We start from the raw sequence: 65,936 nt of genomic DNA on the forward strand, positions 1-65,936 counted from the left end.
CCCACTATGTGTCAGATTCTGTGATAATACATAGAAACAAAAAAAAAGTCTGCTTCCAATGAGCTTACAACATATAAGAGATAGCACATATACATATAAGTAGTTTCAAGATGTATACAAAGAAAATACAAGATAAATACCAGGTAATTTGAGGGATAAGCACCAAAAGATGGGAGAATCAGAACTGAACTTTGATTAAAGGCAAGGATTTCAAAGATGAAGATGAAGAGGCAACGTATTCTAGACATGGGTGACAAGTTCTACAGAGACACAGGGATGGAATGTGGAGAGTTGTATATGAAGGACAGAAAACAGGCCATGGTAGCTGGACTCCTACATGAATAGGAGTAATGTGTGATTAGTCTGGTGTCTAGTTAGAAATTCTTGAACCTTTGGACTCCATCTCCCAGAATTCTTTCCTCATCCCCAAATCCCTTTTCCCTTTTTGTTTACATGCATCTTTATAGTATTGTTTATATAGTTCTATAACTCCTCTTTCTCTCTCTCTCTCTCTCTTTTTCTGTGTTGCATGGCTGGGAAAGCATTCTTTTTACTCTAGTTTTTTATGTTAGTCATTATGAATAAATCTTGTTAAATATAATATTTTGAAGATATTGTATATTAATTTTGAAGTTTACACTGGAAAGGTAGGATAGAGCCAAATTGTGAAGGGCTTCAAATACAAATAGAGGAGATTCAAATACAAATAGAGAGTATTTGAGGTCATGAGGCAATGAGGAGATACTGAAAATCTTGAGCAGGGGAGTACCAATATCTGACATGCAAGTTAGAAATACAGCTTTGGCAGCATATGAATTGAAGCGAGGTGAGACAGATTAGAAGGCTATTTCATTTTGGTCCAGGTGAGAGGTTTATAAGGACCTGAACTAGGGTGGTGCCATTGGAGTGGATAGAATGTGATACACTGGAGAAGCTTCATAAAGGGCTTATGATACTTGACAACTACTTGGATAATGGGGATGATGGAGAGTCAGAGATTACTAGGTGACTACATGGAAGATAATACCTTTCTTGTGCTAATATTCAAAGACACACAAGAAAGATGTCTACCTCCAATGACCTTACAGTATTAGGAGGAGACTATATATATATATATATNTTCATGATAGAGACCAGTAATTTCATGTATAATCCTTTTAAAAATTCCATTTAATTAACTGATGTGAATTGACATTTAAATGCTTATCTTTAAAAGTGTTGATTAAATAAGAAAAATACTCACACTACTCTATTTTGAGACTTCATGGGTCTTCAGACTTGGGGAGCCCTCTCCCAAATCCTTTCTCAGTGATTTATTTGGCGCCCCATGTAGAGCTCTTGTTGCAACATATTCAAACATATCTCACACCTACATTTCCACAGATAATAATTTACTCAGTTATGTTATCAGCACTTAGGATAACTAAAGCTACATATACAAACATAAGGTACATATATAAATGTACATATATATGTATATATATGTATATATACATATAAGTAGATACAATATATATATATATATATACATATATATATATACATAAGTATATACACTCCTAACCAAGATAGGAAAGTTTTAAATATCATCTTGAAATTCAAATGCTTGTTTGTAACTTAGAGACTTAAAATGGGTCTATTTTTGCTTTAGTGTTTGATTTAAGGCTGTGACTGTTTTTCTGATATGTTGAAGATAAATTCTTGTTCAGATATGGGTTTGTGTCTCTGTGGTTCTTACCAACCCTGATAATCTTTGCTTTTTGGACTGAAGCATTATTTTTTTTAAATAAAAAAGCAAAGAAACAGAATTGCTTCTAAATCAGGTGATTTTTTTTCAGTCCCACAGCTTGAATGTCAGTCATTGTTTTGAAAGGGGGGGTGGAAGTAGGGGAAAAGGATTGGTTTAAGCAATGACAATAGGGTATATGTGAGGCATTTTGAGTTTGAGGTGATTAAGGGACATTCATTTGGAAATGTCTGACAAACTGACACTTGGTTACACAGACCTAGTTCTAACTCAGGAGATATACTAGGATTGTACATATAGATATGCATAGAGTTGAGACAAACAGTAATTGAGAGATAACCAGAGGCAGAGGTAGAGATAGAGACAGAGAAGAGAGAGAGACAAAGACAAAGATAGGGAAAGGCAGAGCAATAGAGATAAGAGATAAGTAGAGAAAGACAGAGACTTAGAGTTTATCCACAGTTAAGGGTCAAGAATTTTCCAGGAAAAAGATACAGAGAATTTTTTGTTTATTTATTTTATTGAGTAATGAATCTAACAGCAGAAGCTCACTTTTATAATGTGCTTTACAATTACCAAAATGCTTTACACACAACAAGCCTCTGAGGTAGGTAGTACAGTAGAATTATCGTCCTCGTTAGACAAATGTAGAAACTAAGGATCCAAGAAGTTAATGTCTTCTCCACGGTGTCAAATCCTAGAAGAAAGCCCAGGTTTTCTGAGTCTGAATCCAGAGCTCTTGTCACACTATTACAATGTTTCTAAAAATTATATTATGACTGTAATTATCTCTAACCTATACATTGTAATGCATAAAACCACCTATACTACTCAAAGTAATGTATAACATTAGTAATTTACAGATGCTAAAACATTTAAACAAAACTGATTTGAGAATTCAGCCTTTCAGATTTTCACCTTTTAATCCAATTGACTGCATACAAGGTCCCTTTATTAGGATACCAATAACATGCAAAGTACAATAGTTCACCCCCTCCCAACATACACATGCAACTGCACCCTATCAGCTAACTTAAAAAAGGAAAATATTCCTGGAGGTTTGTCTAGCTAGTTTAACAAGACAAAATGAAGTAGAGAATTAAGGTCATTATCCAGTTAACTTGGGCTCTTTCCTATTTCTCCCTCTCTGTATTTCATGTGTTTGGGGGCTCTGACATTTTGGAGCATCTTTGATTTCATGAGTGTGAGTATTCTACATCGTTGCCACTTGCCTCCTCCATATTTCTCATACTGAACAATTGTTACCTATATATTTCTCAAAGTCCTCTGTAGAGCATCAGAGTTCTTTCCTCATTTCCGTCTCTTTGCTCCTTAATTTTCAGCTTTTGCCTATTTCTGACAGGAAACTTGCTTTCCCTCTTCTCCCTTAACATTGCTTCCTACTCTCTGTGTCTCATCAGGAAACAAACCAAATCAAACCTAAAAAAGCTTCTTAATTATGACTGAATTTATACTAAAAATAGGAACGATCTTCCTGCCCTGCTTCTGTATTTACTAAGAAGAAAACTGTGTTTTTTCCAGTGAACTTAGCCATGAAATATTTAAAGATCATAAACCTCCAAAGACATTAAAAGGTACACAGAAATCTCAAACATTATCATACAAAAATATCCATCAACTTTCTCATCTTTTAATTTAGTATATTTTAATATACGTAGTCAAGCATTTCAAATAAATTCTTATTTAACTATATTACATTTCTAGTTTGTCTAATCATATATATTGCAATAGTATCGTTTTCTACTGTTTTTCACTGACAACATATAATATTAATAATGCATTATGGGATAACAAAGTATTTCATCACCCAGCCTAAGAATTGAAATACAATGTTTAATAATGCTCCTAGGGGAAAAACTCCCAATGTAATGTTAATTGTAAGTGACTGAATCACGGATAAAATTTTGGAACAAACTGGTTGTAAATTGAAAAATGTTTGTCATAAGAATTCCAATTTGGTATGGTCGAAAGAGCACTGGTGTAGAAATTAGGTTACCTCTATTGTGATCCCAACTACCATTTAGCTGTGTGACTTTGGTAAGTCACTTTACATCTTGGTGACTCAATTTTCTCTTCTAAATAAGGAGGTCCTACTAGATGCAAACCCTTGATGGCTGTGTGATCCCTAATAATTCAAAATGGTTGGACTTAACTATGCTACATAGAAAAAACCAATTGCATTAAGATTGTCTATTGTCCAGACCATAATATGTGATTGGATGGAGAGTTCATAGAGCTGATTACTTTCGTTAAATTAAATTTAAATTCATTTGCACGTGTTTATTAAGCATCTACTATGGATAAGGTACTGTCTAATATGTATTTTATACATAAACTATAGATAGAAGATACATAAAGCTCAGAATCCAGAAGAAAGTGGATAGTAAGCTGTATTGCATTTAAGAAATTGGCTGATACTTCTAATGGCCCCTAATCTTTCTCTAAAAGAAAAATCTACTTTATTTTTTTAATTAAAAAAAAATTTTTTTTAAATCCTTACCTTCTGTCTTGGAATGAATACTGGGTATTGGTTCCAAGGCAGAAGAGTGGTAAGGGTAGGCAATGGGGGTCAAGTGACTTGCCCAGGGTCACACAACTGAGAAGTGTCTGAGGTCAGTTTTGAACCTAGGACCTCCCATCTCTAGGTCTGGCTCTCAATCCACTGAGCTACCCAGCTGCCCCCAAAAATCTACTTTATTAACACCAATCTTCTTCCAGTGATTGTATGTTATTGTGATTCATGGAAGACCACTATATGAAAAATTCAAATTGTACGTCAACCAAAGAGCAATAGAAAGGTTCATGGTGGACCAAAATAGGCAGTCAACAAAAATTACATTTGAGAAATAGCTTAAAAGATTTTAAATGAGATGTAAAAATGAGAAAGGAATAGTGAGAGGCATAAATCAATAGAGCAAGGGATAACATCAGAAAAGCCTTCATGTAGATCTATGTAATCTTAGATCTAAAAAGCAACCTTTTAGCACAAAGGGTGCATTTCCTATGAAAGATTTGTGAGAAGATACGGACAGGAGTTACACAGACCTAGAGACCAGAGGTTCTGGATTCTATTCTGGCTATCTATTTTTAATAAGAAATAAAAGGTATTATATTTGTTTCCTCCAAACCTTTGAGTCTTTTGAAGAGAAGAGGTTATCTATGTAATTGAAAAGGCTACTTGTTGCAGAATCAAAGGTCTTGTTATTTTGGTTGCTGAGGTACAAGTACCACTGGTCCTCTTATTTCTTAGCAATTGCTCTGCAAATTTCCCATCAAACATTTTTAGGAGCTACTAAGTGCAAAGAATAGTACTAAGTGCTGGGGATACAAATCTAAAAATGAAACCTTCCTGGTCTCTAGGAGCTTACATCCAACTAGGGTCACCGTGTCCATTAAATCTATTATGTAGACCTACTTTCTCCACACGCTTTTCTGTCCCACTATTTTAGCCTGACAGAATGCATTCACTGTGACCTTTTCCCCTCCAGGAATTTTTTCAGGGTATCCTTCACTTCTGTATTCCTGAGGCTATAGATCAGTGGGTTTAGCATAGGAATGACAAGGCTATAAAACACAGAAACCACTTTGTTGTATTTCCAGGAATTTCCTGCTTTTGGTTGCCGGAGGTACATGAAGAAGAGAGTCCCATAGAATATGATGACCACTGTCAGGTGGGAGGCACAGGTGGAGAAGGCTTTGCACTTACCCTCAGAGGAACGGATCTTCAGGATGGAAACCAGGATGCAAATATAGGAAACAAGAACGGTCAGAAGGGAACTAGTGAGATTCAGAGCAGAGAAGATCAAGAGCTGTTTCTCCTTAGAGTGAGTATCTGAGCAGGACAGTGCCAGGAGTGGAGGGTCTGCGCAGTAGAAGTGATGGATAATGTTGGAATCACAGAAGGATAACTGGAAAGTTAGAATAGTCTGTATGACTGAGTTCAGGAAACCATAGGTATATACACCAATCACCAGCTCACTGCAGACCCTTTTGGTCATAATGGCTGTGTAAATCAGAGGGTTGCAAATAGCCATGTAACGGTCATAGGCCATAGTAGCCAAGAGGAAACACTCTGTTGTGGCAAAAGCACTCGAGAAGTACAGCTGTGCGAAGCATCCAGAGAAGGAAATCGTTTTCTTCTTCACTATTAAATTTTGTAGCATCTTGGGCCCAATGGAAGATGAGTAACAGAGATCAATGAAGGCGAGGTGGCTAAGAAAATAATACATGGGAACATGAAGTCTTGAATCAAGCTTGATTAGGAGGATCATTCCAAGGTTTCCAATGAGAGTGATAAGGTAAATCGCTAGGAACACTACAAAGAGGGGAACCTGAAGCTCTGGACGATCTGTGAATCCCATGAGGACAAATTCTGTCACAGTGGTGGTACGATTTCCTTGGGCCATTTTTTTTCCAGAACTTTTTTCTATTGCCCAAAAAGAAAGAATTTATCTTTAAATATATTCTACCAGATGGCAAAAGATGTGAAAAAAGGCTTACTTTTTTGTGCTATATCAATGGTAAAAGCTAAAGTTTGAAAAACAGCTCCACCATCCCTTAATCCCAAAACTCATTCTTCAATTGTAGGAACTAGAAGAGGGAAGCCATAGTCAGAGACTTGTCTAAAGCACTGAGAATTTAAATATCTATCTATCTATCTATCTATCTATCTATCTATCTATCTATCTATCTATCTACATATCTTGTCCTCATGTTCTTACTGGACTGTAAGATCCTAAGGAATAGGACACGATATCATAAAAAAAAAAAACAAAAAAAACAAAAAAAAACCCTTCTATATCTCCTTCAGAAGACAACACAAAGCCTTTCAAATATCAGGTAGATGATTGCAAAATGTTGATTGAATTGAATTTAAATTTGCTCAGGCTCATATAGCCTGGTTGTGTCAGAAGCAGGATTTTTAGCCCACATCTTCTTGGAACCAGGCTACATCTCAATGCAATATACCACATTTTGCCTATATATTCTTCTGAAAAGTTTACTTGTTTCTGTTCCTTCAATGCACTCATCATGTGCTGCCAAAGAAATTTTCTTAATACATAGATCAGAGATCAGAACATATCACTCCCTAATAAAAAATCTTTACTAGGTTTCTATTGCTAACTGAAGAAAACACAAATGTTGTAACTAAGGGCAGAATCTGTCCATAATCTTTCTCTAATTTACATTTCCAGTTTAACTTCATACTACCCTTCTTTGTCCTAAATTAGATTACTTACCACTTGCCAAGATTATCTTGTCCTCTCCTATATCTGTGTATATATATACAATGTATTAGCTATATCTGGAATAGACTCTTTTCTCATCTCTACCCTGTGAAAATCTGTTATTTGTTCAGGGACTAGATCAAGTGCCATTTCCTCTTAGAAGTCCTCCCTGATTCCCCAATTTCTCAAGCCATTCTGTTTGGCTCATCCTATATTCCCTGTATTTATATCAGAATTAATAACTCATATTTATATGGGTCATACAAATCACTTTCTTCACAACACTATGAGGTAAGTAATAGAAATAAATATTATTCCTATTCTTCAGATGAAGAAGCTGAGACACAAAAGGACCAAGTAATTTGCCCAAAGTTCCATAACTAGTGAGTTTTATTGCTAAGGGCTTCTTTCTTCAAGATCAATGTTGCTGCTGCTTCTCTTATGCACTTAATTATATTTTAAACTTCTATTATCTATCTATCTATCTATCTATCTATCTATCTATCTATCTATCTATCTATCTATCTATCTATCTATCTCTCTCTCTATCTCTCTCTCTCTCTCTCTCTCTATCTATCTATCTATCTATCTATCTATCTATCTATCTATCTATCTATCTATCTATCTATCTATATATCTTGTCCTCATGTTCTTACTGGACTGTAAGATCCTAAGGAATAGGACACAATATCATAAAAAAAAACCTTTTATATCTCCTTCAGAAGACAACACAAAGCCTTTCAAATATCAGGTAGATGATTGTAAAATGTTGATTGAATTGAATTTAAATTTTTTCCTGAGAAAGAGTAATTTTGTTTTTGCTAGCTATTTATAATTATAATTTTACTACTAGAGGGAGGCTTTATTTACAAGTTTCATTCAAAATAGGCACAGAAAGCAGCTTAAGAGTTTCTAAGCATATATTGGCAAAAATTCTGGACCATGAGAAATGGAGAAAAATCTCTCGATTGTATAATAGGAAACAGGAAATATCTTTCTAAATAACCTTAGGCAACTACTCTTCAGGCACGTGTTGTTTATGGTTAATGGAACTTGGTTTTGTTTTATTATTGTTCTTTTATACTAATACCTTTTCTTAAAAAAAAAGAGATATTCAGAGTCTTTGAAATGAAAGATTTTATTTTGTATAATGTTCTTTAAGTATTTTTCCTCATTGTATATATTATTTGTTTTATACCATTGAAATCCAAGAAAATGAGATAGCTTGACATGGTAGACAGAATGTCAAGTTTAGAGTCAGGAAGATCAAGCTTCAAATCCAACCTCTACTGATTGCTTAAGTTGTGAGTCTAGGGAAGTCATTTCACCTCTCTGCAATGTAAGTAACTTCCTTCGATTTTTCAACTATATTATATATGTTTTCTATAATATAAGCCAAATCATTTCCCTTTCCTCATAGGCATGCTGCTGCATAATGTATTTCTTTCAGAATTATAGCTGTTCAGAATGTGTATCTCTGTTCTTTGGCACTTATATTAAAAATATATTTTAATATAATATAAATAAACTTGGAGGCAAGGAGAATTTGACCAAATTGGTTAACTATATGCATGTGAAGCATGTGAAAATTGATAAAATTTCCATATCCATTTTAAAAATTATTTTTTCAATCAATCAGTCAGTCATCCAATATTTGCCGACTTCCTTCTGCCATTTACTAGCTGTGTGATCTGGAGCTAGTCAACTTCTGTGAGCTTCAATTTAGTTCTCTGAAAAATGGAGATAATATTAGCACAATCTACTTCATAAGGCTGTCATGAGGAAAATGCTTTGTGATATTAATTATGATAATGATGATTATGGCAATTATTTTATTCGACCCAACATGAGATACTTCTTCCACAGAAAATATAGAAGAATTTCCAACCAACTTTTATTTTCTGGAAAACATCTGCCCAAATTCAGTAGTAAACCCTCTTCACTGTTTATCTTGGTAGAGTATATTGATAATAAACGATTGCCTTCTTGGGGTGGAACTAGATCAAACTATGGATTCTATGGCTAGAAACAACCACTTAATTTCTCTGAAACTCAATTTCCTCATCTGTAAAAAAAATTGAGGGTAATGAAATGATAGCACCTACCTCAAGGAATTCCTGTAAGGCTTAAGCCTTAAGATAATTTCTGCAAAGTGCCTTAGAGACTGTAAGAGACCTATAAAAACATAAGCTTTGATTTTTATCTCTTTTTGAAAATCAACATTTTAAAGTTTCTAGAACACATCCTGATCATTTTTCTTTAATTGAATCCAAAGACACTCATTGCTGAGGTGTTTTCCTGTTTCTATTTAAATTCATTTTCTCATCATTAAATTTCTTCAGTGGCAAGATAACTGAATTTGGAGTAGGGGGTCTGAGTTGAAATTATGCCCTTGGCATTTTTGACCTGTATGACTTTGGACAAGTCCTTTTACATTTCTGGGACTTTTTCTTCTCTTTAAAATGAGGAGGTTAGCTCGGATGGCCTCTGAGGACCTTTCCAGATCTGAATCTAGAATTCTATCCTTTATTCTTTCATTTCATGATTTTGCTTTTTTTTTAAATTCAAACTTTTCCAAGAAGAAAAACCACTAAGGGAAAATGTTGCCCAAGTATAAAGCTACGCTTACACTTTTAGACTTGGACTATCTAATAAATAGTGCTGAACTATTTATTTTAGTGCATTTGTTTAGAGTCATTGATCTCTGACTTCATAAATTTATTCATCCTATTCATGAATCCTGTTGAGTTTCATATGATGATTATGCTCTAAGCTTCATTGAGTTGGCCAAACTAAAAGTATCATGTCCACTTCTCATGAATCAAAAATGGCAAAGAGGAAAGTCTTATTCCCAGAGTCTTTTCTCTTTGTTCTTTCTCCAAAGGGAAGAATAGATTTTGCCTCTTCGTGGAATAATAATAATTAACCTTTATATTGCACTTTTCAGTTTATCATGTACTCCCCTTACAATGATTATGCAAATTAGATAGTACAAGTATTAATATTCCCATTTAATGAATAAGAAAGCTTAGAGAAGTGTAAATGCTGAGGGTCATACAAATCACTAAGTGTTATATCCAAGATATAAATCCTGACCTTCTGATTCCAAGTGCAGTGGAGTTATCCCATTATCCCAGTATTATCTCTGAAATAGGAACACTGACAAGAATGATAATACAAAAGTAACGAAAGTAATAATAATTTACATTTATTTAGGGATTTACAGTTTACAAATTATAGAGAATCAGATGGTCAGAGCTACAATTCCAATTATTCTACTCATTTCTACCTTCTCTGAGAATCAATTTCCTCATTCTTACATTGAAGCCACCTCTATGGACCCATCTCACACTAGAAAGCTCTATGGACCTATAAGTGATTCTTGTCAAAAATGCCAATAACAGTTTTGTAATTCTCTTGCTTTTTTCTAGTTTTGAGAGAAGCAAAACTCATCCTAAATAGTGGCACCAAAGCCAAGTAGTCCTCTTGCTTTTAGGAAACACGAAACTAAAGTGTTTCTTTTTCCTAAGCTATAATTTTCTCTACCTGCATCAAGTTATAAGTACCATAAAAATGAATACAACTCACCAACCACCTATAGGAAGAAGGTTAGATAGGCTTCCCAGACTGCATTTAGCATGTCCACTTGGTGTAATTTCAACCAAACCAATTGGCTTCTTCATGTCTGAATGGAAAGCTTTATTTGTCCCTCACGCACAAGCAAGCCCTCGAGTATTTATAATGGCAAATGTATAATGAGTTTATTATTCCAGAACTTTCTCTCTACCAAGGGAACAGTTTATTAAGAGTTTGTGGGGGGTACTTTATATTTGCTTGAAAAGACCCCGAGGAATTGAAATCCCTGAATCATCTCCAGCTAGAGGCACGAAGCTAGTAGTAATACTTTTGCAACAGCATCCTAGCATCATTTGTGTACAGCCTTGGGACCTGAGTTAAAAAGACTTTAGTATAAGGTTACTTGTTCAGGCTCTTGAGGAAAAGAACTCTGAGCATAGTGTCACTTGAGGGTGAACTCTCAATCCTGATGGAATAGTACATTTGGAATGGAAGCAAAGATCAAGAAACTTATTTTTCCATGACAAAGCCCAAACACACTCATGGGCAGGAGTTTCCAGCCAGAGGTATAATTGTCCCTAGGGTATAGGAGAAACTTGTCAAAAAGATCTTGTAACTAACTATTTGAAAAATACCCATATTATTTTACTGGAAAATTTTAGATGGTTTGGACTGATTTTCAATCAATGAAGTTACAAAATTCTAGGTGTACCCTTAGAAGAAAAATATTTGGTTTCTTATTGGATATGCTTGGTAAACTCAAGAATTTATTTTCTTTCACATCGAATAGAAGGTATAGGAAAGTTTATGGAAGAGCCAAGGATACAGGAGCTGAAAGAGATGGAAGTCTTGCTCTAAGCTGCCTTTATCAGATTGAAGAGGGCTGTGCACAATGGAAAGTATATATACAGGACTTTCAAAAATAATTTCATTTCCCCCAAAGTGAATATTTTGATTTTCAATGAAAAAAAGTTGTATTCTTGAACATTTATGAAAATTAAAGAAAAATCTAGAGAGGCAAATACACACATAACATACATGGTATTTACATGTGTGAAAGAAGACCTCAGGTTTTGGTTGCAACATCACTGGTTCCAGCCTCAAATGGTCTTCCAAGTGAGCACCTGCCAATTCAAAAGTCACATGGGAAGATATTGATTCCTACTAATGGCATGAAACCCACCTAAAAGGAAAAAAACCCTTATCTTCTGCCTTATCCTAAGGCAGAAGATTAGGCAATTGGGGTTAAATGACTTGCCCAGGGTCATATATCTAAGTATTGTCTAAGGCTAGATTTGAACCCAAGTCCTTCTGATTCCAGACCTGGCACTCTTTCCAGAGATGGGTCTAATCAATAAGATCACAATAAGATATAGTAAATTGAATGGCCTTCTCATGTCACAAAAAAGAGAGAAAGGAAATAACTTTTATAAAATCCTAGAAAAAAGTTATTTTTGCTCAACCATAAGTCTATATTTATAGTACATCAAAATATGTATTCTTACTTGTGTTTTTTAGCAGAGTTTGCAAAAGAATCCGTAATGTGCACCACAAATAATCATTGTAAACTAAAACCTCAGATTTCCTTACCTCTGTCTGATGTGGGACACAAAGCTATAACAAGGATATTCCTTACATGTAGCCCCCCAAATTTATTTCTTGTCTGATTCCAATTATTAAAGAAACAGATTTTATCCTATTTTCACTTTTAGCAAAATATCAAATTAAGGAGCAAATAGAAGTTCACATTGCAAATGACCATTGTCAAAGTGCTCCAGGCACTGAGTAGACTTTCTTCCTTAAGGTCTGAGGCAATGATGTGAAGGTTTGGGGAGGGAGAGGAGAAGGAGACAAAGAAAAGAGAGAAAAAAGAGACAGACAAATAAAGACAGACAGACAGAGAAAGAGACCCTGGAGGGGGGAGTGAAAGAAGAAAAGAAAAGGGATAGAAGAAAGAGAATCTTTAAAGCATTTAATATTAAAGTGGAACTAGCAAAGCTTGTCTGTAATGTGTGCTAAAGAACAACAGAAAATATAATGTTCCTCGGTACAATATATATAGTATAGTAACTAGAGTGCTAGAATTGGAGTCAGGAGAACCCAAGTTTGACTGTCAACTCAAACATTTATAGGGAGAGTCTTTTTTTTTTTGTCTGTATTGCCCCAGCTTCTACCATATTGCTTGATTTATAGAAGGTGGTTAATTAATTCTTTTTTAAAAACTCTTACTTTCCATATTAAAATCAATGCCAATATTAATAGCAAGATGGAAGGCTAGGCAATGGGGATTAAGTGACATCCCCAGGGTCTCACAGTTAAGAAGTATCTGAGGTCAGATTTGAACCAAGGTCCAACCAACTAGCTGCCTCACTGTTTAATTAATCCTTGTTGATTGATTTGCTGATTAATTGATTATGGGGATGAGAGAGAATAATTTTGGTATCCTGGAAGCATTTGGCTTGAAAATGAAATATAGAAATGATTTTCCTATTGATAGAGATCATGAATTTGCAAATGCCATGCTTTATTATCTCAGAAACAATTCTAATTACTGGAAATGCTAAGACTTCAGCTATTTTAAATAAACTTTATCAAAAATAGGCAACATTAAGAAACATTTCTTTTTTCCTTTTTCCAGGTTAAAACACAATAATGCTAAAGACAAATTCATGGACTCAGGTTTATCCAAAAGGCATCAGATTTCGTTGTCAAACAGAGATCTTACAGTAATAGAATACGGGTTTGCAGGGAGGTTTTGTGTGTGTGTGTGTGTGTGTGTGTGTGTGTGTGTGAGTTATATCAATTATCCACCATTCATGACAAGAGGAGGAATATATAAAGCAAGACCTTTCAGGCTTTGATCATTGCATGGCATATAACCCCAGATTCTACAAGTTGATTTCACAGAAAGGGAATATATAGCTTATAGAGATTGTTCACTGTCCAGGTGGGTGAGTGAGAATAAATTCCGAGCAGATGTTAAAGGTTGGACTGAAAAGTATGGAAATGACCTTGTGGAATTTCAAACCCTATTAGAAGGGAAAGGGTTATATATATATATATATATAAAGACCAGTTTTAATAACATATAGAGTGAATTTTGGTTCCAAGAAAGTCAGCAACTATATAAAAATATTGTTATTTAATAAATGTTGAAATGTTACATACATGTTTACTATGGTTATTATGATGATGATTTCTGAATTCAGGTACTGATACCCTTTATGAAAAAGCCATGGCCTACTGCCTCATGATTATTTCATATTTCCCAGAAAAAAAGGTCCATGAAAGGGAATTGCTTGAACTACCCAGGTCAAGATAATTGATGATATTTTTGTTCTAACATAGGAAAGAACTATTCAGGCTTAATAATTTTGCCAAAAAGCTCAGGAAAACGAGTGTGCTAATAATCAATGGCATTTGTTTTGTCACTGTGGCACAGATGATATATTTATGGTTAGCAGTAGGTGCTCTTGGTCCTATACTAAAATAAATACATCTGAATCAACTGCAAGTCCAGATACAGATCAATCAGTGTGGATTGAAATTTCAGATTGACATTTCCAATGTATCAACATAGGGAAAGAGCAGAGCCTTGGCTGTAGAATCAGGGGACACAGGTTCAAATCTAACCTTTAATACTTATTTCTTTGTGTCTTGGGGCAAGGACCTCCCCATTACCCCCCAGACATTTAACCTCCCTAGACATCAGCTTCCTTATCTATAAAGTGAGAGGGTTAGACTGGATGGCTTCTATATTCATTTCTGGTTCATGTCTAGGGTTCTCTAACATTATGCCAAATTTCCCATCAGTTTACATAGTCCTTTTCATGATGTGCATAACTCTAAGACAAGATTTAGTTTTCATGATCTGTAGGAATTAGAATGAGAAAGGACCTTAAGATATCACCTCATCCAATCCCCTTATTTTGGACACAAGTGAACTGAGAATCTCAGACATGTGAAGAGACATGCCCTAGATCTATGACTAGTATGCTCTAGAACCAGATTTTAAATCAATGTTTTCTTTCTCTAAAGGCAATGTGTTTCCAGTGGCCTACATTGCCTCAGTTATTTTCTGGATGTATGTACCATCTCTATGCTTGTGAGTATGAGTCAAGTGATGCCCCATAAGCTTGTCCCTGGAGGACCACTGACTTTAGAGAAGCTCATAGCAAGGTTGACCCCGCAACCTTGATGAGGTTCATCCATAGAAGTCCTTGAAGACATGCCACCAGATGAGAGAGAGGCTGGGATCAGAAGAGTCTGGAATCTCACCCACCAAAGAATTTGCAATATTGTCTCTTTGCCTCTAAGTCCTCTGTTACCCACACATTCAGAGATAGTTCCCCTGGGAGTATTTGATCAAGGGTAACTGTGGTGAAGTGTTCAGAGAAACTGTGTCACATGGAAATGTTCTGGATTTTGTAGTTCAAATGCCCCTGATTGTAGCTATAAATTCTGAAATCTGTGGCTTTAGATTTTGCAAGAGTGCTTTGAGCACTCTTGGGATTTTTGTACTCAAATGATCATCGATTAGGTTTGTGTAGTGCACTAGGATGAGACTATAAGAGTTTTCTCTGCCAAATTACTTAATATTGAATAATAGAACAATTGGGGAGCCTAAGATTTGACTTTAGTTTTCTCTTGCCTGAAAAAAGCCAGCATGGAAGCCTTAGCAAATAATTTTTGATGCTCATTGCATATTTCTTCCCAAAATCTTAGTGTGCACAATATGTATATCATGATCAATGAGAACAACCATAACTCTCAATTACAGTTATCAACAATCCCCATAAGAGTTTGAGACAGTGAAAAGTCACTTTAAAAGTTTTTTTTTTTAAATAATGAAAAACACGGGCACAGATTTTTTTTTAATTCAACAAATGTTTATTAAGTATCTGCTTAGTGGCAGACACTGTCCTAGGCACTGGGGTTACAAAGACAGAAGCAAAATAGTCCCTTCCTTTGATGAGCTTACACCCTATGAGGGAGATGTAATGTGTACACAAGTAAGTGAACAGAAAATATATACAGAGCAATACCAAGCTACTTCAGGAGAAAAAGAAAGCTAATTGGGAAAAAAGGAAAGATTTTTTGTATAGAAGGTAGAACTGGACCATACTTAGCAAGCAAGCAGCTCTGGGTTCTAGGAGAGGTGAGGAGAGATTGTCTGCCAGACATAGGAGAACTGCTTGTTGAAAGATTGATGGGCCAACACTGAGCTTAGAGTTAGAAAATTTGGGTTCATTTATGCTAGCTGGAGCAAGTCCCTTAAACCCAACCCATTGAGCTTCAATTTACCCATGTTTCAAGTATGGATAATAATACTTTTCCGAACTACCTCACAGGGTTATTGTGAGAACCGAATGGCATTATATATGTAAACCACTTTGTAACCATGAATTGCTACATAAATGTCAGCTATTGTTATTGGTCTATTGTCAATTTTCACCTTTTTTTCTAACAATTTTCATGTTTTGCTACATATTTTTTGAATATTCAAACATAACCAATTAGTCAGCATGCAATTATTGGGAATTTTCTATGTGCCAAACATCATATATTTACAATCCCAAAGTCTCTCAGCACAATAGACTTCACTTGAACTGGATTTTAGTTACTTATCACACAGACATGACTTGTTCTCAGTACTAGTTTTATTGTGTACAAAGAGTGTTGTTAATCCAATATCCTTATGACATGATCTCCCCTAGAGCAGGAGTTCTTCACCTTTTTTGGATCATGAAGTCCTTTTGTAGTGTGGAGATTAAAATGAACATACAAGAGCTAAGTGTTATATTTTATAAATTTTTATTAATAATAAACTAACATAAAAAAGCTAACTACAAAGGTACTAAACCAGCTGGCTCGTGAGAGCAAAAGAGGAAGGAGGGAGGAGTTACAGACTTATAAAACAATAATGTGACCACGCAAACGTGGAGGCGCAGAAGAGATTAAATTTTGGGATTTTGGGAAATACTAAGGGACTTTTGGGGGATGAAGTCCAAGGTTCAAAATCTCCATTTATACAGTAGTCTGGTAAGGCCTCTGAATCCTTTTCCACAACAATTTAAAATGTAGAAAATAAAATATATTGAGTTACAAAGGAAACCAATTATATCAAAATATGTTTTTTTAAAAAAATGTTGCATGTACCCTAAGTTAAGAATCCATTAATTAGAGGCACCCGATTCAGCTTTAAGGCATTCAACATTCAATCAACATTCATTCGATTTGGTTATAATTCAGAAGAGAAGTTAAAATGGACTATGTTACCCACTCAAAGAGGGAAGTCTCATAGAACAAAGAGGCAATGAGGTGAGAAACACAGCTAGAGAAGGCTTTGAGCCTCCTTTTGGAGGGCAGGATCTTGAAGAAGACAGCCAAGAAACAAACATAGGAGATGAGGACCATCAGGAGAGAGCTGGCAAAACTCAATGTTCCAATAATAAATAGCTGACTTCCTGGAGGGCAAGTGTCCAAAGAAGCTATGGACAGTATTTGTGGGTCAGGGCAAGACAAGATATTGGAGTCAAAGAAAAATAACTCAGAAGTTGAAACTGTGTATTTCACCATACTGAGAAAACCATTGGAAAAAATGGCCATTATCAGGTGACCACAGGTCCTCCTGGACATAATTATTGAATAGTACCAAAGAGGGTGACAGACAGATCTATAAGTATCAAAAACGACTGATACTTGGGAAATCTGTTCAGTGAGAGTGGAAGCACTTGAGAAATACCTTGGGACAATGTTAACAGCTGCCAAAATTGGAGTCAAAGTATGAAGTATTTGGGAGAAATAGCAGGGTTCCACATAAAGGCACAAGCTATGGAAACAATGCCAAACACAGGGTATATACTGCCCTATCTGGAATAACAGAATTGGACCCAGTTCTCTCATAAAAACAATGGAATAGAACAACAAAAAGAGAACCTCTTGTGGTTCTGCATTCAGCAGGCACTCAAAGAACAGGAACTTGAAGATTGGGCTCTGATTTTCTCCAGCCATTTCCCTGTTTACCTTTTCTCCTCTGAAAATATACGGAAATAAGACAAAATGAGGGTAAAGTTTCCAGTTTGAGCAATTTGACTTAGTATTTCCAGTGAATTGCCCCATCTTTCCATTCTGCTTTCAGCAAACAGATTTGGCTTGTTATTCCTTGTAATTATTTTCATTAACATTTCCAAAGATTTCTAAAATATGCCTCCCTTCCACAAGCTGACCTTTGGAAGCCCCTTATCTTTGTCATATATTACACAGTATGCTTTCTCCTTCACTTGTATTTACCACAGTTGGTAGGTCTTATAATCATTATTAATTTTTAAACTATTTTCAAAATTTTCACAATTTACTGCTATGTCCTTCTCTCATCATAGTTTCTTGAATGCTTTGAAGTGACAAAATGTTGATGATGTGTTTAAGATTATAATTAATTATAATAAGAAATGTATTCAGGTAAGAAGTGAGACACTATTTCTGAATACTTTTAAAAGAATACCAACACTGAACAATATAAAGTTCTGAGCATCATCTAGGTCCTCTTCAAGTGTTCTTTTACTTGGTAATAATGAAGTGATTTAATGGAACTAAGGTTTCCTGAGAAATGGTGAATTTGGCTCCATTGACTGTCCATCCCATTGTTCACAGGGAGGTAACATGATCTACTAGGAGAGTCCTGGACCGGGTGCCAGAAAGACCTGAGTTCACATTCTCTCTCAGACATTTATTAGTTGTATGGCTCTTGATAAAAAAGTGAATTTCTCTGAATGTCAATGATTCCACAGATAAAATGATAATAACTGACCACCTCATGGGATTTTTGTGATAATCAAATGTTATTATTTACATTAGTTGCTTTGCAAACCTAAAATCATAATATTAATTCCAATTATTAATTCAAAAAACATTAACTAAGAATCTCCCATGTTTATAGGCACTATGCCCAGAATTATTTTGGTAAACTGACTTCACACAAATATGGATATGGATAATTTTTTCTTTTCAGCCCAACTGTACTATGATAGATTCACTGTCCAACCATTTTCATAATCTTTAATTCTGATTTTTTCATCATTTTCATTTCTTTTCTATACTTGCTAGTATCCTACTTTTTTTGAATCAGCTCCTGTCTTCCCCAGGTGATTCATCTTTAAATGTAAAATAGTGCTTTTCATTAAGTCATTGTGAATTCAAAAATCCAAATCTCTTTTTACCATAAGTTTTGAGAAGAAAAAAAATCATCCAGTAGATCTATAAAGTGAATCTAATTATATGAAGTACATAACTCTCAATATGATAGTATAAAAAGTGAGTCAATCTTTCCAGATTATTTAAAGGAAGAAAGATAAAGCATATTATGTAAATCAAGGATATAAAAAATCTGATATATTTGTAACTTCTTCTGCAAATGGAATACTCTCCAAACTGTGCAAGTGAAAAATGCAATTTTAAACTTTTTGGCATTCTTTAATCACTATCTAGAGTTTTCTATTGAAATTAAACCATTTGCCAACTTGGATCCCATCACCATCACTTCCACAGTACCTTATATTTTACCTTGATACTATTTAATTTTCTAATTAGAAAAACAAAACTAAATGGTTAGTCCCCCCTCCCCCCGCCCAAGCCAAGAAACCTATTACAAAGTCAATAAACTACTTACCAATCACCTGTAAAGAGGGTGACAGTGATTTCAGAAAGCATTTAAGTCATCAATCGTGTTGAGAAGCTTCAAGACTCCCCAAGATGTATATTGCTTCAGGATTTGTATTCAACTGTTTGAATATATAATGTTAAGAATTAATGAGTTTTCCCTTGTTATTTCTGGTAAAACTCAAGAGTCTCTAACATACATTACCTAGGGAACAACATTATTCTATGACTTAGATATGGTATCAATCTAAATTCTAGGTGGGGGTAGTGAATGAGACAAGGGACAAGTTTTTGTTTTGTTTTGTCTTGTTTTAATCATCAATTCTTGGAGTTTTATCCTAGAGTCTAGAGAAACTTTGATAAGCAAAATAAAAATTTTTAGTCTCCAAGCTAATGTTAAAAATCAATGTGTACATACATATTTATTATCAGCAAATACTTCTTTACTCCCTAAGGAGCCATTACACTAAGCTACAAAAAAAGCCTTCCTAATCCAAGACCATACTCTTGTTTTAGGTAAGCAAATTTCAAATGAATTGAAAGGAATTATGTTGACAGGCTCAATAATGAATACACTTCAATTTGGAATAAGACCTTTGATCTAGGTCTGATTGAATTCAAGGCTACTTGGGCTGCTTCTGTGGATGGATCTTTATATAGTACTGTTAAGGATGCAATCTGTGGTATATAAATTTGTAATCCCAGCTCTGCAATTTACTACCTGTGTGACCTTGGGCAATTCAAATAAACTCTGTGGGTTTCAATGCCTCACCTGTAAAATGGAAGGAAATGACCTCTGAGGTCCCCTCCATTTCTAAATTTATAATCCTATATTATATCTATAAATCTGATATATGTGCATATATGTATATAAATATGTGTGCATATATGTATAACTGTTATCTAAATATTAATTACTGAAAGTTTATAAGAAATAGATTTTATGAAAAGGTAAAAGAGGGACAACATGGTAAAGCAGGTGTATAGACTACTTTGGAATCAGGAAAACTTGGGCCTGAGTCCTGCATATGATATACATTGGCTATATAATCATGGATAACTCGTTTAACTTCTCAGTGGTAGAGGCAGCTTTCTAAGATTATAAATTGTAGAAGATTAGCTACTCTGCATTGGTAGAAGGAGTTTCTACATCAAGAGTTCATCTACATTGAGATGGAATTTGAACCCAGGTCTTCTTTATTCCAATGCCAGCACTTTCTTACATTGTACTGTAACATGCATGATCTTAAGTGGGCTGAACTGCCTCACAGAATTCCACAGTACCCCCCAGAACTCCAGGTGAGGGGGCAGTTGGGGCAGTTAAGAATGTGGATATAAAAGCAGGACACCCAGCTTGGCAAACTCACTCTTTGGGGGAGCTGGGTGGCTTGAAAGGGGTAGAAATTGCTTCCTATCAGCTAGCTCATCTCTAAACTGAGGAAGCAGGGTGTTTCTTTGCTGAATACTCCATTTGACTATAATCAGGCTGTGAGCACTGTGAAAAATACCTTATATGCAGTATCCCAGTCAATCTCTAACAATATAGATCTACAATCAAGATTATCTTTATCATCTTAAACTTGATAACATTAGATTTAAGAGAAAGTTTAGTCTGACCATATGATGTCCCTGTTCAGTAAACTACAATGTTTCTGATGTCTAGGATTAAATTCACACTTTTCTGTTTTGCAGCCTGACTCCACATACGTTGCTAGCCTTATATATTATGATTGGTTGATCCCTGTAATCCTTACAATATAAGAGACTGAGGCTGGTGGTATGATAATATAATACTCTACTTTAGATGTATCATGCCACCTAAACTTGAGTGCACTAAGCTTCACTGTGTTAAGCCAATCAAGTTCCATCCAAATTGAGAAATGGCTTGTTATAAGATTATACCTGGGGGGTTCCAGATTAAGATGGCAGCAGAGTAAAAAGCAGCTGCTTAACCTCTCCTAATCCACACATATAGGACTCCTCAAGAAGACATAAAAACAAATCCAGACGAATGAAGGGACCCCACAACAGGGTGCAGCATTGAAGGTACATGGAATCGGGGCATTTCCATGCTATAAAGAGGTGAAACAGCTCTCACTAAAATGCAAGCTGAGTGCCCCACTCCACCCCTGCCCCCCATACCATCTCCAGGGTCAAAGCCAGCACACAAGAGCTAGAGCAAGTTTGGGGCATCCATTAAGTCCTTGACAGCTACCTGGGGTCACCAGCGCCTGTGCCTGAGAGCAGCAAGACTTAAGACCCCAAGAGGCTAAAGAACGCATGGACTTTCAACACAGACCCTGAGCGCAGGCACAGTTGCAGCTGCAGACATGGATTCTGAGTGCAGGTGTGGACCTTGGGTGGGGACCTAGTGCAGAGGGTAGCATGACTGTGGAAGCAGTGCCCTGAGACTGTTAAAGGAGCTTCGGGCAGAGGAACAAGCAAGGGGACCACCAGGAGGCTTGACCCTGAGAACAACTAGACCTGAGACATCAGGAGCCTAAAGAGCACAGACAGACCCTGGGCATGAGGATAAAGCTGATAGGGTGCTGGGCTAAAAATGGCAAGCCAGAGACAAGAACCCTAGAAGAGAAAGATCAAGAAGAAATCTTTAACACTTGACAACTTTTACACAGAAAAAATCCAGACAACAGAGCAAACAGCAGAGGAGAACAAACAAGTAATCATATCCAAACCTTCCCAAAAAATTGAAAACTGGTCACAAGCTATTGAAGAGTTCAAATCTGAGATTATGAGAAAGATGGAAGAGAACTGGCAAGAAAATAAGTTTAAAAGGCAGAATTTCACAATTAGAAAGTGAGGCTCAGAAATCAAATGAATTGATAAGCAAATTGAAGACCAGAAATGACCAGCTGGAAGCCTCAAAGAACTAAATAGACCAGATTCAAAAGGAAAACCAAAAGATTATAGCCAAAAACCAGTCTCTAAAGACAAGAATTGGGCAAGTAGAAGCCAATGATCTCTTAAGACAACAAGAACAAAGAAAGCAGTCAAAAGACAGATAAAGTAGAAGGAAACATGAAATATCTCACTGAGAAATCAACAGATCAAGAAAACAGGTCTAGAAGAGATAATCTGAGAATCCTTGGTCTTCCTGAAAAAGCAGAAATTAATAGAAATTTGGACTCCATATTAAAGGAAATTATTCAGCAAAATTGCCCTGAAGTTCTACAAGAAGAGGGCAATATAGACATTGAAAGGATCCATAGATCACCCTCTACACTTAACCCTGAAAAGACAACCCCCAGAAATATAATAACCAAATTCAAGAGCTTCCAAGTAAAAGAAAAAATTTTACAAGAAGCCAGAAAGAGGCAATTCAGATATCAAGGAGTACAAATCAGGATCACACAGGATCTGGAAGCCTCCACACCACAAGACTGCAAGGCTTGGAATATGATATTCAGAAAGGCAAGAGAACTGGGTCTACAACCAAGGATCACCTAACCATCAAAACTGACTATATACTTCCAGGGGAAAGTACGAGCGTTCAACAAGATAGAAGATTTCCAAGTATTTGCACAGAAAAGACCAGGACTAAATGGAAAGTTTGATATCCAACCACAAAAACCAAGAGAACATGAAAAGGTAAATAAGAAACAGAGGGGAAAGAAAGAAAACTCTTATTTTTAAATTTTCCTCTTTAAGGGCTTCAATAAGATCAAATTATTTGTATTCCTATATGGAGAAATGTTATGTGTAATTCTCTGTAGGGAACTCTATTCACTATTATAATATCCACTATTATAGTAATTAGAAGAATTATTCACAAGGAGAGGCTGGAGTACTAAATGGTCTAAGGGGATGGATGGAAAAGAGGGGGGTGAATAGTAGAGGACACCAAGAGAAACCTGAATGAATAAGAAAAATAGGGTTTTCTATTACACACAAAGAGGGCATGGGAAGGGGAGGGGATAAATACTATTATAAGAAGGAGAGGAAGAGAGCATTAAGAGGTAATATTTAAACCTTACTCTCAGTGGAATTAACCCTGAGAGGGAAGAGTAGCTATATCCATTGAGATATAGAACTCTATCTAACCCTACTGAGAAAGTCAGAAGAGATAAACCAAGGGGAGCAGAGGAGTGGGGAGGTCAAAAAAGGGAGGGGAGAAGAAGGGAGAGGGAATTCATTAGGCCTTAAAAATAAAAAGAGGGGAATAACAAGGGAGGGGGTAGAAAGGGTAGTAAATCAAGGGAGGGGACAAGGGTTACTGGTTTAAAACAAATCACTGGTTTAAAAGGAAATAGCCTAAGAAGAAGGGGTAGAACTAAGAGAGGATACCAAAATGTTGGGGAATACACAACTGATAATTATAACTCTGAATGTGAAGGGGATGATTGATTATACTAAATTAAAAAGCTTTTATACAAACAAAAACAATGCAACCAAAATCAGAAGGGAAACAACAAATTGGGAAAAAAATTTTTATAACAAAAAACTCTGACAGGGGTCTAATTACTCAAATATACAAGGAGTTAAATCAATTGTATAAAAAAATCAAGCCATTCCCCAATTGATAAATGGGCAAGGGACATGAACAGGCAATTTTCAGATAAAGAAATCAAAACTATCAATAAGCACATGAGAAAGTGCTCTAAATTTCTAATAATTAGAGAAATGCAAATCAAAACAATGCTGAGGTATCACCTCATACCTAGCAGATTGGCTAAAATGATAGTAGGGGAGAGTAATGAATGTTGGAGGGGATGTGGCCAAATTGGGACATTAATACACTGCTGGTGGAGTTGTGAACTGATCCAACCATTCTGGCTGGCAATTTGGAACTATGCTCAAAGGGCTATAAAAGATTGCCTCCTCTTTGATCCAGCCATACCATAGTTGGGTTTGTACCCCAAAGAGATCATAGATAAAAAGACTTGTATGAAAATATTTATAGCTGCGCTTTTTGTGGTGGCAAAAAACTGGAAAATGAGGGTATGTTCTTCAATTGGGAAATGGCTGAACAAACTGTGGTATATGCTGGTGATGGAATATTATTGTGCTGAAAGGAATAATGAACTGGAGGAATTCCATGTGAACTGGAAAGACCTCCAGGAACTAATGTAGAGTGAAAGGAGCAGGGCCAGAAGAACATTGTACACAGAGACCAATACACTGTGGTAAAATAGAAGGTAATGGACTTCTCTACTAGCATCAATGCAACGATCCGTAACAATTCTGAGGGATTTATGGAAAAGAACCCTTCCCACATTCAGAGGAAGAACTACAGGAGAGGAAACACAGAAGAAAAGCAATTGCTTTTTCTTGATCAATGACACATGCTAAAACCAGGGGAAATGCGCACCAGCTATGGGGGGTGGGAGAGGAGGTTGCGAGTTGAAGGGGAAAGTAAGAGCATGAATCATGTAACCATGATAACTTTTCTAAAAAAATAAAAATTACTTTAAAAAAAAAGATTATACCTGGTGGTCTTGAGACCAACAGTACTGTTTCCCCTAAAGGGAGGTCATAAAATCATAGAATATACTTATGGAAAGACAAGCTGGCAGTAGACAAAATGTTATTTGCAGGAAACAGCTATGCTAATCTTCAAAAATTATTTTTCCATAAGTATGTTCTATAAGCCTCTTTTCATGTCAATATTTATTCTTCACATATTTCACTTTTTCCAATATGATAGGCTAGGTCAATTTTTAGAAACAGTGTATTCTTGGTAATTTTAATCTCACTAATTTTTGTGATCCTCTCTTTGACATTCTCCTCTTAAAAACTAGCAGCTTATTTCAACAAGAACATGAAATTGGACTGAATGAAATCATATAATATTGAGACCCTAGATGGGCCTCCATGGCTAGAGTGCTATTTCATGCTAGAGCTGATCAAGTGAAGTAGAACTCATCAGAGAGCAGCAATATTGAGGAATTTGTTTGCATAATCTAAAACTAGTCTGACCCATCTTGAACATGTTTGTTTTGGGAAATGGCTTTTATTCATTTAGATTTCATCAATTAACTATAGATTTTGAATGACAGACTTATAAGCATGTAAATATTTGCTTTAGTTCATCTTATTATAGTTGGATTTATTTGTATAATAGATTTTTAAAAATTTTTTATAACATCGTGGTGGTTTATTTGCTTTTTATAGTATTCACTGTTGTGGCTGATTGATTATATATATCCAACTGTTACTCACAGTTTTGTGAAATTTGATCCTATTATTTTTTAGTCTTTTAAAAATGTTTTGTAGTATATAATATAAGATGCAGGTCTAAGCAGATTTTTCTGCCAAATAGGTGTCTTGTTTTCCCAGTAATTCTTGAGTTTATTAATGAAAAAAAAACCTCTATACTCTTTCATTTTGTGTTTTTGTGTTTATAAAAAATTAAATGCCTTTTATACATTTCCTTTTCTTGCTTATATATTTAATTCTACTGATCAACTTTTCTGTTTTTTCTAGTACTAGACTTTTATTTTATAATTGTGATAAGGGAATAATGATGGTAATATTTTTAGAGATGAAAAGGAGTCCACTTCACCTAGGTCATAAAATACACTGAGATATGTCAGGGAATTGTGAGAAATTTCAGGGGTTTAGAAAAACAAGTGCTTAATTGTGGGAATTGAGTGAACCACACTGATGACATCTTGCAATTCAATTCTGGAGCTGGTTTAGTTCCCTTTCTATTCATACATGGGCCTATTCCAAATCCTATCTTGTGAGAAAAGTTTATTCAATTGTGGGAATTGTTAGAAAATTTTATTGCATTGTTTAAACCTAGCCCAGTATGGCTTAGAAACTACCACCAATACTTGCTATTTCTAGAGCCTAAGAAGGACATAGGTTATGTTGACCAGAAATGCACGTAAGGATGTTTTCTCATAACTGTGTATCTCAAACAACCAATCTGTCTTATCTAAGAACTGGCCCTATACTAATCAATCAGTTATTGTTTGTGTGTTCCTTCTATTGTTTACATGTACTGCATCAACCCATGTGTTCAAGCAGAGGAGTAGGACAGCTCTTTTCCTGAATTCAGGAATTGTACATTTTTTCTCTGCTCCTCTCGCCTTGGAAAGTCCCTACTCTTTCCTCCAATTAGAAATCAGACCACCTAATGTTCTATTTTTTCCTTTTAATTAATTGACCTTATTTGATTAATTATTTGTAATGTATAAAAGTGTGTCTTCCCTAAACTAAGGAAGGGCTTGGTTCCCATTTGCTGGGCAGTTGGAATGCATTGCTTAATAAATAGATGTGTTTAGAAGATCAAATTTTTGTTTCTTCAGACATTGCATTTTTTGCTAGTTACAGAAGATAGTACAGGTAGATTGCAGGCATGTTGCAGCCTTGAATGCCAATTTTTAGGGATTTATATTTTATTTTAATTTTAGCAGCAAGAAATCACTTAAATTTCTGCTTTAGATGACTGAGTTGTAGTAGTCTTATAATGGTAATGCCTTTAAAGATTCTTATAAAAGATGTAGGGGAAATGTTACAGAAAATATAGATTGGGTATAGTGGGACCAGCTCAAGGTTTTTCCAATAGTCTGGATGAGAAGAATTAAGGCTTGAATTAAAGCAGTTTCAATGGAAGTAGAAAGGAGGAACTAGATGGGAGAAAGAAACATTAAGGAGATAACAAATAATTGGCCTTTGTATCTAAGTAAATATGTGAGAAGAGAGAGAAGAATCAAAGAAGATTTCAGACGTGGGAGACTTGGAAAACAATAATGGCAATAATAGAAATAGAGATATTGCTAAGTGGCCAGGTCAGAGAGCTAGGATATATGTTCATTTTCAGATATATTCATTTGAAGGTGCTGGTGAAAATTTTTTATTAATTTAATTTATTTTTATTTTTTTAGAAAAATTTTCCATGGTTCCATGATTCATGTTCTTACTTTCCCCTTCACCCCCCACCATAGCCAATGCGCATTTCCCACTGGTTTCTTCATGTGTTATCTATCAAGACTTATTTCCATATTGTTGATAGTTGCATTGGTGTGGTCATTTAGAGTCTACATCCCCAATCATGTCCGCCTCAACCCATGTGTTCAAGTGGTTGTTTTTCTTCTGTGTTTCCACTTCTGTAGTTTTTCCTCTGAATGTGGGTAGCGTTCTTTTCCATAAATCCCTCCAAATTGTCCTGGGTCATTGCATTGCTGCTAGTACAGAAGTCTGTTACATTCTATTTTACCACAGTGTATCCGTCTCTGTGTACAATGTTCTTCTGGCTCTGCTCCTTTTGCTCTGCATCAATTCCTGGAGGTCTTTCCAGTTCACATGGAATTCCTCCAGTTTATTATTCCTTTGAGCACAGTAGTATTCCATCACCAGGTGCTGGTGAAATTTCACATGAAACAATTGGAACTGTAGTATAATAGCTTGAGAAAGACTTTTGGAGATAGAAATATCAAACCAGGAGTTATCTACATAATAGTGATAATTGATGTCATGAGAATAGATGAAATCACCAAGGGAGATAATGAGCATAAAGAAAGTAAAGAAGAAATCCTTAGGAAATAACCTTGGGGAATATTCATTTCAGGATAAAATTATGAGTTTTTGGAACTTAGCAAGGTTTTAGAAGAATGAAAGAATGAGTTACATTTAGCTCTGTTAGAAATCAATAGCACTATTTCCCATACTCTGATGTAGTCATTGACATTCATTTGATTCCTGTCAGGAAGGACCTTAGTAGTATAGCTTCAAGAGGCCCTCTGATGTGGAAAAGAAAACCTAACAAAATTGATTGCAACCTAATAATTCGACTACTCCCACTCTTAGGCTAACTCATGGCAAACAAGGGTCAATTTAAATTTTTATTGCAATGTATTTGACATTCTGACCACTATACATTAAAAATTATGAGAAACTGGAAATGAGAGATATCCCAAGATGTTTTACTTCTTCAATGCTTCCTATTCCATTTACTTCCCTTTGATATAGGCACTCTACTTCTATTTCCCCCACCTCATCAGTCCCTCAACTACCTATGCTGTTTGTCTAGTTGACACCTAGAAACATCCAGTGTCCACCACTTTGGGAAAGAGACAGCGATATGAAAAGTTTCTTTTTTAGATAACTTGCTAAAAATATCTGAATTATATATGTCACACTTTTCAGAGAATAGAATGATATAACCTCAGAGTTTAAAGGGAAACCAGAAGTCATCTAATATGTCTCATATATGAACATTCTTGGCATGTGATCATATAACATTCTCTTTAAAAAATCTAATGAGAATAAATCCAGTATCTCTTGGTGAATCCAGGAAGATTCGGCCTAAATCAAGACAAAATCTCTCTCTCTCTCTCTCTTTCTCTCTCTCTCTCTCTCTCTCTCTCTCTCTCTCTCTGTCTCTGTCTCTTTCTCTCTGTCTCTGTCTGTCTCTCTCTCCCTGTCTCTCTGTCTCTTTCTCTCTATCTCTATCTCTCTGTCTCTCTGTCTCTATTTCTGTCTCTCTCTGTCTGTCTGTATCTCTCTCTCTCTCTCTGTCTATCTCTCTCTTTGTCTCTGTTTCTGTCTCTGTCTCTCTGTATCTCTCTGCCTCTCTCTGTCTCTCTTTCTTTCTTCTTTTCCCTCAATTCCATCCATTTTTTCCTAGATCTGAATGTTGATGTGATACAAAAAAAATGTGACTTGTATTCCACCATTCTTCTTATATTATAAGAAAGCTATCATGTCATGCCTCCCTTGAGTCTTCACTGGGCTAAGCATTTACCTTTTCTTCTCTTAGTCTTCACATGGCATGATTAAATGTCTTTACCATCATGTTCATCTGTGAATATCTCTATTAAAATTGGTGCTCAGAACTGAACACAACATTATAGATGTGGTCTATTCAGAGGAGAGCATGACAGTTAGAATTGTCATCTTCCTCATTCTAGACACCTTGGCTTTTTAAAAAATTTATTTATTTACTTAATTAATTTAGAATATTTTTCCATGGTTACATCATTTATGTTTTTTCCCTCCCCTCCTTCTACCACCCTCCCATAGCCAATGAGCAATTCCACTAGGTTTTACATGTGCCATTGATCAAGACCTATTTCCTTATTATTAATATTTGTACTAGGGTGATCATTTAGAGTCTACATTCCCAGTTGTATCCCCATGGAATCAAAGAGTTGTTTTTCTTCTGTTTTTCTACTCCCAAAGTTCTTTCTCTGGATGTGGATCGCATTCTTTTTCATAAGTTCCTCAGAATTGTCCTGGATCATTGTATTGCTGCTAGTAGAGAAGTCCATTACATTCGATTGTGCCACAGTGTATCAGTCTCTGTGTATAAGGTTCTCCTGGTTCTGCTCCTTTCACTCTGCATCAATTCCTGGAGGTTGTTCCAATTCACATGGAATTACTCCAGTTCATTATTCCTTTTAGCACAATAGTATTCCACCACCAACAAGATACCACAACTTGTTCAACCATTCCCCGATTGAAGGGTATCACCCCATTTTCCAATTTTTGCTACCACAAAGAGCATGGCTATAAATATTTTTGCACAAGTCTTTTCCCTTATGATCTCTTTGGGGTATAAACCCAGCAGTGGTATGGCTGTATCAAAAGGCAGGCATTGTTTTAAAGCCTTTTGGGCATAGTTACAAATTGTCTTCCAGAATGGTTGATCAATTCACAACTCCACCAGCAATGTATTAATGTCCCAATTTTGCCACATCCCCTCCAACACTTATTACTTTCCTTTGCTATCATATTAGCCAATCTTCTAGGTGTGAGGTGGTACCTCAGAATTGTTTTGATTTGCATTTCTCTAATTACAAGAGATTTAGGACACTTTTTCATACGCTGATTGATAGTTTTGATTTCTTTATCTGAACATTGCCTATTCATGTCCCTTGCCTATTTGTCAATTGGGGAATGGCTTGAATTCTTGTGCAATTGATTTAACTTCTTATAAATTTGAATAATTAGACCTTTGCCAGAAGTTTTTGTTATAAAGACTTTTTTCCAATTTGTTGCTTCCCTTCTAATTTTGGTAGCATTGGTTTTGCCTGTACAAAACTTTTTTAATTTAATGTAACCAAAATGATTCATTTTACATTTTGCAATATTCTCTATCTCTTTCTTGGTCTTAAAATCTTTCCTTTCCCATAGAACCAAAAGGTATACTATTCCATGTTCACCTAATTTACTTATAGTTTTCTTCTTTATATTTAAGTCATTCAGCCATTCTCAATTTATCTTGGTGTAGTGTATGAGATGTTGATCTAAACCTAGTTTCTCCCATACTGTTTTCCAATTTTCCCAGCAGTTTTTGTCAAATAGTGGGTTTTTGTCCCCAAAGCTGGGATCTTTGGGTTTATTGTATACTGTCTTACTTAGGTCATTTACCCCAAACTTATTCCACTAATCCTCCCTTCTGTCTCTTAGCCAGTACGACATTGTTTTGATGACTACTGCTTTAAGATCTGGTACTGCGAGGCCTGTAAAAATGAAATTTGGGAGATGCCATTTTTAAGTATATATATGTATTTTCTATGGACACGTGGAAATTATCAAACTACATTTCCCGTGGTCCAACGGGTTTCTGGTTCTGGTTCTTTGGGCATGGGGACACCTACATCTCCATGCAGAGAACAGTTAAAATCTCCTGGGTTAGGGGGGAGTGGCCCTCTTGGCCAGAAGACTCAGGAAGAGACGGGAGGTAACAATAATGGCTGGGGCTGCAGTTTTGAATTCTTACAAGCGCGTGGTCTAATGACTTTATCTATCAGCATGGCTTTAATTAAAATACTAATTTATATTATTATATCAGCCTTTATCATTTTTTACCTTTATAGGCCCCCATTCTTCACATTTTTTTTATTATTTCCCTTGATTTTCTTGATCTTTTGTTCTTCCAAATGAACTTTATTATAATTTTTTCTAGTTCTATAAAAAAGTTTTTTCGTAGTTTGATAGGTATGGCACTAAATAAGTAAATTAATTTGGATAGGATTGTCATTTTTATTATGTTAGTTTGTCCTACCAATGAACAATTAAAGTTTTTCCAACTGTTTAGATCGAGTTTTAATTGTGTGGAAAGCATTTTGTAGTTGTGTTCATATAATTCCTGTGTTTGTCTTGGCAAATAGATTCCTAAATATTTTATATTGTCTAGGGTGATTTTTAAATGGAATTTATCTTTCTAACTCTTGCTACTGAGATGTGTTGGAAATATATATATATATATAGAAATGCTGATGAATTATGTGGGTTTATTTTGTATCCTGCAACTTTGCTAAAGTTGTTGATTATTTCCACTAGCTTTTTAGTAAATTCTCTAGGATTCTTTAAGTTGACCATCATATCATCTGCAAAGAGTAATAGTTTAGTTTCCTTATTGCCTATTTTAATACCTTCAATTTCTTTTTCTTCTGTAATTGCTACTGCTAGTGTTTCTAGTACAATGTTAAATAATAGAGGTGATAATGGGTATCCTTGCTTCACTCCTGATCTTATTGGGAAGGCTTCTAATTTATCCCCATTGCAGATGATGCTTCCTGATGGTTTTAAATATATACTCTTCATTATTTTTAGAAAAGTCCCATCTATTCCTATACTTTCTAGTGTTTTCAAAAGAAATGAGTGTTCTATTTTGTCAAAGGCTTTTTCTGCATCTATTGAGATAATAATGTTATTTCTCTTAGTTTGCTTGTTGATATGGTCAATCATGTGGATGGTTTTCCTAATATTAAACCATCCTTTCATTCCTGGTATAATCCCACCTGATCATAATGAATAACCCTTGTGATAACTTGCTGGAGTCTTTTTGCTAGTATTCTATTTAAGATTTTTGCATCTATGTTCAGGAAGGAGATTGGTCTATAGTTTTCTTTCTCTGTTTTTGGTCTGTTGGGCTTTGGAATCAGTACCATATTTGTGTTATAAAAGGAATTTGATAAAACTCCTTCTTTGCTTATTTTGCCAATTAGTTTGTATAGTATTGAGATTAGTTGTCCTTTAAATGTTTGATAGAATTCACTTGTGAATCCATCTGGCCTTGGAGATTTTTTCCTTAGGGAGTTCTTTGTTCTGATATGGTATTATTTAAGCATTCTATTTCTTCTTCTGTTAATCTAGGCAATTTATATATTGGTAAATATTCATCCATATCACCTAAATTGCTATATTTTTTGCCACATAACTGGGCAAAATAGTTCTTAATAATTACCTTAATTTTTTCTTCATTAGAGGGTGAGGTTGCCCTTTTCATCTTTGATACTGTTAATTTGATTTTCTTCTTTCCTTTTTTATTAGATTAAATAGTACTTTATTTTATTTGTTTTTTCAAAGTACTAGCTTCTAGTCTTATTAATTCAATAGTTCTTTCAATTTTACTTTTATTAATTTCTCCTTTAATTTTTAGGATTTCTAATTTAGTTTTTAATCTGGAAGTTATAAATTTGTTTTCTTTCTAGTTTTTTAAATTTGAATGCCCAATTTATTGACCTCTTTCCTCTCTGATTTGTTAATATATACACTCATGGATATAAATTTTCCACTGAGTACTGTTTTGGTTGCACCCCATAGATTTTGATATGATGTCTCCTCATTGTCATTCTCTTCAATGAAATTATTAATTTTTTCTATGATTTGTTCTTTAACCAACAAGTTTTTGGGAATCATATTATTTAATTTCCAATTAGTTTTTGATTTGCCTCTTCATGTACCCTTATTAATTATTATTATTATTATTGCATTATGATCTGAAAATTTTGCATTTATTATTTCTGCTTTTTTGCATTCATTTGCCATTTTTTATGCCCTAGTACATGGTCAATCTTTGTGAATGTACCATGTGCTGCTGAAAAGAAGGTGTATTCCTTTCTATCCCTATTTAGTTTTCTCCATATATCTAGTAACTCTAATTTTCCTAAGATTTCATTCACATCTCTTAACTCTTTCTTATTTATTTTTTGCTTTGATTTATCTAGAACTGATAGAAGAAGGTTCAGGTTTCCCACTATATTATAGTTTTACTATCTATTTCCTTCTTAAGCTCCAAAGTTTCTCCTTAAAAAATTTGAATGCTATTCCATTTGGCACATACATGTTGAGTACTGATATTTCCTCATAATCTATATTGCCTTTTATCAGGATGTAATTACCTTCCCTATCTCTTTTAATCAGATTTATTTTTACTTAGGTTTTGTCAGATATCATGATTGAGACTCCTGACTTCTTTTTCTCAGTTGATGCCCAATAGATTTTGCTCTAGTCTTTTACCTTTAACCTGTGTATGTATACCTGCCTCATGTGTGTTTCTTGTAGACAGTAGATGGTAGGATTTTGGTTTCTAATCCATTCTGCTATTTGCTTCCATTTTATGGGTGAGTTCATCCCATTCACATTCAGAGTTATGATTACCTCCTGTGTATTTCCCATCATATTGATTTTTTTCTCCTAGTCTTGCCCTTTCTTCTTTCACTATATCCTTCTACCTGTCTTTTGCTTTTAATCAGTCCCCCTAATTCCCACTCTTATTTTATTTCCCTTTTTACCCCTCCCTTCTTATTCTCCTCTTATTTTTATTTAGGGTATATTAAATTCTCTCCCCTCCTCTCTTTCCCTCCATTTTAGTACTCCCTGCTCCATTCCCTCCCTTGGCTTTTCCCTCTCAACTGCCCTGTAGGGTAAGATAGAATTCAATACCCCAATGGGTCTAGATGGTCTTCCCCCTCAGAATTAATTCCACTGAGAGTAAGGTTTAAGTATTACCTATTAGGACTCTCTTCCTCTCCTTCTTATAATATTCTTCCCCTCTCCCTCCCATGCACCTATTTATGTGGTATAAATTATCCTATTTTTTTATTCCTTAAAATTTCTCTTGGTACCATCTTCTATTCCACCCCATTTTTTTTTACATATCATCTTAAACCACTTAGTACCCCAACCTCTGTCTATGAATAATTCTTCTAACTACTATGATAGTGAATATAGTTTTTGAAAGTTACAAATATTATTTTTCCATATAGGAATATATACAATTAGACCTTACTGGAGCCCTTAAAATTTTTTTCACTCTTTGTCTTGTTTACCCTTTCATGTTTCTCTTGATTTTTGTATTTGGACATCAAATTTTCCATTTAATTCTGGTCTTTTCTTTACTAATACTTGGAAAGCTTCTATTTTTGTTAAATGCTCATACGTCCCCCTGGAAGTATGTAGTCAGTTTTGATGGGTAGATGATCCTTGGTTGTAGACCCAATTCTCTTGCCTTTCTGAATATCATATTCCAAACCTTGAGGTCCTTTAGTGTGGAGGCTGCCAGATCCTGTGTAATCCTGATTGGGGCTCATTAATATCTGAATTGTCTCTTTCTGGCTTCTTGCAATATTTTCTCCTTAATTTGGAAGCTCTTGAATTTGGCAATTATATTCCTGGGGTTGTCTTTTGAGGATTTAATGTAGACAGTGATCCATGGCCTCTTTCAATGTCTATTTTGCCCTCTTGTTCAAGAACATCAGGGCAGTTTTCTTGGATAATTTCTTGTAGTATGATGTCAAGATTCCTGTTTTTTTCTGAGTTTTCAGGTAGACCAATAATTCTCAAATTGTCTCTTCCTGACCAGTTTTCTTGGTCAGTCATTTTCTCAGTGAGATATTTCATGTTTCCTTCTTATTTTGTCAGTCTTTTGACTTTGCTTTATTAATTTTTGCTGTCTTGTAAGATCCCAATTCTAGTCTTTAAAAACTGGTTTTTAGCTATGATCTTTTGATTTTCCTTTTCCGGTTTGGTCTATCCTGCTTTTCATGGTTCCCAGCAGGTCAATTCTGGTCTCCAATTTGCTCATCATTTCATTTGATTTGGGGGCTTTTTTTCCCCAAGTGGGAGTTTCTGTCTTTTAAACTGTTACTTTCTTTTTGAACTATTTCCCACTTTTTTTATTTTTTTGGCCAACTTTCTTCTATCTTTCTTACTTGATTCTTAAATTCCAATTTGAGTTCCTAGAGTGCTTGTGACCAATTTCCATTTTTGTGGGAAAGTTTGGATGTGTCTGCTTGTTTGTTGACCTCTGCTGTTGCCTCTATAGTTTGCTGTTTTTCTCCATAGAAGTTATCTAGGGTCAAAGTCTTCTTATTTTTTTGGTAGTTGTAGATTATAGTTCTTGGGTGTTGGTGGCCATTTCTGTGTTAGTTTTTCCTTCCCTTTGGAAAAGGGAATTCTTTGTTCTCTTTGAGTTCACACTTATGAAAGGGAATCCCTTATTCTTTTTGTCTAGTTGGAGCTAATACTTTAGTTGACACTAACTTAAGCAAGAGCTTGAAATAGGAAGAGGAACTAGCAAACAATTTAGTGAATTCACTTCGTACTTAGTGTTAGGTGTGAAGCCAGCAAGATACTTGGAAAGCTCTATCTTTTTTTAACTCAAACAATCAGAAACTTGTCATTTCTTTTAAGTGTTCATACCCTCAGAAACTGTGAACCCTTTCAATGAGTATTCACCCCTCCAGAAGGTGTGAACTGCTTCCCACAAACATTGCCCCCTGGGCAGTGGTATACTATTTGGAAGGTGTGATTGACCCCTGTGAAGAGGAGAGGAGATAAGAAGCCACTATAAAAGGTCATGAATTTCTGAGGTTAGGGTATGTACTCCAAGAAGAGAATAGACTCCAAGAAGGAAGTTGGTTTGAGAAGAAGGTCAGCTTAAAGAAGAAAGTAGGCCTCAGGAGTCACCTTGAGCTTAAGTCATTGTCTTGACCTGCCTCTTGGAGGGAACTTGAGTGACTGAATAGATGGCTTTCCCTTCCTGTCTTCTGGAGAGAGTTTAATTCTTTTTGAAGGTTAACAAGTCCTGGCTGAGCCAAGCACTGGAACAATATTTAGTTAGATAGGTTAATGTCTTCTCTACCCTTTTGTATTCCTTTTCTTTCACTCTTTCCACCTCCTTTGTAAATAAAAGATTTATAATTTTCATATATATTTAGCCAAACCATTAATTTTAACACAAACCTTCCTAGCCAGAAGTCTGAGTGAGGAGGACAGGCTCTCTGTGTATTGAGCTTCAGAGTGGTTTTTGCCCTTAGGCTATTTTTCAATCTCTCCCATGTCTGCTGTGGGGAGCCCCTCTCTGCCCTTTCTCTGGGCCTAAGCTTCGTGTTCCTTAGCCTCCTGGGGTCCCAATTCTCATTGCCTCTGGGATAAGCCTGTGGTGTTCTCAGCCAGCCCCATCCCCAGAATATAAAAATTGTTCCACACTTGCTTTGATTCTGGTGCAGTAGGTGGAGTGGGGGAGGGGTGATCAGCTCATGATTTTTTTTACCCCCTTATATTGTGGAAATGCCCAAACCCTGCCTATCTTCTATGCTGCACCCTAGGGTAGAGCCCCCTATGCTCATCTGATTTTAATTTTTATCCTTTTGAGGTGCTTTATATTGGTCAGTGGTAAGGAGAAGAAGACCCTTGCTTCTTCTCTGTGGCCATCTTAGCCCAGAAGTCCCACTGTGGCTTTCTTTCTTTCTTTTTTTTCCACCATGGCTTTCTTAATGTAGCTGAGGACAACATTTTCACATTTTGGTTTCCCCAGCTGTTGACTCATATAATTCACTAAATTCCCAGTTTACTTTATCACTATTATCTATCTATGCTTCCTGCATCTTATAATTGTGAGGTTGATTTTTCTAACCCAGGGGTAAGAGTTTACTTATCACTGATGGATCTGATTTGATTTATTTTGGCCTGTAATTCTAATCCTTCCCCTTGTTTACCTTTGGCTAGTTACTTGAGGGTTACAATCTTATCTCATAAACTAGCTAATTGGAACATACAATTTATAAAAACAATTATATTAATTATTCAATTGGGGTTTAATCAATCAACACAAAGACTATTTCAGTCCAATCTATCTGCATATCCTATAATTTTTTAAGCAATGGCAACAAAGGATGTTTCAGTCCTATCTATCTGAAATGGGGCTTAGGTTGAGAACATGAAACTTAACTTGTTTTGATGGAAAGGCTCCCTGACTCCATCTTAGTGATTCATTGAGAGGAGTCCACTATCTTTCTGAACTTTATCTCTCACACCTGACTTCCAGAAAGAGCTAGCAGAAGTCTTATAAGATATGGGCTCAAGTGTTAGCACGTCTCTTTTGGGCTCAAGCATCATCCTGAATGAAGGTTTTCCTCCATCTTCCCAGAAGTCTCTGATCTTATCTTTCCCATGCCACTGCTCATAAATGCCAGCACAAAGGCAAGGAGTAGGGGGATGATGTGTTATGGCTGAGAAACAACAGGGACATTTATATATATCTAGTTCATAGATTCTGGGGAGTGGAGTAGCCTGTAAGAACACTGGAAAGACAGTAAGAGATCAGTTTGTGAAGGACTTTAAATGCCAAAGTCCTTTATTTTGGATTGTAAATATAGTAGGAAGCCACTGGAACATTTTGAGAATGAGGACAACATGGTCAGAAAAGGCTATTGCAAAGATCAAATGAAATAAATGTGAAAATGTTTTGAAAAAATGGCAATTTATTAATGTAAGACATGACAACCTATATATACATAAAATGTTAGAACTAGAAGGATCATAGAGTCACAGACTTAGAACTGAGAAGTATTTGATGACATGTAATCCTTTTACAAATGACGAAACTGGGGTCCAGAGAAAGTAAAGTAGGATAGTGGTTAGAACATTATGTTTGTAGTGAGGAAGGCCCAAGTTGAAATCTTGCCTCAGATATTTACTAGCTTCTTGACCCTGGGCAAGTCACTTAACTTTCGTTTGACCCATTTTCCTCATCTGTAAAATAGAAATATCAATAACATCTATATCCCAGGGTTGTTGTAAAGCTCTTAACAGAGTGTCTGACACATAGCAGGAGCTATACAAATGTTAATTGTTGATGTTACTCTTTGGTTACAAAGCTAGAAAATGGTAAAGATAAGATTTTAATCTAAGCACTTTGATTCCAAATCTGGCTCTTTTAAGTATACTACGAATTTTAGGACCACTTACACCAAATTCTTAATGCTAGAGATGAAACTGAGGAACAGTGAGAGTAACTTACCAGTTCCCAAGGTCAGACAATTAGGCAATAACACAGCTGAGACTAAAACCTCAAATCTCTTTTGATGACCAGTCTAATACTCTGTCCGTTAAATAGTATTATCCAAATGATGGCATTTCCTGATGTGTTTTAAAAGAATCTTGCTTAATTAAAATTGTTGAATTTTTCCAATGATTAAGAATGTCTTTTAGTACTAACTAGCCTTTTTAAGGCATCTTTAATCTCTTTGTTCCTCAGGCTATAGATCATGGGATTCAACATTGGGATCACCACAATATAGAAGATGGACACCACTTTGTTCTGATCTGTGGAATAGCTGGATGTAGGCATCACATAAATGAATATAATGGTTCCATAGAAAAGAGTGACTGCAGTGAGGTGAGAGGTACAAGTGGAGAAGGCTTTGTGTTTTCCTTCTGTCGAGTTCATATTGAGAATGGTGAAGAAGATGTACAGATAGGAGATGGCAATGGTTACAAGAGCTATAGCTATTATTATTGCAGAGTAGATAGCAGGAAGTATTTCTGCTATAAAGGCATGATGACAGGAAAGCTTGACCAAAGGAGAGAAGTCACAGAAAAAGTGATTGATGACATTAGGGCCACAAAAGAATAAATTCAATAAGCATCCTGTATAAGTTACCCCATTCAAACAGCCACCAACATAGGAAGTCATGATTAAGAGAGAGCAGACCTGATCAGACATCTTCACAGAGTAAAGCAATGGGTTACAAATGGCCATGTAGCGGTCATAAGCCATGAATGTAAGTAAGAAAGACTCTGTGGCCCCAAAGGTGACCAGGGAACATAATTGGGTTACACAACCAGGATAAGTAATGATGTTTTTCTCCACCATAAAATTCACTAGCAAGTTAGGTGTAACAGATGTGGAATACCCAACATCAACAAAAGCCAAATGACTCAGAAAGAGGTACATGGGGGTGTGAAGCTGGGGACTCAACCTGATTAGAATGATTGTACAGAAATTTCCCATGACAGTGAATAAATATATCCCCACAAATAACACAAAGAGAATGATGGAAAGAAAGGGATCATCCGTTAATCCCAGAATAAGGAAGTCGACCACTGCAGTGTAGTTTTCCGATGGCTTAAATTCCATGTTGGATTCCTGCTATGACAAAAATGAAGATTGAAACTCAATAAAAGTTGGAGCAATTTAATACCATGTCATTTCCTTTCTTGATAGTGTTGGTCCCAGTTGAAGCATATACTGAAATGGGACTACTAGGAAACTGGTATTAAACACAAAAAACATATTTTCATATTTTCCTTCTAGCCTATATTTCCCTTTCATCTTGAGGAAAATCTAAGAAAAATGTTTTACTCATATATTACTACCTTCATCATGATCCATTCTGCTTTTTTTGGCATAGAAACCATATAGACCAGCAATGAATTATGGGGAACTGTAACAAAATCAACCAAGAAAACATGATTATTTTTTCCTTTTTGGGCTAGAGAAAGGGGAGTTTTGTGTGTGTGTGTGTCTGTGTGTGTGTGTGTATGTGTGGTGAAAAGGCACTGAGAACTTGCAGCCAAAGGATCTGATAGATGTTTATTACCTGTGTGACCTTGGATTAAGCAAATCTCAGCTTTCTCACTGATAAAATGAGGAGTTGGATTATATGACCTCCAAGTTGCCTTCCTACTCTAGTTTTATGATCTTGATTTTTTTTAAAGCAGAAGAAAACTCCTTTACTTCTTTTTAATTATTTATTTTGCTGGTCTTTTTCTCCATGTTTCTATCCTTTTCCAAATACCAACCTAGCATTTTACAGAATTTGAGAGTTAGAAGGGACCTCAGTGTCTATCTAGTCCAATTCATATATGAAAAGAATCTCTGCCATAATATGCCAAATGTTAGGTGTATTTGGTTTCAGTTTGTCTTTAATCTATGAGAAAACTTCAGAAAGTTAAACACAGAGGTATGGTTCTATAGCAAGTGTTTAGAGAACCTGTGTTCAAATCCCACCTGCCACTAGTGCTTATGTGCCCTAGGACAATTTGGTTAATTTCTAAATTATATCCTCAGTCTTCAACTATAAATTAACTACATTAAACTAGATGACGTCAGTGGTTTCTTCTCTCTCTACTTCTATGATCCCATGGCTGGGAATTCAGTTTGCTTGTTCTTTGCCCTACCCTTGACCATAGAAGCATATAATTTTATAGTCTGTGGGGACATCCAGCGTTATCCAGGCTCTCCTCTCACTCAATTCATTCTTCCATAGTAACCCAACAGATGGACATCCAGCCTCTCCTTATATGTCCTGTAACGGAGGGCTTGCTAATATACCAGAAAGCCAATTTTATTACTAGATACCTCCAATTACTATAAAGACATTTCCTATTTATATCCAGGAGATCTTTCCATTCTAGTACTGAGGTTCTAATTTTGTTTTTGGAAAGCATATAAAATTAATCCTATCTTCTACTATGAGTGTTCATTTATTATTTGAATATAGCTATTAGCCCCAGAAGTGCTTAAATTCTAAATCAAAGACTTGAATGTTAAAAGTTAATCCTAAATACATACACATAGTATTCTTTTATAGTGACCATTTAGAAAATCTATGGTAGATTATAAAGTGTCTCTAGGTGCGGAAGATGATGTGACTTGGGTGATCTAAACTGTCCTTTAGTAAGCAGAGGTGTCAATTTCACAGATTAATAAAACTGACCAATACCAGAGCAATACTTAGGAATACACACACAGCAAATTCAATATTGGTATCTACCCACAAATTAAATAATAACTTAAAATTAAGGTATCAGTGAACAAGGGCATCAAATTAGCTGAAGAGGAAAGGCCATCTTTTTTATTGTGGCTATTTCCTCATGCCTCCAAAATGAATAGAAAAATTGGTTATTTAACATAATCAAGACAATGTTGCTTTTCCCACCCTACCTTCAACCTAAGCTGGACAAAACAGTTATTTGACTGAATTAAACCTAAAAAAACCTACAGATCCCACTTTAGGTTCAGACTGGGATTAGTAGAATGAAATTACCTAGCTCTAAGGATCCAGTCAAAGGAAGCAATTAATTGCAGGTTTATCATTCTCTTCCCTTTTCAGAGGTTTTGGCTGTTTTCTTTCAACTCAAAATATAAACATGAAAAGATGTCATTGGGTTATACTTCTTTCTACAGGATTACTACTCTTATGTTTTTATATTGCCTTTAATTTCTGCTCTTCCATTATTTGCTTTTAGATAGGGAAAGGTAGGTATCTTCCCCCAAAAGGAAGTATGCTTTGTCTAAAGTAATAGGAGAAGAACATTGGCTTTTTCCAGTTGATCAGCCTCAATAAGAGTTTTGAGTTATGTTTGCAGCTTTGTGATATGGATCAAAGAATCATATATCTAGAATAAGGGTCCTTAGGGCAAAATCCACCAAACCCCAAGAAGCCCATGGACAGATTTCAGGGGATCCATAAACTTGGAAAAAAATTGTGTGTTTATTTGTACTAACCTCTAATTGAAATTTCAAATTTTTTTTCAATTATGATGAATGTAGGAAACAAACCTTTATTCTGAGAAGAGATAATTATATTTCATCTGTATGCAAAAGTGTCCATGATACAAAAAGGGAATGAATCCCAGCACCAGAGCACCTGTCTTAATGAATGGATTTTGAAAAATGACAAGCCTTTCATTTATGAGCTTGTAAATTATTTTACCACAATTTTGATGCAGGGCTGGCTCTCTCATCTCACACATCTAGCACATTGTTTCCTATTCTTTTCAATATTCTTGTCTGTTGTTTTAAAGCTTCAAGGGACTTCTGAGGTCACCTAGTCCAGCTATCTCATGTAACAGATGAGAAGAACAAGACCCAGAGAGGGTAAATGACTTCTGTATGGCAGCAGAATGGTAGAGGTCAGAACTGGAACCAGGTCATTGGATTCCAAACCCAAATCTTTTCACTATACCATGTTCCCAGGAAAGACAAGCTAATACTAATCCATCACACAGCAAAAAACTATTTTAAAATATTCTGCAGAACAAAGTCTTCCAAAATTAAGTATAATTTCTTACCAACTAGTAGCAATAACATGATATGATATTTATATGAACTGAACTTTATCATAATAAATTAATTTTATACATTTTATCCTTTCATACTCACAACAACCCTGTGAGGTAGGTAAGGCAAATATTAATTTTCTTACATTACAGATGAGGAAATAGAGACTTGGAAACGTCTAGTGACTTATACAAGGTGATACAACAAAGTTAAGACTTAAAACCACATCCCTTTGTCTTTTTCACATTGGGACATATACTTAAATTGTTCAATCAAATAAAAAAAATATTTTTTTTAGTTTCTACTATGTGTGAGATCCTGGGATGGGTGCCAGCAAAGTAAAGGTAAAAGGGAAAGTATCACCTGCCCTCAAAAAAGTTACATCCTGGGAGGAGGGGGGCAGTTCAACATTTACACAGATATTTAAATGCAAAATCATTTGTTAAGAGAGAGAAAACACTTGCATCTATGGGAAATGGGAAATGCCTTCTTTAGGGAAGAGCATTTAGCTATATCTTGAAAACAGCTAAGGATTCTAAGAGACTGAGATAAGGAAAGAATGTATGAGAAAAAATTGCATTCCAAAAAAGGGAGAGAGCCTACATAAAGCCACCAACTTGGAGATAGAATTCTCTGTGTTCATAATAAAATAAAACTGTTAAAAGATTTTCTATATCCCTCTTCCCTTTGATAAGTACATGTAATCAAGAATTAAATGGATCTCAACATTGGCAGAAGAAAAAGAATATTCCACCAAACCAAAACCTACCTTTTGGAATGAGAAATCATTCAAGAAAATATAGTTAATGACATATCCTATTTATGCTGGATTTTCAAGTATTTGGGGACTGATTCCCAGAAGTTCCTTGGCTCACTTCCTTGGAAATACCCATTAGTCATTAATAATGACATATACTTGTTGTATTTTGATGGGTTAATTGTGGCCCTAAGTATCATTCTTATGTCTCTGAAATTTCCCAAGGGATCAATTTATTCTGTTTGTTTCAATATAAGAAAAATAAAGCTCTCCCCTGACCTTTGCTATTCAACTTAGAGATCTATATCTACTCATTGTGACTGCACTGATACAGGCAAAGTGGAGGCTGCAGAAATTGTAATATTAGAGCAAAATCTTAAAGGTTTATTTTAACCTGAATTATTCAGTTCCACTAAATTCATTAATCAAATTCACTGGAAATTTTGTCATCTGCCAGATCACTTTGCCACCCACTCAATAGCAAATATTTTAAAAATATTGATGTTCTCAGTCAACATGAATCTTTATCTCCAGACACCTTGTAGATTTGGAGTAGCAGAGTGACGTGACATGACTTACAAGTAAACATAATGAAAATTATTCTAGCAGTTGGTTGAATGATTGATTAGTGGCAGGAGAGAATGACTAGGAAGTCCTTTCAGTAGGCTATGAGAATACACCAGGCAGGCAGCAACTGAGGTCTTAAGTAGGTTGGTATCAATAGGAGTAAGGCAGCAGTGGGAAAATTGGAGTGGACAGGATTGCTGAAGGGCTACTGGAGAGGCATAATGGACAGGATTTAACTACTGAATAGATTCAAATGACGGAGAAGAGAATAGAAGGGCAACATCAAAATTCTGAACAGAGAAGTAGAAATAATGACTTTGGTACAAAAATGAGGGGCTTGATTTTATATAAATTGGTTTTAAGGTCTCAAGTGGTCATCCAGGTGGAAATGTCATGTGGGTTGTTTTGAGTTCAAAGGAGAAGTCAGCTTTGAAAACACATGCATATATTAAGTATATATATATGCATACATATATACATATATAATTTACATAGAGGCTAATAGTTGAGATTGCCAAAGGAGAGAATATAGAAAGTGACAAAAGAGTGACTACACAGACATCCTAAGGCACTACTTCATTTATTCACTGAGGAATTATTAAAGAGAAACAGCAAAGCAGTCAGGAAAGGAGAACCAAAAATGTGGTGGCAAAAGTCTGGAGAGGAAAAAGCATCTAGGCAGAGGGAGAGAGTAAAGTTGTCATATGCTACAAAGCACCAATTAATGAATCAAGATTAAATGTCTTATTATCTAATTATTCTACTAGAAGTGAAGATACAAACACAAAAATGTTCTTATTAGAGGTAGACTATGAAACCATAACCCTTTATTCTTTTCATGATGGGAAGTTCACATCAATTACTTAATTCAATTTGATGGGTATTTTTTCAATTCCTCTCACATGCTAAGTGCTGGAAATACAAAGGTAAAATGAAAAATAGTACCTGCCTCTAAAGAAACTACATTGTACCATGAGAGTGGGTATGGAATACAAGATTTAAACATATATTTAAATTCAAAAGAATTTGTTAAGGAAGGGAACACTAACAACTATGAAAAATAGGAAATGCCTTCTGTCAAGTTTGGCACCTGAGCTGAAACTTGAAAGTAGCTAAAGATTTTAAGAGTCAATGATGAGGTCATGAGGACAAATTAACTTTTCTGGCTTTGTTATCTTTTGGAAGAACCAAGTACATGTATAAGTAGCTCTAAACTACATCCAAAGTAAATACCAGGTATGTTTCAGGGAGAAACACTAGTAACAGAGAATCAAGATAGGCTTAAAAAAGTTGTTTTAAAGGAGGTTTGGTCTAAGAAGCAGAAATAAAGAAGGGGGTATTCCAGGCATGGGGAATGCATTCCTGAAAAACAAAGATGACAAAAAAGAGATGTACAGAATATTCAATTTGTAAACACTCTCAACAACTAAAATACAAGAAAGGTAGATTAATAAAACAGTCAAGTTATGAAAGTATTCCTCTAGCATTTTTAAGTTATTCCTTTTGGTTTTGTTTTCAAGGAGAGATCAAATTCTTATTTCCAAATTCACATTGAACAAAGCTTTCATGCTCAATAGGACAGAGAAAGAGATGAAGAGAAATAAGTAATTAAAAAAATTCAATGAAGTTTGGATGGACAGAGAAAGAGGAATGAGGAAGATAATATGATAAAAGACTAGAATCAAAGTATTCTCAGCAAAAATAATAATATTAAAAATTATTTAAAAGAAACAGAGGAAAACAGAAAAATCTTAATCTTAAATATGAATAGATTAAACAATCCAATCAAACAAAAGAGTGGCAAAATGGATAAGATAATTAAACCCGTAGGGTGAAGTCAAGATGATGGAATAAGACAGGAACTCCCTGACTGCTCCCAAATTCAACTTCAAACAATTATTTAAAAATGCCCCCAAATGAGTTCTGGAGTAGCTGAACCAACAAAAGTTTGGGGTGAAACAATTTTCCAGACCAAGATAACTTAGAAGGTCACCAGGAAAAGTCTGTTTTATGGGAGTAAAAGGGCAGTGCAGTTCAACTCAGTCAAAGTCTCTGGGTCTCCAGCACAAGAAGTTTAGAACAGTGCCCTCTCCAATCCTGGAATAGAGTATACAGTTAAATGTCATGGAATAAGGTAGGGAAAAATAAGAAAAAAAAGAATCTAGTCATAGAAAGATAGTACAGTGATAGGGAAGATCAAAACACAAACACAGAAAGCAACAATGTTAAACTGGCTATGTACAAAACCTCAAGGAAAAATGTAAAATGGTGACATGCCCTGAAAGAATTCCAAGCAGAGCTTAAAAAAGATTTTTAAAATCAAATAAGAAAAAATAAGGGGGAAATTGGGAAAAGAAATGAGTGTGATACAAGAGAATCATGAAAAAAAGTTAATGGCTCAGTAAAGGAAGAATAAGAAGTGGAAAAATATGTACAAAATTAAAGAAAACAATGCCTTAAAAAGAATTACCCAAATGTAAAAGGAGGAACAAAAATTTACTGAATAAAACCACTCTTTAGATAATGGAATTGGTGAAATGATAAAAGGGGTACGAAAGCTCAACAAAGAAAATAATTTCCTAAAAATTAGAATTGGGCAAACAGAAACTAATGACTTCATGAGACATCAAAAAACAATAAAACCCACTTGACCCCCATTGCCCACCCTTACCAATCTTCCACCTATGAGACAATACACCGAAGTACAAGGGTTAAAAAAAAAACTCTAAAAAAAACAACAATAAAATCAAATCAAAAGAATGGAAAAATAGAAGAAAATGTTAAATAACTCATTGGAAAAACAGTTAACTTGATTACATTAAATTAAAACAGTTTTGCACAAACAAAATCAACGCAACCAAGATTAGAAGGAAAGTAGAGAACTTAAACAAATTTTTACTGCAAGTTTCTCTGATAAAGGCCTTGTTTCTTAAATATAGAAAACAGAGTCAAAAATTTAAGAATAATAATCATTCCCCCAATGACAAATGGTCAAAGCATATGAACAGGCAGTTTCTAGATAAAGAAATCACAGTTATTTATAGTCATATGGAAAAATGCTCCAAATCACTATTTATCAGAGAAATGAAAATTAAGACAACTCTGAGGTACCATCCCATACCTATCAGGTTGTTGAAAATTCCACAAAAGGAAAATGATAAATTTCAGAGGAACTATGGTAAAATTGGCATACTAATACACTATAAGTGGAATTGTGAATGGGCACTACCTTTCTGGAGAAAAATTTGGAACTATGCCTCAAGGGCTATAAAATTTTGCATAACATTTCATCCAAAAATACCACTAGTAGGTTTTTATCCCAAAGAGATTTTTACAAAGGGGTTGCAAAGAAATGGAAATTGAAAGGATGTCCATCAATTATAGAATGAGTTATTTTTATAACTTACTTTTGTGCTATTAGAAATAACAAACAGGCTGATTTAAAAAAAATCATTGAAGGACTTAAATTAACTGATGCAAAGGAAAATGATACAAACCAGAAGATTATTGTACACAGTAACAGCAATATTGTATGATGATCAGCTGTGAATAATTTAGCTATTCTCAGCCATACAAGAATCAAAGAAAAATCCAAAGGGCTCATGATGAAAAATGCTATCCATTTCAAGAGAAAGAACTGATGGAATATGACTGCATATCAAAGCTTAGTATTTTTCATTTTATCTTTTTAATGTCTTTTCCCACAATGTGATTAATATGGAAATGGGTTTTGCATGATGGCATCTTGCATGTTTTGCATTATGTTTAAACTATATTAAATTGCATACTCTCTCAGGGATGGGAAGGAGACAAAGCAAGGTAGAAGAGAATTTGGAACTCAAAACGTTAGCAAACAAATATTAGAAATTGTTTTTACATATAATTCAGAAAAAGTATAATGTTACTGAAAAAATGAAAATTAACTCCCCAAATTTTCTATATGCAAGAAAATTTTCTGACAAATAAAGGCACAGATGGAATGGAGGAATAAATAGAATAAAAGATGCTAATTAACTGAAAATAAATTAAAGCAAAATTATAGGAGACCAGTATTATTGTAAATTGATACTAGACATAGTCAAATGGAAAGAATGATTAAGGATGGGACAGATAGGTAGTTCAGTATTGAGAGTCAGGCCTAAAGGTGGGAGGTTCTATCTTCAAATATGACCTCAGACACTTTCTAGCTGTGTAACCCTGGACAAGTCACATAAACCAATTGCCTAGCATTTGCTGCTTTTGTTTTAGAACCAATACTTAGTATTGATTCCAAGATGGAAGGTTATGATTTTATTTAAAAAAATAATTATGGATAAATTTGTTTCACAATATTTTTCCTGTAGAATTTTAATTTGAAAATCCCAGTCAAAAATATCCCTACTACCTTTTTAAAGCTTATATATTTCATTGAAATTTTCCTTGAGAAGTACAAGCACTCAAATAGATACTATACAAACAGACAAAATTTAAAATGTAAGAAAAAGGAATATAAAAAAGAAAAGCTATTTAAAATATGCGAACTCTACCTGTCTGCACAATTTTATAAACCAGCCAATTAGTGTATTGTATGTTAGAGTTAGAAGTTTTAAAGGATCATATATCCAAGAGTTAGAAAAGAACTCAGTGGTATAATGAAATGAGAATTGGCCCCAGAGTTAGGGGAACTGAATTCAAATCCTACCCTGATGCTTTATTTAATTTTATTAAATAACTACTTATTTAATAATAATAAGTATTATAGTAAATAATACATATTAAATTTATTACACTTTTATAAAGTTTATTAAAGTTTTTATAAAGTTTATTAAGCCTCTCTGGGGCTCAGTTTTTTTAATCTATGAAATGAGAATTGATTAGATGGATTCTGTTGATTTTTCAAGCTCTAAATCTCTGAATATAAGTATAGTTGACTATCTTGTTATACATGGAGAACTGAGACCCAGAGAGGTTAAGTGATTTGCCGTTATAGGAGTTTTGAACTCAGGGTTTATGATTCCAAATACATTGCTATTTTCACCACACCACAAATGTTAGAGATTATCTACATCGATGCTCCTTAATTTTAGAGGTGAAAAAGAGGCACAGGGAGAGCAACTCATTTCTCTCAAAGTCAAAGTCCATCACTGAGATTAAGACCCATAAATGTCTTCAGACTGTCAGTAGAGCACTCTGTTCTTTAAATCATATTACCTAAATAATTACATTTCCCAGTTTATCTTATAAGAATGCTATTTAATTGAAATTGCCAATAGTTCCAATAATTAAGAATGTCTTTTACTATTGACCAGTCTTTTTAAAGCATCTTTAATCTCTTTGTTCCTCAGGCTATAGATCATGGGATTCAACATTGGGATCACCACAATATAGAAAACCGACACCACTTTGTTCTGATCTGTGGAATAGCTGGATGTAGGCATCACATAAATGAATATAATGGTCCCATAGAAAAGAGTGACTGCAGTGAGGTGGGAGGTGCAGGTAGAAAAGGCTTTGTGTCTTCCTTCTGTGGAGTTCATGCTCAGAATGGTGAAGAAGATGTACAGATAGGAGATGGCAATGGTTACAAGAGCTATAGCTATTATTATTGCAGAATAGATAGCAGGAAGTATTTCTGCTGCAAAGGCATGATAACAGGAAAGCTTAACCAATGGAGAAAAATCACAGAAAAAGTGATCGATTACATTGGGTCCACAGAAAGATAAATTCAATAAGCAGCCAGTATAAGTTACCCCATTCAGACAACCACCGATGTAGGAAATCACTATAAGAAGAAGGCAGACCCGGTCAGACATCTTCACAGAGTAAAGCAATGGGTTACAAATGGCCATGTAGCGGTCATATGCCATGGATGTGAGCAAGAAAGACTCTGTGGCCCCAAAGGTGACCAGAGAACACAGCTGGGTAATACAGCCAGAATAAGATATGATATTTTTCTCCATTAAAAAATTTGCAAGCATGTTAGGTGTTGCACCTGTAGAATACCAAAAATCAACAAAAGCCAAATGACTCAGAAAGAGGTACATGGGGGTGTGAAGCTGGGGACTCAGCCTGATCAGTATGATTGTGCAGAAATTTCCCATGACAGTGAATACATATATCCCCAGAATTAACACAAAAAGAATGATACAAAGAAGGGGATCATCTGTTAATCCCAGAAGAAGGAAGTTGGTGACTGCTGTGTAGTTTCCTGATGGCATAGATTCCATGTGTGATTCCTGGTATAACAAAAGTGCAGATAGAGACTTAATAAGACAATTAAAATTAGTTTTTCATTCTATTTTCAACTTTTAAAAATCATATTGATGGCATATTTATTTTGTTAATTTCAAATAACCAGTTTGTAATTTTATTGGCTCTGTCATTTATTTTCCAATTTGTCTATTTTAAAATAATTTCTAACTTTTCTTCTTTTGTGCAAAATTTTGGTTTATTTCTTAAATTTCTCTTTTTAATTACATATTCAATTTAGTTACTTTTCTTTGTTGTCAGTTTATACTATCAAGGATGTAATTTTTCATTTGTAATTTTAGTTTCATTCCAGAAATGTTTGTATATTATCTCTTAGTCATTTTCTTTCATGCTGTTATAAATTGCTTCTGTGATTTGTTTTTTTGACTCATTCATTATTCAGAATTTTGTTATAAAGTCTGTTTTTATATCTGTATATTTTGTTTGCATTCCAATAATTAATAATATACCATAATTAAACAACTTAATTGTTGTTTTATTGTGGAACAGTCTATAATGATATATAGTAATTTGCATTTTTAGCATTTATAATTTCTTTATGTACAAGTTCAATTTAAAAGGTATTACTTGGTGATGAAAAAAACCATGTGTATCTTTTTATATTCCCATTTAGAAAACGATGTCAGTTAGTTCTAAATTCTCCAATTTCTTCAATTCTATTTTCCCTTTTGTTTATCTTTGTAAGATTTGTCTAGCTCAATGAGAAGAACATTAAAGCTTCCTACAATTACTAAAAAATTTTCCTTTGAAGCTCCATTCAGAATTATGATGGAATTACCTTTTCCTTCTTGGTTTACTTGTTGGACTTCTCTCAGTTACAAAGTGTTCCTTATGTTTGGCATTTTCTTCTGTTTACTATCCCCAGCCTCCAGTATTTCAGTCAAATTCCTTCAATACTGTTGGCAGACCATATTTCATACTTGTGGTGGCAAATATTAGGTCATGCTTTCTGCAGGAATTACTGGGTTTGGGATCAGTCTCCTGGTGGCTCAACTTAGGCTTTTGGCTTTTTTCTCTTTCTTGCACAATTTCAAATTCATGTATGACTCTGTCCTTTGTCATGAGTTGAATGAATCCTACCTAGAAATTGTTAATAGTGCTAGTAGTAAACTTCCTGAGAGGTTTTCAGTGCTTTCCTTCCCATATATTGCCCTGGTACCTTTACTTGCTGTTATTTCATGTGTCAGCTGTGTGAGCATTATTTTACCTGTGTGCTGTGCTTCCTGATCATAAGGACCAGATACTTATGCCCTACTCTGATTGTATTCCCTGCTCTACTTTTGGTGGAGCTGACTGGGTTCTATGCACTGAGCTGCCTGGGGCACTAATTTACCCTGTTTGCTACTAGGCATCCCTTGGGGCTACACAGGCACTATGTTCTGAGTTCCTTGGACACCACTTTGACCCCATCTACTGCTGTTCTTCTAGAAGCTTTCTTAGACCCTAAACTTCATGGGAACATGAGCTTCCTGGGCTTTGGACTCACATTGTTTCCTGGTCTGGGTCAGTGCTTTGGCTCTTGCTTTCCAGGGTTTGTCTCTTATCCAAGCTTCCAAGAGATCCTGGCAGTCTTTTGGTGAAGTCTCAGACTGGGTAATGAAGTTTCCAGCTTTTAAAAATTTTATTCATCATGATCCTTCCAGTGCATTTTTAGAACTTTTCCAAGATGTTCATTGGGGATCTAGACTCTAGGTCCATCATTTCCCCATAATTCACTATTCATGTCTGTTTATAAATTAGTTAACCTTCCCTTTGTGAATTTAGATGCATGCCATATGGTGCATATACATTTAGTCCTGCTATTGTTGTATCATCAAAGGTTTCCTTAGAGATAATATTACTCTTGCGATTTTATTTTTGTTTTGAATGATATATGATTACAACTCCTGTTCTTTTCAGATTCACTTGATAAAGAGTTAGTTATTTACTAGTCTCTCATTTTGGATTCCATTTGTCTTTTCTTTTCTAGAAGTGATTCTTGTATACTAAGGATTTTGAAGTTTTATTATCTGTTCTCTCATGCACTTTGTTATTGAATTGTTTAATCTAGTCACATTTAAAGTGATAATTATTTTGTGTTTTCCTCCATTTATTTATTTAGTTTTTCTTTTCTTTATTCCTCTGCTTTGTCAATACATTGTCCCTACAGTTAGGATTATTTAAGCTACTTTGTTGATATTCTTCCACACTCCATATCTCCTTTGATCCATTCTCAATTACTTACTTTATTCCAAGTTCTTTACCTTTACTTAACTGCGTATTTATATTTCTTTCTTTTGCATCGTTATTCTTTCTCTTCTGTCTCTTCTCCTTTTTCTCTTAGTTGGTAGTTTGAAATCTTCCTACACCTTTTTTTAAACCTCATTTTTAGTAATTCTCTTTTACTTCTTTTTCCAAGTTTTTTCCTTTTCTTATTGTTTCTCTTTTTTTCAAAATATGCTGAATTTTATTTTATTTTTTATAGCTTACATCCTTATTTATTATCTCTGCGATCCACATGAGGTTGAAGCTCCAAAATACCATCTTTGATCTCTCTCCTCTACTCAATTTCTTAGTTACTTTCTAGACTCATCCCTTTTTTCTATTGTGCATTATTCTTAGAAACATCAATTTGTGAGAGAAGAAATATCAGAGGAAAACAATGCCCTGCTATAGAAGTTTCCTTTTGTACCAAATCTGGTGACCCATCTTCAACATAATTAATATGCCATTTTGTTTCAAGTTTATCCCACTCGATTACCTCCCTCCATCATTATAGTCTGGGGGCTCTCTGCCCCTAGGATCTTTCCCATTCCTTATAGAATTCACAGGTCCTATACTGTTTTGTGCTATAGATCTTAACTTTTCACAAAATAACATTTGTTGCCTAAATTCACAACTGAAGGAAATACTTAAGTTTCAGTTAGAAGTTAGTGAAAACTACCTCTTATCCAAGTTCACAAACCCATAGATTCAATGAAGTTCAGTGGATTCCAGGTTAACTACTTCCATTGTTGATACTCTCATCTACTTTCTTTTGGAGCTAAATGTTGTTTAAGAAGGTGCAGCAATTTCTTAGAGAAAGTGGCTTTACCACTCAAGCATCTCCTTCAAGTAAAGCCACCAAGAGTTCTCTATCTCCTGCTACAAACAAAGTCCTTTGTTTCTTAAGGAAAACTCTTCAATAGCATCCCCTACTTCCTTTGGGATAACCCTTATCTCTTGAAGTCTCCATTTCCAGCCCTTCTTCACCACCTTCTTCCTATTCTCTCAGAATTCTTGTACTTTTTAAATGAAAGACAATAGGAGCCACCATCCCCTCTCACCATCAGGATGATAGAGACAGATGATCCTTTCTTCTTTGTCCACTATTCCTATAATGTATGATTCTACTGAATCCATCATTTCAACTCTTCCACTTTGTCTCTCCTGATTTTTTAAAGTTAAATTTAAAAAATGAAATCACATCAGAGGAGAAATAAAAAGAATTGTCAAAATCAACTAAACATCATGACATATAATATTCATCTTCTCTTTACCTAGTTGTGGTTTTCTTCTCTACTGCTTTCAGATATTGTTGTCTCCCTCTTCCTTAAAATATTTTCACTAGAACATACCAGATCAATATATCCAAATCCAGTATCTCCTTGCTGACCTCTAGTCTAATATCATTGAATACCTTTTTGACATTTTAAATTGGTTATCCCAGAGACATCCCAAACTTAACATGTTCAACATAGAACTCATCATATTCCTCCACAATTCAGCCATCTTCCAGTTTCCCATTTCTGTTAGACAATCTTAAAGATTCCAACATTGGTTTGCTTCTTTCACTCTCACTCACATCACAAATGTGAAATTTTTTGACTTCTAGTTCTATCACATAGCTTTCATCCAACTCTTTTCTTTACTCATTTAATTATCACTTTAGTTCACACTCTGATCACTTCTCAGATTAATGTAGGAGCTTCCTAATTGGTGTCCATTTCTCAAGTCTCTCCCTAATTCATTCCAATCTCTAACCTTCTGACAAAATTATTTTATTTAAATGTATTTCTGAAGATGTCACTGTACTTTCCAATAACTTTCAGTATTTCTCTTTTGACTCTAGAATAAAATAGAAATACCTCTGTTTAGCTTTTTAAAGACCTTTACAACTTTTCTACTATCTACATTTCTGACCTAATTGTAAATGACTTTCCCACCCACTCTATACTATCCAGGCAAGCTATCCTTTCTTTTCCACATGTATAATACTCCATCACACACATCCCTTCCTTTGCATTGGCCAATCTCCATACCTGCAATATAGTTCCTTCATACCTCTGCCTCATGAAATCTCTCCATTTCAAGGTGCCATTCAAGATGTCAACTTCTACAGAAAACTATTCCTGATTCCCTCAAGTGCAGGGTCCTCCTTGCCAAATTATCTTGTATTTAATGAATTTGCAATTATTTGTATTTTTCATTATTTATATTCTTCATATGCTTATTGCTGTTGGGTCTCCCATTAGAATGTAACTTCCTGGCAAATAGGGATTGTTTATTCATTGTATTTGTATTCACAGGGACTGGAACATTTGGCAATAATAGATGCTTTATAAGTACTTTTGACTTATTAGCCAACTTACCAAAATAACTGAGATTTTGTTCTAAAAGAGGATTATCTACACAATTTTTAATACTAAAATTAAGAGAGCACAAAATAGAGATCATAAATATGAAATTGAAATCAGTTAAATGAAAATAAAATTGAACTGGTTCTAAAGAAATTGTTAAAGTAGGAGGAAGGGGGTAGCAAAATTATGATGCAAATAGATTTGAAAATGAATTTTGTTAAACTTTTAAAAAACAATTAATATGAATATTAATCCACACTCTTAAAATTATGATAGAAAATGCTATCACTATCTCACCCCCTCGAGACATATGGTTCTAATACTTAAGTCAGGAAAATAAAGCAAAGAAAGAAAACTTTAAAATAAAAACAAATTAATATCAATACAAATTTTTTCAGAATAAAATCTTATAAAAAGATAGCAAGAATTTGTGTCCCCACAGAAATAATGCTGGCTCTGGATTTTAAATATATATATTTTCATCATTATTTTAAAAAACGTCCCTCTGTGTCTATGCTTTTTAAGGTAATTTAAAGAAAAAGAAACAATGGTGGTACTTTTTCGAAGGTTTCATTTTTTGGTAACTATTATAATGTACTTCAGAATATTTGAGGAGCCAAGAATCATTAAGGGGAAGAGACTATTGACTAGGTCTATCACGTTGCTTTTTATCTAAGGATTTGGGATTTCTTCTGTCATGTAATTCATGGCATGTTCTCACAATGACATGCTCTCCTTTGAGATAAGGAAAGAAAACTGTTATATTTCAAAGGATTCCTGACTTGTCCAAGGTCACTTGAAGAGACTGGGCTAGAATCTCACTCTTGGACCATTTTTTCTCCTCCTTTTGCATGCTTTCTTTTTTACCTTTGACCATCTTAAATACTTCATCTTAAAAACTAATATTATGGCTTTGCAATATGCTTATCCATCCCTGGACAGAAAAAAGGAACTGAATGATAACTTTTTGCTCTGGGAGCTGCACACCTAGGCAGACAACGTTCTTATTTTGGGAGACACTGAGCTCTGAACCTGGGGAAATTCCTCTGCCAACCTATGTTGTTGAACTGAGACTTTGGCAATGGAAAGGAGAGCTGGCTGTGTCTAAAATGGGAACCACTGGCAGTGGCAGCTTGCATATCATCAAGATGTCTATGTAGAGCAGAAGAGAGAAAACTAGATATTTTTCAGTTGGAGTTTTGAAAATAGAGACTAAGCACTGAAGGCTAAACTAAAATGGCTAAGTATCTACTCATAAGGATATAGTAGCAGGAATGAACTGAAGATCCTGGTTGTGACTTTTTTTTTTTTGAGCAGGGCAAAAGGCTTAACTCTACCAACTCCCTCCCCAATTATTGTTATAATATGTATTTAGGATCTCTATCTAAGCTGTTTATAGTTTCTTATTTTTCTTTCATATAAAAACTATGAGCAATCAAAACTTCTTTGTGACATGTCTGCATATTATTCACATGCAGATGGGCTACTGAGTCCACCAAGACCTAACTTAGTATAAACAGAATGAAATGGGTCAAAAGTTTAAAATCTTTTCAGAATACTAAGAATTCCCTAACTAGAGGTTAAATTAAACATGATTTTTAAGGTTTTTTTTAAACCATTAACCATCCGAGCAGTAAGGGCTAAGCAATGAGAGTTAAGTGACTTACCCAGAGTCACACAGCTAGAAAATGTCTGAGATCAGATTTGAACCCAAGATCTCCCATCTCCAGACCTGACTCTCTATCCACTGAGCCCTCTAGCTGCCCTGACTTTTAAGGTTTTGATGGAACTTTTATAAACTACCAAATTACAGAAATATTTGGATCATGTCACTTTCAAATCATTGATTCTGAAGCTAAGAGAATTTTTGTTGAAGCAGATTGAGATGTAATTTAGAGTACAGCATCTCAGAAAAACTCTGATCTCCAAGCAGGCAATGGAGTCTAGGCATAAGGCAAGAGAATATCATACTTCCTGTGATGCCAAGTGGTAGGAGAAAGGTATTGTTGAGCGAGAATGTGGCCAGCTCAAACATTCCGAAACAGAGAGAAGGGTTTAAAAGAGTAAATATTTTATCTATTGCCTTTTGCTTTCCACCTTAAATCTCCAAACTCTTACCAGACACTAAATACCTAAGGGCTATCTCACCTAACTAGGATCCTTCAGCATTATGGAAGCAGGAGGATTCAAGAGAAAGAGTGGGAGACTTAGGATTCCAATATTCCAATATGTATTCTAGTATATGATGTCATATGAGTCACTTTCCCTTCCTGAACTACAGTTTTCTCTTCTATAAAATGAAATTGAGATAAAAAAAATTTTAAGATCCATTCTACATTTAGGCTCCAATTAGTATGAAAAATGAATTCTCTGAAGTAGTTGCATTATTTGGATTCACATTGAATATTTTTCAGTGAGCTAGAATTTATATAACTTGAAACAGTGTGAATTCAAATGTATGCAACCACTTCAGGGGCTTCATTACTCACATAAATAGGGACCCTGCTGTACCTCTGTCAGAGGTTTTTAAGCTTTTTTGTGGGTCCTGGATGCTTTGGGCAGACAAGTGATGTTGATAGAATAATGTCTTTAAATATATAAAATAAAATATATATGAACATAAAGAAAATCAATTATACTGAAATATATCTATCAAAATATTAAAAGACAAGAAATTGAACCCCAATTTAAGAAATTTCTATTTTAGAGTTAGCAGCAAGGTTATCATGAGTATTAGTAATATACCTAATTGCCAATAAAGCATCACCTGTATTGTAATTTTTTTTTTAAATTTTAAACCCTTAACTTCTGTGTATTGACTTATAGGTGGAAGATTGGTAAGGGTAGGCAATGGGGGTCAAGTGACTTGCCCAGGGTCACACAGTTGGGAAGTGTCTGAGGCCGGATTTGAACCTAGGACCCCCTGTCTCTAGGCCTGGCTCTCAATCCACTGAGCTACCCAGCTGCCCCCACCTGTATTGTAATTTTAAGAGTAATAATAACAATCCTCTGATTCATAGGAATGTGAATTACTTCTTGCCCAAATGTTACTTAGATTTTACACTGTCTAGGTGGCTTCCTATTCTTTTCAGTTGTCGTATTGATTTAGAGCTGGAAGAGATCTTAGGGGTCACTTAATCCAAACTCCATATTTTATGAATGAGAAAACCAAAGCCCAGAGAAGAGAAGCTAAGTGATTAAAAGTTACATAGGGGACTTTTTCCAAGCAAGGATTTGGTCCTCAGTCCTATATGACTTCAAATAAAAGATTTTTTTTCATCACAGTCTCAAAAGAAAACATAGCATTTTAAGAAAAATGTCTTAAGATAGCTGAAACACAAGTTACATATCACACAAAAAGAAATAGAAATCCTCACCACTTAATATGGTTAGCAATTACCTGTATATATTTATTTACCAGCCTTATAGATGAGGAGCTGGATATTTGGCGAGATCCAATAACTTGCATAAGGTCATATAGCAAAGTCGTAACTTTAAATGAGATCTTCTTGGTCCTTTCCAGTAGGAGAAGCTGTTTCAATCACTCAATTCAATTTAAAAGACACCTTAAAAATGCCTATAATATATAAGATACTGTGCTAGTTTCTAGGGATCCAGAGAAAAAAATGAAAAATAGCACCACTTTCAAAGAGCTTTCATTTCACTGGGGAAATGTACAACATTTGTCCAGATACTTGTGCAAGATAATTTGAGAAAGGAAAGAGAATTGAAAAGTAGGGAAATTGATAAAGTATTCTTTTAGGAGGTGATACAAGAGGTGATTCTTAAAGATAGCTAAAGCTTCTAAGAGGTAGTGGATGAATGAACTACTGTTAGAGATTTTCAGTGCTAATCTTCCCATCAGTAGATTACTAGCCTATGTAATCAAGAATCAGGTGTGCCTAAACATGGGAGAACAAAGAACTTCCTCCCAGCATGCCTACCTTTTAGAGTGAGAAGTTATACAAGAACAATTAATAACAAGTCTTATTTATGTGAGATTTTTAGCTATTTGTGAATTGATTCCCTAAAGTTGTTCAGTGTACTTCCTTAGAAGTCAAATACACATTACATCATTAACAATACATGCTGTATTTTGAGGAGCTAATTATATTTCCCCAAAATCACCCTTATGGCTCTACAATTTCTCAAGGGATCAATTATTTTGTTTGTTTCAAAATCTTAAAAACATAACTATATCTTGTCCCATCCTACTCCACTTTGAGATCTGCCTCTTCATTCTGACTAAACGTGAAAAAGCAAAGTGGAGACTTGCAGAAATAATAATAATAATAATAATTTTATTATTAGTAGTAATAGTAGTGGTGGTGGTAGTGGTGGGGTAGTAGTAGTAGTAGTAGCAATGGCAGATTCATAAAGTGCTTTCATGGGGTAGGTAGGTGGTACAGTGGTTAAAACAATGGATCTTCAATCAAGAAGACCCAAGTTCAAATCTGACCTCAGAAATTTACTTCTGTATGACACAGTATAAGTCATTTAACCTTTGTTTGCCTTAGTCTTCTTATCTGTAAAATGGGAATAATGATAGCATCTACTTTCCACAGCTGTGGTTAGAATCAAATGAAATAATAAATCTAAAGGGCTTGGCACATAGTGTTAAATAAATGTTAGCTATTACTATTAACAGTAGTAATAATAGTATTAATTTTGCAAATGCTTTTCATTTTAACTCATTTGATATAGCAACCCTTTGAGACAGATGCTAGTATTATCACCATTTTCCACAGGAGGAAATTGAGGCTGAGAGAGGTCAGTTTCCCAAGGGTCACAGAGCTAAATAAGTGTCTGAGGCAGGATTTGAACTAAATCTTCCAAACTCTAAGCCCAAGATTATGCTTCTCTTCCATCTAAAATATGATAACCAATAAGTCAACAAGCACATTTACTTATTTATTTTAAAATTTTTATTTTAAAATATTTTTTCCATGTTTACATGATTCATTTTCTTTCCCTCCCATTTTCTACTCCCTCCTCCCAGAGCTGACAAGCTATTCCACTGGATTGTACAAATGTTATCACTTGATACTTATTTCCATATTATTCATTTTTGCTATAGAGTGATTTTTTTGAAAGCCTAAATCCCAAATGACATACCCAAATATACATGTGATGAGTGATGTCATATATTTTTCTTTTGCATTTCTACTCCCATAGTTTTTTGTCTTAATGTGGATAGTATTCTTTCCTATAAGTCCTTCAGGAGTGTCCTGGCTTGTTGCATTGCTACTAGTAGCAAAGTCTTTTACATTGGATTGCTTCACAGTTTTACTTTCTGTGTACAATGTTCTCCTGGTTCTGCTCATTTCACTCTGCATCAGTTCATTGAGGTTCTCCCAGTTCATATAGAAATCCTTCAGATCATCATTCCTTACACAGCAGTAGTATTCCATCACCATCATATACCACAATTTGTTTAGCCACTCCCCAATCAAGGGACAGACCTTTATTTTCCATTTTTTAGCCAACACAAAGAATGTAGCTATGAATATTTTCAACAAACACTTATTAATTTACTACTATGTTTTAAGCCCTGTGTATACAAAACCTTGAAGTGTTTTAAATTATTCAAATCTACTCTATCCATTAATTACTTTCATGGGATATGGGACAATCATCTTGCCATTCAATCTATAGCAAATACCTTAAAAACACTGATTTTCTCAAACACAAGGAATCTGTATCTCTAGGTACCTTGTAGGCATGGAAGTTGGAGTAGTGGAACATCAGGACCAGATCTATATAAAAAAAAAAACAACCGTTAAAAATTATGACAGTGGGATGAAAGACAAGAGAGAATGGAGGAGGGAGATGTTTTAGAAAGCTATGTATTTAGACAAGGCAGGATGTAATTAAGCCCAGAACTAGGGTGTAGCAGTGGAATAGGTGTAGAAATGGGGTCAGTGGAATCGATGAAAATCTATTGGAGAAGTAGAATGGATCAGGCTTAGCAACTGAATAGATAGGAAAGAGATGGGACAAGGACCAGGATAGCACCAAGATTTTGAACACAGGAAATCCAATGAATGGCTGTGCTACTATTAGTGCTACAGTAGAAAAAATGAAGAAAAAAATGGTTTTGCTAGAATGATAAAAAACATGGCTTTAAATAGGTTTTTTTTTGAGGAGTCAGTTGATTAGCCAGGTGGATATGTTCTAGGATTAGAGATATGACTCCGAAGCTCAGAGGAGAGATCAGTCTACAAATATAGATTTGAGTAAGTCAAATGACCAAAGCATTTATTAAGTGCTTAATCTGTGCCAGGAACTGTGCTGATTAATGAGCATACAAATAAAGAGTAAAAACATAATATCTCCTCTTGAGGAGTTCCAATTACAAAGGAACAATTTTCATAGATGATTTTAAAAACCGAGTCATTTATTTAGGGGATAATAGTTGAAGACATGAGATTGAATGAGATTACCAAAGGAGGAAGGAGCATAGAGACAAGAAGAAATTTGAACACAAAACATTAGGTACCACCTGCATTAATTGACTAGGGAGATACCATGGAGAATGTGGCTTCAGAGAAGCCAAGAGAGCAGAAAGTATCCAGAAAGGCAAGATTAAAATCATGAAGGAAAGGGGGGGAGAAAAGGGAAGAACTATTTGCTATGGTGATTTGAAGGTCATTAAAATTCTTTCAGAAAGCAGTTTCAGAAAGCCAAATTGCAAGAAGTTAGGAAAAGACTAGACAGTATTGGAGGTAGCCTACTTTTTAAAAATAAATTTGTCAGTGAATGGGAGGAAAAGGCACAAAGTAGGACAAAAGAGTACTGGGCACGGAATCAGAGGAGCGTATTTCAAACCATACTTTTGTTGCTTCTATATTTGTTATCTGATGATCAATTTCCTCATAGGGAAAACAAAGATGATTGTATACATGTTACGAATTTCACTTATTATGAGAAAAGTACTTTGTTATCAAGTGTGATCTTTTTTTCAGTGGTACCAGATTTCGAATTATGTTAAAAAGCAACAATTATCAAAATAATCTGGTATCGACTAACAAAGAATAGTGGATCAGTGTCAGAATAGGTGCATGCCACAGTCGAGAATGACCATAGTAATGTAGCATTTGACAGATGCAAAGATCCAAGCAAGAATTTTATTAGACAAAAGCTGCTCAGAAAGCTGGAAAGCAGTTTGACAGAAACTAGACAGAGGCCAACATTTTATACTATATACCAGAATAACATCCAAATGGAGACATGGTTTAGACATAAAGGGTGATAATATAAGCAGATTAGGGAGCATGGAAAAATTTTGTTTGTCAGATCTGTTGACAAGGAAAGAGTTTATGATCAAATAAGAGATAGAGAGGACCAAAGGAGGCAAAATGGATAATTTCGATTACATGAAATTTAAAAGTTTTTGTACAAACAAAACCAATGCAGTCAAAATTAGAACAAAAGAAGGAAATTGGAAAGCTTACTTTTCTGATACAGCTGGTTTCTCTCATTTTCCCAATATATAGGGAACTGAGCCAAATCCACCAAAATTAAAGCCAAACAATCAAAGCATATGAAAAAGCAGTTTTCAGAAAAACAAAGAAAAGATATCAATAATTATGTGAAAAATGCTCTAAATCACTGTTTATTGGAGCAATTCAAATTAAAACAATTCTAAAGTAATACCTCATACATATCAGATTGGCTTACATGATAAGAAAGTGATAAATGCTAAAGGTGTTAAAAATAGGTATATTAACATACTATTAGTGGAGTTGTGAACTGGTTCACCCATTCTGGACAACAGTTTGAAACTATGCCCAATGGGCTATAAAACTGTTCATACTCTTTGAACCAGCAATACCACTACTAAACATATACCCCAAAGAGATCAAAGAAGGAAAAAGACCTAAATGTACAAAAATATTTATAGCAGTTCTCTTTGTGGTGACAAAGATTTGGAAATTATGGGGATACTCAACAATTGAGGACTGACTGAACAAATTATGGTATACGATTACTATTTATAAGCAATAATGAGCAGGTTGGTTTGAGAAAAAGCTTGGAAGACTTTTGTGAACTGATGCAAAGTGAAGTGAGAAGAACTGGGAAATTATTTTGCACATGAACAATGATATTATATAATCAATTGAGAAGCAATTATTCTTTTTTTTTTTTAAACCCTTACCTTCCATCTTGGGGTCAATACTGTGTATAGGCTCCAAGGCACAAGAGTGGTTAGGGTGGGCAATGAGGCTTAAGTGACTTGCCCAGGGTCACACAGCTGGGAAGTGTCTGAGGCCAGATTTGAATGTAGGACCACCCGTCCCTAGGCCTAGCTCTCAATCCACTGAGCTACCCAGCTGCCCCAAGATTTATTATTCTGATCAAGACAATGATTCAAGATAATTCCAAAGAACCCATGATGAAAAAAGCTATCTACCTCCTGAGAGATAACTAAATGCATATCAAAGCTTATTTGTTCACTTTTTATGTTTCTTGCTTTTTTGTTTGTTTTTTTTTGCTATGTAAATAACATAAATATATTTTGCATGACTTTGCATATATAATTGGCATATTACTTGCATTCTCAATAGGTGGGGAGGGGTGGGAGAGAGGGAGAGAATTTAGAACTCAAAATTTTTTTAAATAATTAAAGATTTTAAAACTACATAAGCATCAACAGTTTAAAGAAACATTAAATGTCTACTAGATGCTAGATACTATACTAGATTTAAAGAATGAAAAGACAAAGGTAAAAACAATCTCAGCCATCAAGGAACACAAACAGAAAGAGCAATTCATCTGAGAAGTCACTCATTATAACTAAGTTGGATTTATACCATGGATTCAAGGATGGCTCAAAATTATGAAAACAATTGACTTAAGTAATAATGTCCAAAACCACATGATTATCTCAATAGATATGAGGGGGGCCTTTGACAAAGCACAACATTCATTTATGCTAAAAATGCAGAAGACTTCAAGGGATCTTTTTCATATCACAAACAGTACATATTTAAAACCAAAAGAAAACATCATATGCAACATGCATGTCCTGGAATATTTCCCCATAAATATGAGTAAAGTAAAGATAATTTCCTATTTAAAATAGCTCATGAAACACTAGCAATAACAATAAAGCAAGAGAAAGAAATTAAAAACATGAAGATATGTAAAAAGAAGGTAAAAGTATTTTTATTTGCTTATGATGATTTACTTGAAAATCCTAGAGAATTAGTAAAGCTGCTAATTGACATAATAAATAGCTCTATCAGGCTACAAAATAAGCTCTCAAAAAATCACCAATATTTCCATATGATAATAAAAAATCCAGAAGGCAATAATAGAAAAGGAAATAGGAGTTAAAATAACTATAACAATGTATTAGGTATCTAGGGATCACTCTACCAATGCACAAAAAAATACATGAATGAATTCAGAACAATAGGTTGAGAATGAAAATATGTAGAAGTCAAGAGCAATCTAGAAGAGACAAAAAAATAACATTAAAAGAATATATGCTCAGTCTGTAAACAAAAAAACATTCTGATCTTGAAGAGATGCATAGAGGCCACCTCAGAATCACAGGTCTTCCCAAAGTACATGTTGAGACAAAACCCCTCAAATTCACAATGAAAAGAACTGCCCCCAACTTCTGAACATAGAAAATGAAATTTCAGTGGAAAGAAATCATAGATCACAGAAAGTCTTCCTTAAATCAAAAAAGAACAACTTACTTAAATGGCAAGAGGAATATGCAATGCTCATAGCTTTGCTCCATCAATATAACAAAAATAGCAATAACACCAAAGCTAATTTACACTTTTAATGGTGTAGCAATTAAATTATCACAGAAATATTTCACAGAACTTCATAAAACAATAACATTTATTTGGAAAAATTAAAATATCTAGACTTTTAAGGCAAATTCTAAAAAGAAGTAGGGAAAAGAGAGTAATAACACTTCAGGATTCTGATTATATTATAAAACGATAGTCATCAAGACTGTCTGGTATTAACTGAAAAAACTGAAAAGTAGATCAATGGAAAAAAAACAGAACAGGGAAAATAAAAAAACAATGGAATTTGACTTTCAAGTCATGTCAGTAACAAGATGGAGAACTAGAAATTGATTCTATCACCATGATCTCTCATAGTTCTCCAAAACAGAAATTCTGTACCAAAGATAAAGCAACTCATCTGTCTTCATGGTCTAAGATACCTAAAATCCAAAAAGAGCTTAAAAAATACTCATAAGCTACTGCTCAGTACATCTCTCCCTCACCTCTCATGCTACCAGGAGCAGAGTTACAATGGCAGATCTAAAAACTGAGATATGGCTTACACCAAATTCCTTCTCCATACCCTTATGGAGACCCAGGTTCTAGGCTTCAGGAGTTTGTTTGGGCTGTGACACAACTAGCACAGCCAGACAACAAAGTAGCACCAGTGCTGAAAAGCTCTGAACTGTCCGTACTGGTGTTGACAACCCTATAGCACCAGTGGGTCAGCTTTCTGAAATGCTGGTCATTACCAAGCCAGAGAACTGAGAAACAGGAGTGAGACATCAGGATATTTCATCATGGCAGGGAATGGAGAAGTATGGGGATTGTACAGCATTCCACTAAGCCTGAGGGATAGATGAGTAGACCTCTTACCCATGCTAGTGAACCATAAATTGCCCATCAAGGGGTGAAAACGGAGATGCTTTGAGATCTAGCCCCCAAAGAAACCACCATCATCTGAGAGGAGGGGCTCAGAGAGTCAGAAAATGGCTGAAATTACCAAAGATCTTAGGAAAAAAGAAAACTTAAGACTTCCAACATAAGCAGATAAATTAACAGGAAGACCATTAACAACAGAAGGAAATGTAGCTCCAGATCTAGTAAATGAGTTCAAGTATCTATGAATAAATACTGCAAAACAAAGTACAGTGATTCGACTTCTGATGGCTTATATCAATGATTCCCAAAGTGGGTGCCACCGCCCCCTGGTGGGTGCTGCAGCGATCCAGGGAGGCGGTGATGGCCACAGGTGCATTTATCTTTCCTATTAATTGCTATTAAAATAAAAAAAATTAATTTCCAGGGGGCTAAGTAATATTTTTTTCTGGAAAGGGGGCGGTAGGCCAAAAAAGTTTGGGAACCAGTGGCTTAGATCAATGTATGGAATATGAGGAGAATATGGAGCTACAACTCTATTCCTGAGTATTTCAAAAAAATAAGAGACTTATGAGAGTAGAATTTGTGGCCTGCAGAGCAAAAATAATGGGCAGAATAGCAAAATTTGAAATTGTGATAGAAGGTCTCACTGAAGAAAAAAGAAAGAACAGTAGGAGATATGGACGAATATTTACAAAAATATAAACTGCCTAGACTAACAGCAGAAGAAATAGAATACCTAAATAATCCCATATCAGAAAAAGAAATTGAACAAGCCATCAAAGAACTCCCTAAGAAAAAATCGCCAGGGCCTGATGGATTCACAAGTGAATTCTATCAGACATTCAAAG

General features: G+C 35.0%; 4 protein-coding genes across 4 annotated transcripts; all 4 read right to left on the bottom strand.

The window, feature by feature from the left end:
* Window positions 1-5,232: 5,232 nt before the first annotated feature.
* Window positions 5,233-6,174, bottom strand: LOC123252542 (olfactory receptor 1038-like). Its single transcript, XM_044681832.1, has one exon. It carries the CDS (start codon window positions 6,172-6,174, stop codon window positions 5,233-5,235), a length of 942 nt encoding a protein of 313 aa, XP_044537767.1.
* Window positions 6,175-16,842: 10,668 nt separating this feature from the next.
* LOC123252543 (olfactory receptor 1030-like) lies at window positions 16,843-17,586 on the bottom strand. The gene has a single exon (XM_044681833.1). It carries the CDS (start codon window positions 17,584-17,586, stop codon window positions 16,843-16,845), a length of 744 nt encoding a protein of 247 aa, XP_044537768.1.
* A 20,821-nt stretch (window positions 17,587-38,407) lies between these two features.
* On the bottom strand, window positions 38,408-39,352 carry LOC123251312 (olfactory receptor 508-like). The gene has a single exon (XM_044680547.1). It carries the CDS (start codon window positions 39,350-39,352, stop codon window positions 38,408-38,410), a length of 945 nt encoding a protein of 314 aa, XP_044536482.1.
* A 9,513-nt stretch (window positions 39,353-48,865) lies between these two features.
* LOC123251303 (olfactory receptor 508-like) lies at window positions 48,866-49,810 on the bottom strand. Its single transcript, XM_044680537.1, has one exon. It carries the CDS (start codon window positions 49,808-49,810, stop codon window positions 48,866-48,868), a length of 945 nt encoding a protein of 314 aa, XP_044536472.1.
* Window positions 49,811-65,936: the final 16,126 nt, after the last annotated feature.

This window comes from Gracilinanus agilis, chromosome 6, assembly GCF_016433145.1.
Source record: "Gracilinanus agilis isolate LMUSP501 chromosome 6, AgileGrace, whole genome shotgun sequence".
In the NCBI taxonomy this organism is placed as follows: Eukaryota; Metazoa; Chordata; class Mammalia; order Didelphimorphia; family Didelphidae; genus Gracilinanus; species Gracilinanus agilis.

What these genes read in the sequence shown, in the direction of transcription:
- LOC123252543 (XM_044681833.1), bottom strand. Translation starts at nt 17,586, where the DNA reads ATGGCTGGAGAAAATCAGAGCCCAATCTTCAAGTTCCTGTTCTTTGAG.
- LOC123251312 (XM_044680547.1), bottom strand. Translation starts at nt 39,352, where the DNA reads ATGGAATTTAAGCCATCGGAAAACTACACTGCAGTGGTCGACTTCCTT.
- LOC123252542 (XM_044681832.1), bottom strand. Translation starts at nt 6,174, where the DNA reads ATGGCCCAAGGAAATCGTACCACCACTGTGACAGAATTTGTCCTCATG.
- LOC123251303 (XM_044680537.1), bottom strand. Translation starts at nt 49,810, where the DNA reads ATGGAATCTATGCCATCAGGAAACTACACAGCAGTCACCAACTTCCTT.